General features: G+C 46.1%; 1 protein-coding gene across 2 annotated transcripts; it reads right to left on the bottom strand.

Moving 5' to 3' along the window:
• Positions 1-18,574: 18,574 nt before the first annotated feature.
• Positions 18,575-46,416, bottom strand: ACP5 (acid phosphatase 5, tartrate resistant). Of its 2 annotated transcripts, none has more exons than XM_040346506.1 (5): positions 46,321-46,416; positions 28,109-28,388; positions 25,044-25,171; positions 21,664-22,009; positions 18,575-19,684 (listed from the first exon to the last, which is right to left on the bottom strand). In XM_040346506.1, exons 1-5 carry the CDS (start codon positions 46,386-46,388, stop codon positions 19,445-19,447), a joined length of 1,062 nt encoding a protein of 353 aa, XP_040202440.1. In that variant the 5' UTR covers positions 46,389-46,416; the 3' UTR covers positions 18,575-19,444. The 2 variants fall into 2 exon arrangements, with proteins under 2 accessions (XP_040202440.1, XP_040202441.1); XM_040346507.1 differs by lacking the exon at positions 46,321-46,416 and adding an exon at positions 46,138-46,274.
• Between the last annotated feature and the right edge of the window lie 25,673 nt (positions 46,417-72,089).

The raw sequence follows: 72,089 nt of genomic DNA, 5'->3' as shown, positions 1-72,089 counted from the left end.
CAACCGTTCCCACTCTTTGTGGACCAGACGAGCCTCTTTTGGTGAATCAGTTAGTAGGAGCCCTCTTTGACCCGCTTTCATTGCTCTCAGAGTTAACCCGATCAAAGGATCTTCAGCCTGATCTACTCTCAGGTCCTTCTTCGTGAAAGTAGGCAGGCCCTCACTCCTCAGCTGTGTAGGGTTACAATACATTTTAGGGACACCGGCAGCCATGACTCCTATGGCCTCTGCTCCAATCATTCCTTTGGTTCGGCACTCCACCCCTTGGCATAGGGCTTGAACTCCATCTGGAGTCAAATGAGTCCACTCTGTTTCTGGGACCCCTGTGCTATAGGGTCTCCTGGATAAGGCATCCGCGTCTTGGTTATTGACCCCAGGGCGATATTTGAGGCTGAAGCGGAATCCTGACAGGGCAGCCAACCACCGGTGCCCAGTGGCATCCAGTTTGGCCGTAGTGAGAATGTAAGTGAGTGGGTTGTTGTCAGTTCTGACCACGAAATTGGCCCCGTACAGGTAGTCTTTTAGTTTGTCCACCACTGTCCACTTCAAGGCCAGGAACTCCAACTTGTGAGTGGGGTAATTCTTTTCAGAAGGGGTGAGACCCCGACTCACATATGCCACCGGTCTCAGGAGGCCATCATATTCCTGGTATAGTACTCCTCCTAGCCCTTCTCTGCTAGCATCCACATGTAGTTCATAAGGCTTGGCAGGATCAGCGTAGGCAAGGACAGGAGCCTGTGTTAGACTTCCTTTCAATTGGAGGAAAGCTTTTTCACATTGGTCGGTCCATTCCTCCTGGATTGATTCACGAGGCTTCCTAGTTCCGTGGGCTGATGAACCCGGCTCAAAGGACATTGATTCATCTTCTGCTCCTTCCATTCTTAGAAGCGTGTTCAGAGGCTGAGCTATCTTGGCAAACCCCTCTACGAACCTCCTATAGTATGAGCAGAATCCTAGGAAGGACCGGAGTTCAGTAATATTACGAGGTCTCGGCCATGAAGCCACAGCTTCCAACTTCTTAGGATCAGTTGATATGCCTTCTGCTGAAACAACATGTCCCAGGTACGTGACTGAAGGCAGACAGAACTGACACTTCTCTAAGGAAAGTTTCAATCCTTCTTCATGCAGCCGCTTCAAGACCTTTTCCAACCGCTGCTCATGTTCTTCCAGTGTTCTTCCGAAGACTATTAGGTCATCTAGATACACTAGTACCTCGATCAGGTGCATGTCTCCCACCGTCTTTTCCATTAGTCGTTGGAAAGTTGCTGGGGCTCCTGTGAGGCCTTGGGGCATTCTATTAAACTCAAAGAATCCCAGTGGACAGATGAAAGCAGTCTTCTCTTTATCTTCAGGATGCATGGGTATCTGGTGATATCCACTTCGCAGGTCAAGTACACTAAACCACTTTGCTCCTGACAGACACTGTAAGGCATCTTCTATTCGAGGAGTAGTGTATTGGTCGGGAATGGTTCTTTGGTTGAGTGTGCGGTAGTCTATGCACAAACGGATGGAATCGTTTTTCTTGCGAACTACCACGATGGGTGAGGCATAAGGACTCCTGGATTCTTGGATTATCCTGGTCCTTTTCAATTCAGCCAGCTGTTCCCTTAGGTCATCTAGATCTCCCAATGGGACTCGCCGTGACCTTTCTCGAAAGGGCTTGTCATCTTGGAGGCGAACGCGGTGCTGAGTGCTCCTAGCACACCCCACATCAAACTCATCCTTGGAGAATAAATCTTGCCACTTGAGGAGCTGAGACTGAATTCGCTTCTTCCACTCAGGCGAGACAGGGGCATCTTTAGGATAGAATCTTTCAGCTGGGATCTCTCTGTCTACTCCATCTATCAATTCAGTGGGTGAGAGGGGTGTGGCAGTGGCCACTTGTCCAATCGGCATCCGTGCCTTCAAGGTCACTGGGGAGTCTGACACATTGCATACACTTACAGAGACTCTCCCACGGGCCCGCTGTAGAGCTCTGGTGGATATTATCTCAGGCACCAATTCCACTCCAGATCTCTTCATATTTCTGGGATCAGTTTCCAGGACCACATAGGGGCCTGGTTGTGACCAATTCAACTTGACTGAGGCCCGGAAACTAGTCATTTCTCCTGGCTGTAAGACCTTCTCTGCTCTTTCTAATCTCCAAAGCCGTCCCACTTCTGCAGGGGCCCTCTGTTCTTGAATAATCCGCTGGTAGATTGGCCGCAACATCGGGTGCATCTCCTCTGAAGTAGAACTCTCTTCCGTCACTAATGGAGTTATAAGGCGTCTCACCAAGTCAGTATTTGTTCCCACAATCATAGAACTTCGATTAGCTCCTGGTGGGCGGGGACATACAATGGCTAAGGCGTCACAGACCCCTGGTTGTCCAACAGTTGCCGAACTGAACTCCAGCTTCACTTGTAGACACCCATCATATGGAAGCTTCTGAGTCCCAATACCCCAGATTTCGAGAGCCTCTAACTCCATCAGGGGTAGATGCTTCAAATGCTTCTGGTAGAAGTCCCGGTAAATCAGTGTTACTTGAGCACCTGAATCGAGGAGAGCCTTTGTGTAAACCCCTTCTACTTGAACTGGGATAATGGGTGAAGGGCCTATCAACTGGTCAGGGAACTTCTTCGGAGTAGTAGAAGGCATAGACCCAGTCGGCTGCACTCTAGCCCTCTTCCTCGCTTGTGGTGGTTGTTTTCTTCCCCCTTTCGGGTGTTTAGGTTGTGGGTGTGCCTTGCCTCCCTCTGACACAGGACCAGACGCCAGGGGAGGGGATCTTTTTGTCATAGCAGGTGAGGCTCTGGGTAAAGACTTGGGCCTCTTATTGGTATCCTGGGAATCAGAGCAGTCTTCAGTAGTTGGGCACCCAGTTTGCTCCCTCACTAGGGCCCTCTGTAGTTTCCCGCCGGTCGATAACTTCCTCTTGAATTCGATGGGCTCGGACAGATATTTCGGTAATGACCCACTCCTCCGCAATTATAGCAGATGTTTGACGGTTTCTTGATAGGCACCACCTGAGTAGTAGATTCAGGAACTGGTTCTGAAGTGACTTTTTCAAGGGGCGACTTGACACCTGCAGACAATAGGGTTAGCATTTGCATCAGCTGGGAAACTTGAGCCTTTAATTGCTCCACTTCTGAATTCCCATTCGACACATTGAGCGTTCGAACCTCAGCAGGAAATGAAAATCCTGAGCCCTTCTTTTTCTCCTCTAGGATAGCCTCTTCCTCCCTTACCATCTTAATGAGATCAGAGTATTGCAAAGAGGTACCCCCTTGTAAGGTCTTCAACTGGATCCAGATGGGATCGGAACTCAGAGCGCCTCTCAGGATCTGTTTCATTCTAACTTGATCCATATCCCTGGCTTCTATTCCTTTCTTTAGTACAATCTGGTATAGCATTTTGTTTAGTCGTCGAATATACTCGGAAAGCTGCTAATTTTCCCGTTGAAACATGTGTTCAAATAGGAAGATTAGATCTGTAGCTTTCTCTGTGCGCCCAAACTCATCTTGTAGCATGCGAAGATAGTCATATGCTGTACAAGACTCCTGACTGAATTTCAAATTTCGGATGGCTTCTGCTGCAACGCCTTTCAGACTTTCAGTAATGCGTTGTTTCTTTTGAGCCTCTGGAACATCCCATTCTTCCAGTGCTTGCATAGCCTGTTCCATCCAGGTTTCATACTCTTCTTCTCCAGGAGGTACAGGCTGCACTCCAGAAAAAATTCTCAACTTCCTGTAGCCATAGTTCACAGATGGCGAGGACATTTTTCTAACGCTCTCTACCAGTTTTCCTATGTCCATGAAGAAGGAAGCTGGGGGGTAGTTAGTGGTTGGTACAGAAGTGGTAGTTACTTCCACTGTGTCTGACATGGCCTGGCTTGGTCCCTCCAGACAACTTGCTGAGGTGAGTAGAGGGAATAACCGTGCTTTAACTTCTCCGGCTAGCTGGATGCTATCACCCTGGAAGCAGGTTGGGACTCCTTTCTTCCATTCTAGTAGGGCATAGGTATGGGAGACTTTTTGATCTATTTTCGTGTCTATTACAAACACTTTCTGGTCAGGTGCTAGTGTAGTTACTGCTTGACGGATCTGTTCCTCTGTCCATTTGTCAGCAGGAATGTCCATTACTATACTCAGCCCTAATTGGACATTTTGTTCTTTGCACCACTCTGCTGCGGTGTTTGGATCCATTGCTGGCTCGTTTGTGCGGTTATCACTTTGCGAGAGGTATCAGAAGAAATCCCGGACGAGCACCCCACGTGTAGCGCTCACCCCCGAAGGAGCCGCTGAATTATCGGGTCTTCTGTCTCACCTCTGTTTCAGTAGACGAACATCAGTCTCTCCAAGAACTATTGCATAGAGCCTGTGTCTCAGTGGCAAACACACAGCTCTGACACAAGCTGTCTTAAATCACTCTGTGATGCAGATCTGTGTTCCCTGGTCACTGTTCCAGACTCCCTCTCCTCACTACTTCCTCCTGACTCCCCTCTCTCCTGGAACTTCCTGTCTCAAAGCCTCCTGGGAAATGCAGTTATCCAGCCCCTTGCTGTAGAAATGTATCTCTATGTCTGTTCTGTACTGCAGCCTCCAAATATGTGCTCTCTGGCTCCACCTGCTGCAATATATATATATATCTACATCCTCTTAAATGGCTGAAAATCACAACAGGGCTACACCTACATACCAGCCCCTACTTCTTCACCATCACAATGGTTTCCCTCTATTCTAAGTGGTGTTTACCTCTGCGATAGGGGTAATGCAGAGGATAAGATTTGGGTTGGAATTTTGAGATTGTCCTGCCATGGAGCGCTGAACACGTGAACGACCTGGGCTTGATGACTTGGTGTAGGACGGAGACTACCTCCTTGCATGTAGTACTTCTGTCCTATGTACTTACCCTGACACCAATGAAGGGGATCATTTCAGTTAGACAAGTGATGCTTGGTGACTTCCACTGGAGTCCTCTTCCTCTCCTCCATGATGACATTACGGTGCTGGTGGATGTTAGAGACCTTGCGCTCCTCCACCTCATGTTTGAGGATGCCCCACAGAGGCTCAATAGGGTTTAGGTCTGGAGACATGCTTGGTCAGTCCATCACCTTTACCCTCAGCTTCTTTAGAAAGGCAGTGGTCGTCTTGGAGGTGTGTTTGGGGTTGTTATCATGTTGGAATACTGCCCTGCGGCCCAGTCTCCGAAGGGAGGGGATCATGCTCTGCTTCAGTATTACATAGTTACATAGTAGGTGAGGTTGAAAAAAGACACAAGTCCAACCAATGTGTGAGATTATATGTCAGTATTACATGGTATATCCCTGTGTGTTGTGGTCGATCAGGTGCTTATCTAATAGCTTTTTGAAACCATCAATGCTCCCCGCTGAGACCACTGCCTGTGGAAGGGAATTCCACACCCTTGCCACTCTTACAGTACCCTCTACGTAGTTTAAAGTTAAACCTCTTTTCTTCTCATTTTCATGAGTGGCCTTCCGCAATAAAGTTTTTTCCCTATTGTGGGGTCAGCAGTACGGTATTTGTAATTGAAATCATATCCCTTCTCAAGCGTCTCTTCTCCAGAGAGAATAAGTTCAGTGCTCCCAACCTTTCCTCATAACTAAGGTCCTCCAAACCCTTTATTAGCTTTGTTGACCTTCTTTGACGGGGTCAATATGGTCTGTCCTCCCTTTTTACTGTTTACATACTCAAAGAATTTCTTGGGATTTTTTTTGCTCTCCTCTGCTGTGTGTCTTTCGTGTTCTATCTTAGCCGCCCTAATTGCACCCTTACGTTTCTTGTTGCATTCTTTATAAGAATGTTGCAGTACATGTTGGCATTCATGGTTCCCTCAATGAACTGTAGCTCCCCAGTGCCAGCAGCACTCATGCAGCCCCAGACCATGACACTTCCACCACCATGCTTAACTGTGCCCTAGGCCATGGCTGGCACTCTCACCACCATGCTTGACTGTAGACAAGACACACTTGTCTTTGTACTCCTCACCTGGTTGACTCCACACACTCTTGACACCATCTGAACCAAATAAGTTTATCTTGGTCTCATCAGACCAGTTATCCATAGTCTGCTTGTTTTCAGCAAACTGTTTGCAGGCTTTCTTGTGCTTCATCTTTAGAAGAGGCTTCCTTCTGGGACAACAGCCAATGCAGACCAATTTGATGCAGTGTGCGGCGTATGGTCTGAGCACTGACAGGCTAACCCCCCACCCCTTCCACCTCTGCACCAATGCTGGCAGCACTCATACGTCTATTTCCCAAATACGACCTCTGTATATGACTTTGAGCACGTGCACTCAATGTCTTTGATCGACCATGGCAAGGCCTGTTCTGAGTGGAACCTGTCCTGTTAAACCACTGTATGATCTTGGCCACCTTGCTGCAGCTCAGTTTTAGGGTCTTGGCAATCTTCTTATAGCCTATGCCATCTTTATGTAGAGCAACATTTTTTTTTTTTTTTCAGATCCTCAGAGAGTTCTTTGCCATGCGGTGCCATGTTGAATTTCCAGTGAACAGTATGAGAGAGTTAGAGCGATAACACCAAATTTAACACACCTGCTTCCCATTCACACCTGAGACCTTGTAACATTAACGAGTCACATGACATCGGGGAGGGAAAATGGCCAATTGGGCCCAGTTTGGACATTTCACTTAGGGGTGTACTCACTTTTGTTGCCAGCGGTTTAGACATTAATGGCTGTGTGTTGAATTATTTTGAGGAGGACAGTAAATTTACACTGTTATACAAGCTGTAAACTCACTACTTTATATTGTAGCAAAGTGTCATTTCTTCAGTGTTGTCACATAAAAAGATATAACATATTTACAAAAATGTGAGGGGGTGTACTCACTTTGTGAGATACTGTAGATGGTTTGATTTTCTTTCCTGCAACCACAGGTATAGCCGCTGGCAATAATCACATGTAAAAATCCGACATACTGGTTGTACCCAAGTCCATCAATGTATCGACTTGGGTACAATCAGCCTGCTCATAGATGGTTCGGTTCGCATCTTGGCCAGTTCAACAGGGGATTCGAACTATCTATGGCCAGCTTTAGCAGCAAGCTGGAAATTATTCACTTGGTTGTCTGTCTGCATGCTGAAAATCTAACTATGTGTAGTGCACCCTCGATAGAGCCACTACTTTGATAAGCCCTTCAAAACGTTTTTTTTTTTTTACGATCAATTGGTCTACACCTCTACCTGCTCTGACACACCCTTGCTCAAATGGAATGAACACCACCAGATTAGATTAATACTGTGTGTATTAGAAATGGATTGTTCAAATAAAGGAAGGTAATGCAGAACTGATACCAAACTACTATAACACCTGTTTTTATACAGAGTACTTCTATACCAAGAGCAACACCAGTGATAACTGGGCCCAGTTGTCATTATACACCCCGACCACATTAAACTGTAACAGGGTCACCAAAAGTGCAGTAGAGGCAGCTTAACAAAATGATGGTATAAACCCCTGGAGGCTACACTGCCATTAGACCCTGGAGTGACCCTGCTACATACAAGGCTGCCTGTAGGACTTTACCACATAATAAATAAAGCAATCCTCAAAAGCAAGGAAAAGAAAAAGTGGATGGTAAGATATATGCAAAGTACTGTAAGACAGAATGGGAGTGTCTAAGAATAGTATTTTTCTGCCGGCTTTATTGGGGCCCTTACAGTGGTGCACAACTGATGATCCTTGGTGACTTCCGTTGGTTCTCAGTTTAGGAAGACTAACTACTGAGGAGGTGTTTGATGAAACTAATTTGCAGATGAACTTAAACAGTAGCAAAAATGCAATACGTTCAGGAGGAGGTTGAGATAGTTCTGGATTATTTGGGCAATCCTGGGAGGGGATGAAATGGCAGTGCTCACTGGAGGATTTAAGCAGGCAGGACAATGCCTAGGGAGCAGGAGGTAATGGGCTAACAACTCTCAGCAATCCTAAGCTTCAGCTGTGGATGTCGATGGCGGATGGTCCCCTCATGAATTGAGCTAACCTGCACTGCACTGCAACATTGGAGTGTTGCTGCTTAGTCCACACTGGAGGTGAGTGCCTTAAAGTGGAGGTTCACCCAAAATATCAATTTTTAACATTAGATTGAGGCTAATTAAGGGGAGCAGAAACGGGTATTTTTTTTTAAATCAATGCCGTACTTACCGTTTTCGAGATAGATGTTCTCCCGCCGCTTCCGGGTATGGGCTGCGGGACTGGGCATTCCTATTTGATTGACAGCCTTCCGACCGTCGCATACAGCGCGTCACGAGTTTCCGAAAGTAGCCGAACGTCGGTGCGCAGGCGCCGTATAGAGCCGCACCAACGTTCGGCTTCTTTCGGCAACTGGCGACGCGCTGTATGCGACCGTCGGAAGGCTGTCAATCAAATAGGAACGCCCAGTCCCGAAGATCATACCCGGAAGCGGCGGGAGAACATCTATCTCGAAAACGGTAAGTACGGCATTGATTTTAAAAAAAATACCTGTTTCTGCTCCCCTTAATTAGCCTCAATCTAATGTTAAAAGAAACATTTCGGGTGAACTCCCAATTTAAGGATTTATGCACTCTAGCCTGGTTGTCTACTTCCTTCCTTGGTCTGGCGCCAAGTGCCCCAAACCTCCGGAGCAGTTCACTAAGCCTTCCTCCACTCCTCCTTTCAGGCTGCATAGCTCCCTGGGAACTGTAGGAGCCCTTCTACTAGCACTTGGCTACACATGTACTGTATGAGGATTCTGGTGGAGGCCAGTCCATTTATGATGTAAAGAAGGGGATTTGGTAAATCCTGCAATTATAGGGAACTATCTGCTCAGAGAGATCATTGTTATTGGGATTGAAACATGTATGCAGTGAAGAGAGTTTGTTGGTAAATCACATCCATTAAAGTATATTTGAACCCAAAACCAAAAATGTATTTTAAATCCTTTGTTGTGGTCCCATCTTTTTTTTTTCTAGGCCTTTATACCTTTATATTTATCTGGTGATCCAACTAGTAAGTCTGTAATTTCACCACTTCCTCTAACCTCGATCCTCAAGTACCCCCAACGGGCCATGTTTTGGGAAGTTCCCTTAGATAAAATAGCTGTTATCAATACCATGTCATTGATATTGATTTCAAGCAGATGACAAAGTAAAGCAAAACCTGAAAACATGGCCAGTTGAGGGTACTTGAGGACTGAGGTGGAGAACCACTGCTCTAACAGACCAAGCTGTCTAGCACAAGTGGTAATTAAAGGGTTGAGACAAACCAACAGTTGGCCAGCTTAAAGGAATAATTTACCTTTACCACAAAACTGCCTATGCAGATAAGGGGCATCTGTAGATAAAAACAAACTGCGCAGCTATAACTATAGATGAATACTACCCTTACTATAGGTGTAGGCTTTCACATACCTTATGAAGCCTGACTGTAATACTCCCAGGACGTTACCAAATGGATCCTAGTCATTACTGCTTACCTCCACCATCACAAGAGTGAGCTCTCAAACGCTGAGCTCATACAACCCCCCCTCCCCCCGCATGCTGAGGGCACATGGCCTGGTATTTTTTTTGGGGGGGGGGGGGGCCGCGTGGTTATTTTTTTTGTGGGGTTTTCCCTCAAAATCCATACCAGACCAAAGGACCCCACGTTCTTTTTTAACTTTGTCGAGAGGTTTCATCCATACCAGAACCAAAAGGAGGGGTATAGAGGGCATGCTCGCCCGCCGTGTCACTTAGGAGTCGATGTGCGTGCCCGGCGGCCGCGATGGATGTCTGACAGCACCCACGATCACTCCTGACAGAGTCCGAACAGGAATTTGTTTGAGTACAGTTCATTGAGGGAAATGATTCACTTGGCTGTCTGTCTGCATGCTGAAAATCTAACCATATGTAGTACACCCTCGAAGGAGCCACTAGTTTGATAAGCCCTCCAAAACTGATTTCTAAGAGCAATTGGTCTACGCCTTTACCACTCTGACACACCCTTGCCCAAATGGGAAGAACACCAACCAGATTAGATTAATACTGTGTGTATTAGAAATGGACTGTTCAAATAAAGGAAGGTAATACAGAACTGATACCAAACTACTATAACACCTGTTTTTATACAGAGTACTTTTATACCAAGAGCAACACCAATGGTAACTGGGCCCAGTTTTCATTATACACCCCGACCACATTAAATTGTATAAGGGTCACCAAGAGTGCAATAAAGGGAGTTTAAAAAAAAAGGATGGTGTAAACCCCTGGAGGCTACACTGTCATTAGACCCTGGAGTGACCCTGCTAAATCCAAGGCTGCCTGTAGGACTTTACCATATAAGAAATAAGGCAATCCTCAGGAGAAAGGAAAAAAAAATATTGGATGGTAAGGTATAAGCAAAGTAAGTACTGCAAGATAGAATGGGAGTGTCTCAGAATAGTTTCTTCTGCTGGCTTTATTGGGGCCCTTACAGTGGTGCACAAGTGATGCTTGGTGACTTCCGTCGGCTCTCAGTTCAAGAAGACCAACTACTGAGGAGGTGTTTGGTGAAATTAATTTGCAGAAGAACTTAAACAAAAAGTAGCAAAAATGCAATATACCTTTAGGAGGAGGTAGAGATAGTTCTGGATTATTGGGGCAATCCTGGGAGGGGGATGAAACAGCAGTGCTCACTGGGGGACTAAGCAGGCAGGACAACGCCTAGGGAGCAGGGGGATAAGGCTGTGTTGGGCAAACGTCTCAATGCCTGCTAAACAGCATAAGTAATGGACTAACAACTCTCAGCAATCCTGTGCTTCAACTGTGTGGATGTCAATGGCGGAGGGTCCCCTCATGAATTGAGCTCTGACAGACCCACTCTACTTTTGAAGATGCAAGAGGAGACCGGCAAACCTTCACTGTACTGCTGAAGCTGCAAGAGAAGACCGGCGAACCCACACTGCAACACTGGAGGCTTAAGGGTTTAGCACTCTAGCCTGATGTGTACTTTCTTCCTCGGTCTAGCGCCAAGTGCCCCAAACCTCCCGGGCAGTTCACTAAGCCTTCCTTCGCTCCTCCTCTCAGGCTGCATAGCTCCCTGGGAACTGTAGAGCCCTCCTACGAGCACTTGGCTACACATGTACTGTATGGAGATTCTGGTGAATGTCAGTGCATTTATGATGTAAAGAAGAGGATTTGGCAAGTCCTGCAATTATAGGGATGTTGGCTATTAGAACGGTCTGCACAGAAAGGTTATTGGGATTAAAACATGTACGCAGTGAAGAGAGCTTGTTGGTAAATAACTTCCATTAAAGTATCTTTGAACCCAAAACCAAAAATGTATTTTAAATCCTTTGTTGTGGCCCAATCTTTTTTTTTTTTCTAGGCTTCTCTTCCTTTAGATGCATCTGGTGATCCAGCTGTGTATATACTGTAACCTGTAGTTATTAGTGCCTTATCCATTCTGTACAGATGTAAATGCCTATCAGAAATTTATACCTCCATTTTTGTATGTAATTTGTACAGTAATTTATTTGTACAGTTCCCCATCCAAGTTGTCTCTCCCTTTCCCCCTTCCAATTTATCTTATGGGATGCCCTTGCTCCTGGACTCAGGAGCCATTTTTGTAAATCTCCCAGCTGAGAGACAAGCTGGATTTCGGTGTGGAGGGGCGTAAATGTAGCACCCTCTACTATGGTAAGTGCTAGAGGTGAGATTTTTGTGAGAGATCAGGTAAATTTAGGCAGGTATAGCTAGGCCTGTTTGTTTTGATCTGCATGGGCTGGGAGTGGCTCAGAGTAGGCTGGTGACTCACAAACCGCATGTCTCCACTGTCACCTCACTTTTCCTTCTAAAGGATTCTAGAAGAAAGGCAAGGAAGAGGTAAAGCCGCCTGGGGTCTCAGAGAGCCCTTACCAATCCCCAACTAGGACTGGCAGGGGGCTGGCCTCCTTGATATACCCAGAGTCAGCCCAGCTGGGGAGGCATTGTTGGATGGAAGAACCGAGGATGGAGTGCTAGGCTGTCAGTGCCATTGAGGGGGTGACCTTGGGCCTGGGACTCAGGTGCAGGACAGATTTCTTTAAGAACTCATGAAAGGATCTGAGCAGGAGTTAGAGTCAAAGAGGACAGCAGGAGCTAGTACTGCCGTGCAAGTCTTCAGGAGGGAACCACCGGTTTGCAGCCTAGAGGGCTGATGAGTGACATGTGTAAATCGAGAGGATGGGAGAGGAATGCCTGGGAGGAAAGAGTCAGAGCTGGGAGTGGAGCCAGTAAGGATTGCAATGTCACAGGAAGTGTAGTCGGGCAGCTGCAGCCAGGAGGGCTGACAGGGACTGAAGAGGACTTACTGGGAGCAGTGGTCTACCTTAGGTCAGCTAGCACTAAAGACGTCCTATTCTATTTTTGCTCCACCCAAAAGGCAGTTGCTGAGGCCTGACTGTCAGTCTTGGGCCTAACCACGTGCGCTAGCTGTTTCAGACAGTAAAGTGTTGTGCAGGAGGAAGAGCAAAAAAAAAAAGTGATAGTCTGCAACAATTTCAATCGACTGGAACAACTATCAACCAATTGGTCATTCTACTGTGCATCCCATATATTCCCATCCATATCCAAGTTCAAATCCCTCAATAAAAATACAAGGTGCTTGGGAAGAGAAGGCTGGGCAGGGCCACAACTTTCAGCAGCCCATACGGGGGTACCGCTACAACAGCTTTTACTGCATTTTTTTTTTTTTTTAAGCAGTTTTTTTCTAACAGGAGAAAAGACGTTGAGAGGAGCCAAGCAAAAACGCTCAGTGTACATGAGGCCATATAGTTCCCTTTCATAATACAAGAGTGCTGTGTACATATTCGTGGTTTTTGACCCCTGATGTCTACACTAACCAGAATGACCTTGCAAAGTCAGCCTACTGTTGACAATCTACACTTCTGCCAATAGGCTGACATTGAAAACGCCTGTATTAGATTACTTCACACTACACAATTAAAGTTGTTATTGAGAATTTTTTTTTTTTATGAACCAGAAGCACAGCAAGAGTGGTTCACACCGATCACAAGACACAAACACTCTTTTGACACATGCACTTGCTCACAAGGATGTTTAAAAATGAACAGCTTCCCTGACCGGCCATTTGACTACAATGACTGGTCGGGAAGAGGTTAAATTAGCCTTGCCTACTTTCTGTCAAACTGCTGCTTGATCACCCTGGTAAAGGTTTTCTTGGGTTGACATATGCTATATAGGTTGTCCCCAACCCCTGCAATGGTCACTTTTGCTAAACAGCGGTCGTGCGAGTGAGGGGGCCAGATTTGTTTGAGCACCAGCCGCCACTGCATTCAAGATGTTTTTAGGATGGGGGGGGGGGGTTCTTAGCCAAGCATACACTCCAATCTGCACCCCTTAGCCAAGGGCAGATGAATTACAACTAAACACTACATGAATCATCATCCCTTACTCAAGATGGCCACACCTAGACATGCTTGGGGGTGTTTTACAAAGTGATTTCTCACCAAAATAAAGCATAGTGGCATGGATGGATGGGTAAGTTTGCTTTGAATAATAAAAATTAACAACTTTTTTTGGTTTGTGGTGCTCGGATCCAGTGTAGTTCCACTTTAACTAACCAGATTCAAGTTGTCATTCAAAATATGAAAGAAAGACTTACAATAATAGCAACTGCATTTTGGAGACTTGAATTGCTAGTGTGACATGACCCTAAAAAAGGGCCAGTTCCTTGTTTTGGTCATAAACAAGGTTATTCTCAGTTATGTAATGGTTAGTTTCAGCTCTCTGCTGAAAACAATGTTCATTATGGAAAAGAACGGCAGCTGTATGTAGCACTACCCCCGAAGGAGCTGCTGGTTTGTTACCTCTATTCCTTCGCCGTCTAGCGTATACGATGAGAGTTGAGAAAACTTTTTTTTTTCCTCAGAAGTCTTTCAGGACAGCACCTTGAGAGAGAGATTCCTGGGGATGAGGAGCAAACACTTCTACCACACCCTTCAAACATCCTTCATCCCGATTGCTCTCAGGTCTTTCCGAGCACTTGTAGCCCATCAGAACGTAAAAGGCGCTCCCTGCACCATCGTAATGCGTTCCGGCGTGGATCGCATGCGGCGACCGCGCAATGACGTGCGCCACAACTTACGCTGGTTTTCTTTGAATCAGTGCTTATGCACTGCACCTGCCCCTATCCTATAAACAGAGCAGTGTGCTGACTGCACACCGTTCTATTATTGTCAGCCGTAGCTCGGCCACGCTACAATCAATGGTGCCATCGCTCCCCATGCTGCAAAACTTCACCAAGCTGCAACTCCAGCATTTCTGCTGGTACCTTGGCTACTTCACATTGCCAACCTTAAAGACCTTCCTTGCCGACACCCTACACTACGGAATCCCTTGTCACTACACTCAAGCCCTGCAAACGGACAAGTAGCAATTGTTTCACTTGTAGTACTATAGGAAGATCTGCTGCATATATTCCATCTAAAACAATTGCTGTTATTTATTATGGCTTGTAGCAATTAACATACTACTTGGGACCAACTGTTGTGAATGTGGCTGTTTATAGAGGAATATCTTAAAGGGACATCTACTCTCATAAATCACCTGAGCTATATTCGCCTCTCATATGAAACTATTAGTTGTCTTAACAACTCCTATTTACTACGTGCTTGACATAAGTGTTATTTGCTTATGGGCCTTGCCCCAACTTGCTGAACATGTTCGCTCTAACTTCTCTATGCTAAGGGTTGATGGTATTTCATACCAACTCCCTTAGTGGCCTAATGCATCTCTATATGTTTAAGTGATATGATGTAGAGAACCCCCAAACTCCTGCTTGCGTGGAGTGACGCCTGGGGTCCTGTACTGATAATCACTTGCATATAGAGGTGCATTGGAATCTTAAAGTGTATGCTATAATTTTAAACGCCAAGCTCTGGTCGCATGTTGCAATGCGTCCATCCTTGGTAGCTCAACGCCTTTCTTTATGTGAGAGAGATGATGTAGAGAACCCCGAAACTCCTGTTTGTGTGGAGTGACGTCTGGGGTCCAATACTGAATTCTCACATAAAGAAGTGCATTGAAATCTTTGCTAACCGCAGTTGTGGTTCACTCCTGTTCACCAGAGCTGTTACACAGAAGAATGCACAAACCATATATTTCTAAAAATAGAACCCTACATCCTCCAATAAGTTCAGGCTGGGTAGCTGTCCTGAAAGACTTCCGGAAAAGACATTACCAGTATGTAACTTTGAAATTTCCCTTGAAAGAATAAATGAGTACTTATCAACTAGGGTGGGACCATGGGTTGTAGAACTTTCCACCCAAAGGCTTTTTTTTTCCTGTCAATAAGTCCAATCTGCAATGTTTGATAAACGTATCAAAGCTTGACCACGTTGCTGCTTTACAAATCTGGCTTTGGCTAGCACCAGTCTTTCCCCCCCCCCCACACAACACGGACTGGGAGATAATGTACCTCATCCCCTCTCGTCGGTCCTTGGAACCTCCCCCATGTATCATGGAGGAGACCGAGGTAAAAAAAAAAAAGAAAGCAATCCTGGGGAGGGAACAGCTCTCAGGACAGCATCCTAAGGAAGCCGCCACCTCCTGGTTCCGCAGAGGTGCCTCCTTCCAGGAGGGAGGAAACAGAACTAAGGGCAGTTGGGTATGGCAGGGTTTCCTGGGAATGAGGAGCAGTCTTTCTCAAGGTGCTGTCCTAAAGGTCGCTTTAGGGAAAGATGACAATTTATGCTTTGGGGGATCTGCAAAATGCCAAAATTTCTGGTTCTGCCCCGTCTGCAACCATTACATCAACAGGTAAGAGTCTCTCATCATGGCATTAAAGATGGGGGAAGAATTCTTCCCCCAGAGCACTTTCTATTGTAGTACCAGTCTTTCAAAAACCTTATATCATTGTTCGGTGGACAGACATTTTGATAATTACAGCTAGTAGCATGCAAAGTTGAATCTAAACCTTTGCACTTTCGATAAGAGGTAAAAAAACAGCAAAAAAAAGTACTAGCACCCAGCTATGATTAAGACCTAGAGGTCTGAAAACAGATTTTACCCCCTTTTGATTTACGTCAATAAATGGACTTTAGCCTGTTTATTGTGTTGCCAACTTTCTTTTGTTGGAAATTTGAAGCCAAACTTGCAGGAGCTACGAGCCAGAGCACTGCTCATTTTTTCTTAGCACCATAGCATGGCTTGGCAAATATGAAACATGGTCCTCCAGCCCTGATCCGGCAGAAGAACAGTGATCATGGCTTTTACCCCACGTAAAAGGTGTACGGCGCCAATTTGGTTGCAACATGCCATTCTTAAACCAAGAATGTGACATGAGTTTTAAAACTCTGATGTCCTTAAATTATTTACTACATTGTCTAATTAATAAAATGAGCTGATCATTTACAGACTTTATATATTTTAATACATTTTTCAGATCTGCAAGTTTATTACACAAAATCTATAAACACCATTTAAAAACAAAAGCAAAAAATCAGGGCTTTGCAAACGCACCAAAATAAACACTAGATTGGCCATTTAAATCAACCTTAAAATTTGTTCTGAAATTGGCACTTAGGAAAAACATTTACATTAAAAGTACGACTATAATAGAAGGCAAAAACTTTTTTTCGTTTTTGAGTAGGGTAGAGAGGGATTAGAACCCCTCTTGCGGTCTTGTGTCCTTGTTGGGGTGATTTACCTTCCCTATTGTTCTTGTTTAACGTTAATCGATGAGTGAAAATAAAATAAAATCCCAAAGCGAGTTGCCACCAGACTGGTATAAGAGCACATCTTCCAATGGGAACACTTGTTCTGGTGACAACCAGCGATTCCCTCAATTTGGAGGGATTTGCTCCCACTTCCTGTTTTGGCTGTGGGACTGGTAGTTGAAAAACCTGACAGGTGTTATACCCTTCCCTTGCTCTACCCAAATTTAATAGAAAGGTTTTGCCTTTATTTCTACTTTAAAGTAGAACTATAGACAACACATTCCCCCCCCCCCCCATTTTGTTTTGAATAAGGCAAGGGAGGGTGATAACCCCTATCAGATTTATTTTCGCCTTCAGTGTTCCATTGCAGAGATTTCCCTTCACTTTCTGTCCCGTAGCCAAGCAGGAAGTGAGCAAATCCCTGCAAATTAAGGGAATTCCTTGGGGATCCCTTAGGTCACCCAAACTAGTGTCTCCATTGGAAGATTTCTATTACTTTTCTGGGGAGAATATTTTACTTTTAATAATGATAAACAGGACAAATAGAAAGGGAGGATCTCCTTAACAGGGGCACAGACCGCATTAAAAAACTGACAAGCATTCCAATCCTTCTCAATTCTATCCAAAACTAAAACAAGTTTTGCCTTTAGTTATACTTTAAATCCGATTGAAATGTAATCTTAAAATTTGAAAGTTGAATTTAAAAAAAAAAGATATCTATTGCCTGAAGGTCGTGGAGGTAGACTTGTATGGGTCAGATGAACAGAAAATGCAGCTATTGTATAAATCGTAACCAGTGACATAACTCAAGTATAGTGGTCCAATGCCCAGTAAGGCCACAGGTCCCAGAGCCACCTGGCTACTTTGTTCTGTTGGATAACAGCTCATTTACTAAAATGGATGTCAACACAGCATGGAGTCATTGTCTACTTTAAAACGAAATCTGCAAGGATAGCTATGGGGGCTGCCATTGCTGACTTTTAGTACACATAAAAATACAGAACTTCTGATGCTCATTTACAGCATGCTCGTTCTAGGTTTGTGACAGAAAAGGTTGATGCCAGACAACTAGCATTTTCAGAAATAGGCCATAAATGGCAACCCACATACTTTTCTTATAACAGGAGAGTGCTGAAAGGAGGAAGGTAGACTTCGTACCTGATCTCTCCAGTTTATTGGAGGTTTAAGTGAAAAAATGTACAAAGCAAAAGTTAATGGAGACTGTTCAGTTGTTCACCACCATGTTATTCTACAGCAAGCAATGCTGGCGTTCCTCCTGCATCACAGAACATTAAGAGTAGGTGGTAACTAATGTCCCATAAACCCAACGTTCGTGGTAATCTACAAATAGGACAGGCCTAACATCCTAAGGCAGGCATGTCCAAAGTCCAGCCCGGGGGCCAATTGCGGCCCCTGTTCCAGTTTAATGTGGCCCCCCTGGTCATTTGGATATATACTGTATTTATTGGTGCTGACTTGGAGGAAACAGGGAGGGGGGAACGAGTGCTTCCCTCCTAAAGTGAAGGTGTGTGTTATACGCCGATAAATACGGTATATCCAAATAACACCCCAAGCTCAGTTCACCACACACAGCCACAAAGGCAAGATAATTATTGTTGGGCAGTGTATTAGTTGCTCGGGCAAACACACTTAGACCAAATTTTAATGGTTCAAAGAATGTCAGCAAAATTGTCGGCCCTCACGCATGTTCACTTCATCAAATCTGGCCCTCTTTGAAAAAAGTTTGGACACCCCTGTCCTAAGGGCACTTTTCAAGAATACTACAGGAAGAAGATAGGATATGGTCCATTCATGGCTCCAAAGCATGGAGTATACCAGAAAAGGCAAGCCTATTTCTTCCCTTTTGAAATGTGCGGTGCCCAAACCACAGGGGTTCATCTAAACTGCTTGACCAATGTCTCCATCTGCTCAAAATTTCATGTAATTTGCAGTACATTTGAAATGTTCAATACAAAACATCAAACAGCATACAATCTCAAAGGCCAAGTTCACCTTGTACAGAAACTGGTCCATGCAGACAATGGTCCTCAGGAGTTTAAAATGCATTGTGTGGTTTGTGAAAATATAATAATTGAATGCAAATGCCATACTTTTAGGCCTTTTCTGAAGCCTGGCTAAAAATACTCCCAAAAAGGGCCAACCAATCCTGCTTTATTTCTAGGACATGGGCTACAAGCAAATGGCCACTAAACCACCTTCTTTGAGGACAATTAAGGAGATAATCTCTTTAGTTGCCCTTAAAGAAGAAGGCTTGGTGGCGATTTTTTGTAGTCCACCACTACTCGGCATGGGCATGTACGACTGGAGAGTCTTTGGTGTAACAGAAAAAGAACACATGCACAATTTTCGAATCGGGAAGCACACTTACTCCTGCAATGCTGGGGGTGAGCGCCCAATGTCTGACATTTCCTGGGAAAAAAAAGCCAAGATGTAGAAATATAAACATTGGCAGTATTTCAGCTAGGCTTCATGAGCGACAGAAAAGGCCTACAAGTATCATGTGCATCTGTAGTGTATTGTAAACCACTGGGGTCCCAGGTCTGCATTGGCCAGTTTATGTAAACATTAGCCTTTAAAACTTGTACTCTGTTCATATTTTTGGCACACGCTTAGATTATCTACCATAAAACCCGCCTGCATCCTCATGGGTTAAGCAATATTTGAAGGAAGGAACTTCAAGGATTTTACAGTAATACAGACACACACAGAAGCATTTGATCCAAATAGAATGTCCATTATGTAAACAAGGTTTCTCTACAGCAGCTAGGGTTACAGCTTTCGTGGATGGAGGGTGGTTTGGAAAAGACTTTTGCCTCCAGACTGTATGTAGGTAATATTCATTTCTTTATCAGTAACCTTGATGTAGGCAAAGCTTCCCATAGGTTCACCTTCGCCCAGGAAAAACCGCAAGTAGCCCATGGGAACTGCAGCCTCGTGCTTCCGTGAATTCTCCATGAAATTTCCAGCCCCACTCAGCACATATCCAATACCGCTGTCATCCTGTAGATACTGAAACACAAAATACAGATATGGTGAAAGTGTTTTGGGGACGTGGTCTTTTTTAAAAGATCCTCTCTGGGATCAGTGTAACCTCCTGCCCACCCCCATCTCCATGCAAAAAAATAAAAGGATTCTAAATCCCAGTCTTTACTTACCTTATCCCTCAGTCATGCGTTTTCTGTCTTCTCGGGCTTGGGGTCTGTCATTTGGTGCCCACACTACTGCATGCATGACATGGATTCATCCTGTTGGATGGCCGCTGACAGAGTCCTCTCAGGGCAGAGAAGAGGACCTATGTCATCAGAGGGGCGGTAGGGGACTGGTGGTCTTGGCACACCACTGTAGTACTGGATTAGTGGTCCCTTGCACTAGAATAGCTGGCGGTAAGGGACCTGGATGGGGGGGGGGGGGGGCTTGGGTATGGTTGCCACATCATCCCTTTAACCTAGGACACATTAATCACACAGGTTCTAAAGCCCATTTAATGCAGATAAGGTTCCAAGTTTAATTGCCACCTTAATCAGCCACAGAACCTGTGCAATTAATGTGTCCTGGATTAAAAGGGATGATGCGACAACCCTAGATAGGCTTCACATAAGGGGGCAAAAAAAGATTGTTCTTGGGCAATTACAGGTAGGTAGCAGATTAACATTTACTTGGCCATTCTAAAGCTACATGAGCACAGGGAGTTTTGGCCCCTTGGCCTCAAATATCAGCATTTTTGGCACCTGGGAAGCACAGGTGTAGCGTCCAGCTCCACTAGAGTGAACGCTGTATTGAGTACTACTCACATTTAGGGCTATATGCCACACATGCAGAATTTTTGTGTTTGGGAAATGCATCCCTGAACACATACTGCCCCAAATGTTGACCGACTTCAGGCATCAGGGCTGATCGCTGCACCTGTGTCTCCCACACCCCTGAAAACACAAGGATTTGAAGCTGAAAGGGGTTGTAAAGGTTCGTGTTTTTTCACTTTAATGCTTCCTATGCATCAAGTTGAAAAAATACCTCGCTGTCTTGAGCCCCCCCCAGTTTTACTTACCTGAGCCTGTTCACCTGCTGTGCACGTCCCCCGGCGTCCTCTTCTCCACGGAGTCTGGTTGTTGATTGGATAGATTGATGGCTCCCGCTGCTGTCAATCACATCCAATGACGCGGGGGGGGGGGGAGGCGGGACCATCTATGGACGCCAACTGTATGACACGGGAGCATGCCCACAAGCTAACCCCCTCGGGAAAGAGCTTCCCAGAGGGGGTAAGCTTTAGCGGGGAGGAGCAGAGACGGCTGCCGTGGGACCCCCAGAACAGCAAGATCAGGGCCACTCTGTGCAAAACAAACTGCACAGCGGGAGGCAAGTATGACATGTTTGTGAATTTTTTTTTTTTAAATAGAATATACATATACACACACGTTTCTGGTCATGTGACCCAATCCCTCAGCAACTGCAAAGTGCAGTGGATCATCAAAGTAATAAAAGATGATGCTGAGGTTGACACCCAGAAAGCAAAGATGCAGCAAAACGTGTCAGCTGATGCTTGATTTATTGGCCACGGGAGCGTTTGTTATGGTGGACAGATTTATACAGAGACCAATACCCATCCTATCCAATTTGCCTAAATTTTTAAGCCAAACTAAAAACTCAATTCTGGTAGTTAAGAGATCTGTTCATTGTTGGGTTGTCGTTCTTGGGAATGTAGAGGTATGGACAGACCGAGGAAATCAATCAGAATATTTATAAAAGTGATGCGCAAACTGATGGTTCAATACAAATCCTGAATAATAATAATAAATAATAATAATAGCTTGTAAAAAAAAAGCATAACCATGCATGCCAATATCGGCCAAGTACAACCTACTTTTTCACTAAATAAGGAACTTGATACATTTTTTAAATTGGAAATTTGACATCAAAGCTCAGATTTTTTATGGGGATTCTATTTTGACTGGAGTTCATCTTTAAGATTTCACACACCAGATTGCCCTTACCTGCATGTTATGGTCATGTCCACTTAGATAAGCTGTCACTTTGTATTTCTTAAGCAGGGGTTCCACATGGTGCAGAAGGCAGTGAGTAGGGCCATGTTCAGCGATGGACCACACCGGGTAATGCCCCGCCACCAGTAAGTAGTCCTCCTTGGCAGTCTCCAGTTTCTTTGTTAGCCAGTCAAGCTGTATATTAGCCACCTTTGGGTTTGCGGCACCCAGTGGTTGACCCCCAATGAAGTCATCAGAGTTGCCACACAAGACTACGGTGTCCAGCAAAAGGAGACGCACCGTTGCGTTGGTGTCTGGAATCTTGAAGGACAGGTCGTAGTACAAGTCTGGGTATTTCCTGTACAGAGAAAAAAAAATGAATGTATTCATACTATTTCTGACCATCGCAAAGCTAAGCGCAGGGGTTTTCCATGCCCTCGCAATGGTTAGTTTAGTTGCAGTAAAGAGATGTTGTGTCAATTGGAGTAATGGGCGCAGCTGTTTAACAATTCATAGGAGTTCCTTTTAATGTTAACATGAAATAAGTTACGTAGAAGGGTATAGACTGACCGATAACCGACACGCCCTCGGACATGACCACCAAATATGTGCTATGGAGCCTTCTTGTGAACATCCCCGAAAACAGAGAAGAGAGCAAGTTTGGATAGAGCGGGCCAAACTAGCCACATTTAATTAACTTTTTCACTTTGATTTGCAGAAAATATGGACACTTATAATCATGGCTTTTTTTTCCCCTCAGATAATAGGTGCGGGAACTCCCCTATTCCAAGAGAATACAGAACCAAGTAACAATTGTGATGCTAAGTATTTTGGATGGATTTTGTTAATGATCAAAAGAAAAAGCAATAAAATAGATCCCATGCAGCCAAATATAGACCCCCACCAAGAACAAAGGACCACCCATAAGAAAATACCCCCTCCTCCAGCAACAAAAATCCCTCAGCAGCAATAACACATCTCTCTGCAGCTAGAATCAATAGATGCTCCAGCAGCCATAGACAACCCTGCAGCAACTATTGGCCACCTGCATCAAAATACTCCTTCCTCCAGCAACAGATCCCACTGCAGCCAGCATTATTGGATACCTCCCTCGCCAGCAACAATAGAACCCCCCTGGAAAAATAGATTGCCTCCAACAACATTGGATCCCCCAGCAGCTAGCATCAATAGACTCTGCACCCCTTGCCATTATATACATTCTGTGCTGGAGATGCCAGAACTGCGTTCCTCCACGTTCCCTCTAAAAAAAAATCCCTGATTGTAATCAAATATCACTTTTTCATTTTATTATTTTTACTAGGGTTGTCCCGACACCGATACTAGGATCGGTATCGGGACCGATTCCGAGTATTTGCGGGAGTACTCGTACTCCCGCAAATACCCCCGATACCGAAATAGAATACTCCCCCCCCCCCCGCGCGCGCCGCCGACGCATCACCGCTGCCGCCGACTGGTTAATACGCGCGGGGAACAATACAGCTTTCATTTGAATAGCTGTAATGATTTGCGCCGCGCATAGACACTCCCCCTTGCTCGGGTGAACTGTCCAATCCCGAGCAAGGGGGAGTGTCTATACACAGTGCGGCGCGAATCATTACAGCTATTCAAAGCTGTAATGTTCCCCGCGCGTATTAACCAGTCGGCGGCAGCGGGATGCAGGTAAGGGGGACATGGCTGGATATGGGGGGGGGGGGGACACGGCTGGATATGGGGGGGGGGGACACGGCTGGATATGGGGGGGGGGGACACGGCTGGATATGGGGGGGGGGACACGGCTGCATTTGTGGGGGGACACATTTAAAAAAAAAGTATCGGTATTGGCGAGTACTTGGAAAAAAAAAGTATCGGTACTCGTACTCAGTCCTAAAAAAGTGGTATCGGGACAACCCTAATTTTTACTATACGAGTTGGTTCACTGGAAAAAAAAATTTTTTTCCGATCAACTATAATCATCTTACTTATAGCACTGCACTTTATTGTATAGCCGTTTTTGGGTTTGCATCATAATCCTTAGCGCTGGCTGCTTTTCTTTTTTGTTGCACCCAAGCGCAAAGTTTATTTCTCTATTAGTTTCACAGTCTACAACAGGGCTGTCTTAATAGCATCATGGGCCCCTGGGCAAAGTAATGCTCTGGGGCCCCTAAAATGGAGACAGTGCAGGTAAACAGACATCAAGTAGGTAGGAGGCAGACAAGCTCCACCCCTTTTGGGTGGAGCTCCGCATTAACTACATGAACAGTCATTCTGTACAGCAAAGAAACAGTGGGAAAATACTACATGCATAAAGTAACAAAGCTGTCCTGTGCATAAAATATATCTGCTAGATTGATGCCTTTCCAGCACTCTGGCCCCTCGACGCCCTAGATATCCCCCCAGCACTCTGACCCCTCTACACACACCAGATATCCCCCCCAGCACTCTGACCCCTCTACACCCTAGATATCCCCCCCAGCACTCTGACCCCTCTACACCATAGATATCCCCCCCAGCACTCTGACCCCTCTACACCATAGATATCCCCCCCAGCACTCTGACCCCTCTACACCCTAGATATCCCCCCCAGCACTCTGACCCCTCTACACACACCAGATATCTCCCCAGCACTCTGACCCCTCTACACACACCAGATATCCCCCCAGCACTCTGACCCCTCTACACCCCAGATACCCCCCCAGCACTCTGACCCCTCTACACACACACACACCAGATATCCCCCCAGCACTCTGACCCCTCTACACCCCAGATACCCCCCCAGCACTCTGACCCCTCTACACACACACACCAGATATCCCCCCAGCACTCTGACCCTTCTACACACCAGATATCCCCCCCAGCAATGTAACCATATACCATAAGACACCCCTTGTATTGTGACCCCACTACATCCCTGATGCACTCTGGCCTCTCTACATCCCTTCTTTCGAGTCCTGAGCATTCAAGCTGCATGGAGCTGGCTCAGAGCATCACTTGCGCTCCGGCCCTGGCAGCAGTGCACCGTGCTGATACCCATTTCACAGCAAGCAGGGAGGGGCAGGGCCGGAGCGCCAGTCATGCTCTGACCCCGCCCCTCCCTGCTTGCTGTGAAATAATAGGTATCAGCACGGTGCACTGCTGCCAGCTTGCCTCCCTTGTGTATCCATCACTTTCAGTGCCATCATGGGGCCAAATTTAGGAGCAGCGTGGGTAAAGTGCAGGGGCCCCAGCTGCTTTGGGGAAAGTGCAGGCCCCCATGCAGCTGGGGCCCCTGAACAGTGCCCAGGTGTGCCCCCTCATTAAGACAGCCCTGGTCTACAGTAACCTCATCCTTCCATCTCTTGTTCACATATATATCTGATCTCCACCCAGAAACTGCATCATATAGTGGGCATTACCAGCGAGAGGATATTTTGGAGTACTCTATCTGAGCCGTGACGTTTCCATAGTGGTCGTGGTTTCCAGCAACAATATACCAGGGGACGTTGCGTAGGGACTCTGCAGTAAACACAGACTCAAACGTTGACTGTAAAAAGAAACAGAACATAGGGAGTTGAGTGTCTGAACGGACAGAAACAAACAATGCAATGAACACTACATAGACCACTTTAAATAAACGTTAAATGGAGTCATTAAGGCTGCATTCACACCTAGGCGTAGGCGATTTGCGGCGTTTACCGCGACAAATTGCGGCATTTTCCCCGCAATTTGCCGTGACAAAACGCTGCGTTTTTCCCCGCGGTTTTGTACAGGTCATTGGCATCAATGTAAAACGCCCAAGCCGCCCGATTTGTGCGTCAAAAAAGGGTCTGGGACTTGTTTGAAATTCAGGCGTTCGGAGTTTTGCGTTGGAGATGTAAACCATCTCCATAGAGAATAAGGTTATTTTTTTCCCTCTAGCGTCTTTGAGCGTCGCGCTTCAGACGACAAAACACTCAGGTGTGAATGCAGCCTAAATGCCCATGCCACAGCTTGTGGCACATAACCAAGACATGTTCTAAATACTAGATCAGGAAAATAACCTACCATTAAAATTGATAGTTAACAGTGAAAGACAGAACAAAAAAAAAAAAAAATCCATAGAAACGCATTTAAAAAAAGTGAAATTGATTTGCATTTTTTAATTCCCATTAATCAGCAAGATTTCTGGCTCCCAGGTGTCTTCAATACAGTTAACAAGCTGAGATTAGGAGCACTCTTAATGCTTGTGTGTCCCTGTTCTCCATTTCAGGGACGAATCGGGCCAAATTTTTGCCTGAATTCAGCGCTGAAACTGAGCCAAAGACGCACAGAACTCCTGTGCAAGCTGCTCCGCAGTCACAGCGGAGATACAGTGCTTTGAAAAAGTATTCATACCCCTTGAAATTTTCCACATTTTGTCATGTTACAATCAAAAACATAAATGTATTTTATTGGGATTTTATGTGATAGACCAACACAAAGTGGCATATAATTGTGAAGTGGAAAGAAAATTATAAATGTTTTTCAACATTTTTTTATAAATAAATATGTGAAAAGTGTGGGTTACATTTGTATTCAGCCCCCCAAGTCAATACTTTGTAGAACCTCCTTTCTCTGCAATTACAGCTGCAAGTCTTTTTGGGGATGTCTCTACCAGCTTTGCACATCTAGGAGAGCGACAACTTTGCCCATTCTACTTTGCAAAATATCTCAAGCTCTGTCAGATTGGATGGAGAGCGTCTGAACAGCAGATTTTAAAGTGGTTGTAAAGCCTTACGGACAACTTTCACCTACAGGTAAGCCTAGATTAAGGCTTACCTAAAGGTGCTTGAAATATCTCCTAAACCTGCACGATTTAGGAGATATTTATAATTACCTCGTACGGCGATGTCTTCAGCGCATGCGCACTCTAGAAAAGGCATGCCGGAGTTCGTGACCTCCGGAAGGAAGAGGGGTGAAGAATGGAAGCTTCCAGCCAGCGAGGAAATCAGGGACATCGCAGGCTTCGGTTTCAGGTAAGTGACACATAATGGGCTACTATGCAATGCATTCCTCTTAAAGCGGGGGTTCACCCAAAAATCAACTTTCTGACTTTCTGCCATTAGGTCCAGCATACTGCCGACATCTGCAGTATGCCGTTTTTTTTTGTTGTACTTATCGTTTTATCAGCCTTTGTTATCCGGCTCTGAGCGGGGATTTCTTCCGGGTATAGGCGTTCCTAAGCCAAGCGGAGTTGATTGACGGGCTGCTAAAGCGCGTCACGCCTTCCGAAAATACTCGAAGTGACACAGGTGCCGTAAACACCCGAGTGTGACTTCGGGTATTTTTGGAAGGCGTGACGTGCTTTAGCAGCCCGTCAATCAAATCCGCTTGCCTAAGGAATGCCTATACCCCACAGAAATCCCCGCTCGAAGCCGGATAACAATGGCTGATAAACGATTAGTACAAAAAAAAAAAAAAAAACACAGCATACTGCAGATGTCAGCAGTATGCTGGATCGAATGGCAGAAAGTTGATTTTTGGGTGAACCTCTGCTTTAAAGTCTTGCCACAGATTCTCAATTAGATTTAGGTTTGGACTTTGACAGGGCCAGTCTAACACATGAATATGCTCCATGCCATTGTAGCTCTGGTTGTATGTTTAGGGTCGTTGTCCTGCTGGAAGGAGAACCTCCACCCAAGTCTCAAGTCTTTTGAAGACTCTAAACAGGTTTTCTTCTAATATTGCCCTGTATTTAGATCCATCTATCTTCCCATCAACTGACCAGCTTCCCTGTTCCTGCTGAAGAAAATCATCCCACAACATGATGCTGCCACCACCATGTTTCACAGTGGGGATGGTGTGTTCAGGGCGATGTGCAGTGTTAGTTTTCGGCCACACATAGCGTTTTGCCTTTGGGCCAAAAAGTTCAGTTTTAGTTGCATCTGACCAGAGCACCTACTTCCATGTTTGCCGTGTCCCCCACATGGATAAAGAGGGTGACTCTCCCCAATGGGTACACAGACAGCAATAAAACCCACGACAGAGGGTCTAACCATTTCATGCTGTAGGAAAAAAAAAAAAAAAAAAGTTTATTTTTTATGCACTGGTATCACCCTCTATCAGTCCCTGTGTAGCAGGGCTGAACTATGAGAGGGAGAAACAGTACAAGGAGCCAATCAGTTCAAGCGCTGACAAGAAGCATGCCGATAGGAGGAGAGCGCAAAGTTATAGGGAGTGGAGCTCATCACTGTGCTGCTTCTCCTTTAACTGTTAAGTCACAGGCTGGGGTGGAGACAGAACAACCTGGGCTCAGAAGAAGTGGGTTGAATTGGCACTGGAACATTATCCCAGACATGAGGTTATCTAGTGACAGAAAACAGTATGGCAGGAGAATTCCCTGGGATTGATGGTAAACATTTCAGCAAAAACTGACTTATTATTGTCGCCTCGACCACACAGTTTTATTTGCCTTATATCATAAAATCCCCACCCTAGTAAATGTGCATTTTTTTTTTTTTACCTCAAATCTGGGGTCTTGAACATCTTTCACACCCTCATAGTAGAAGTTGTCTCCAACAGACAGGATGAAGTCAGCTCCCCAGTTGGCCACAGTTTTGCCCAGCTCAGCTGCGACGTAGGTCTCCTGCTTGGTGTGGTATGGAGGGAGGGGTAGGCCGCCCCAGTCGCCTATTACTGCGAAGCTTAGAGAGGACTCGGAGCATTCTGATGGGTCAGAGAGGGTCATTGATGCCACACATGGGAGGATGGTCAACAGAAACACAAACATCTCCATTGTAAACCTGGGTGGGGGAAGAAATACATAATGTTATGGCACCAATAAGGTAGACAGGTGGAAAGTTTGAAACACTGGAACCTTCAAGACTGACAAGTGCCAATGCTTTGAGAAACACCTGGAAGGTAATCTAAAAAATAAAATTGCCTCAATTGACTACATAAAAAAAACAAAAAAAAAAGCATTTAAATGCGCTGAGAATTTTCCCAAGAATTTTCGAAAAAATTCTTCTAGTGTATACCCAGCTTTATAAAAAGGTAGAAGGAAAAAAAAAAAATCTATCTAAAAAGATAGGTTTTCGATTTAAGATACATTAAATAGTTTATTCAGCATGCAATGGAGCTTAGTTATGTAGCCATGAGGCTGTATATTCTGCAATATTTACATTTTTGGTAAACTCATTCAATGAATGCAAGCCGAGATTATGCACTGCATTGATGCGTTCACGCAATGTTACAGTAACCATGAGATAAAACAAAGTTCAGGAATATTCTATTATCCCATTGTTTTGCAAATCTAGGTACATTACAAATTGTATGATTGAATCGGTTCTAATATCGTTGTTTTACTAACCCGACAGCTTATTCTAAATAGGAAACCTTCATTTTGTTTGTAAATATTAAAGATTTAAACTACCAGCAAGAATAGGTGCAAAATCGTGGGTGCGCGATATTCGCCGATACCCGCGCCGAGTTTGAACACTGCGCCGGTATATACCGAGCGCAGTACATTCGTGTATAGTCGGGCAGGCTCGACTCCTCTCGCGCTCACGTCCTGGACGTACAGGACGTGAGCGCGAGAGTAGCCGAGCCTGCCCAACTATACACGAGTGTACTGCGCTCAGTATATGCCGGCGCAGTATTCAAACTCGGCGCGGGAATCGAGCGGGGAGGATGCCGCACCCGACAAAGAGGACACCTGAAGCCGCAGACGGACGCCAGACCCGACGAGGCCGCCGCGCAAGACACCAAAGCCAAGTACTAAAATGTTTTTTTTACAGGAATGTCGGGTACACTTTAGGGGTGCGCGCTATACGCCGGAGCATGCAATACCCCGATAAATACAGTACTTGCATATAAAGAGCACCTGTCATTTCAGATCAGTCATGGCAGCGCCTGTTAGCGGGCATCCACTCACCTGCTGCATCATCAGCCGCCCCATTAAAGTGAATGGGACGGTCGGTGAGTCAGAGGAGCCGCCACTGCGGGACAGAGATGACAGCTGCTCTTTAAAACATCTTACAATTACCAGCCCCCCGTTTTACTTACCTGAGCCCTGGAAAGTCCAGCGTCGAACATGATATTCCTTTGCCCAGGCTTCTCGGCTCTTCATTGGATCGATTGATAGCAACGCAGCCATTGCTCTACTAAAATTTGCAAACGATCTGCTATAGGCTAAATCCAATGGACACTATTCTGCACTTCTACTCCTGGACCCCCTCGTCCAATCAATGACCTGTCATCTCCAAAATAGGCCCCTTTCTAACCAATGATGCCACAAAGCTCCTAGTTCACTCCCTGGTCAGCTCTTGCCACGACTACGGCAACTCCCTTTTCACGGGATTACCGTTACATAGGCCATCCCCTCTTCAGGCCATTATGAATTTTGCTACCAGGCTCATTTACCTCAACAACCATTCGGGGTGAGCCACTCCTCTCGGCCAATCCCTCCACTGGCTTCTGCTCACCCAACAAAATTAAATTCTATATACAAACGACATCTTACAAAGTCATCCAGAACTCTGTCCCCAGCTACAATACTAACCTGGTCTTAAAATTCCAACCAAATTGTAATCTTCATTCCTCCCATGAGCTCCCTTGTCATCTCCTCCCATGAGCTCCCTTGTCACCTCCTCCCATTCTCACCGCCAGGACTTTCCCCCAAGCCTCTCCTATCCAATGGAACGTCCTACCCCAAATCTGTCTGACTACCTCCTACTCGGTTTTCTTTTAGACGATCCCTGAAAACCCTCCTCTTCAGAGAAGCCTATTCTACCCAACAACAGTTATTAAAGCGGTTGTAAACCTTCCTATCTTTTTCAGCCAAGGAAGCTGCCATCTTGGCCTTTTTCAATCTTTAACTCCAATGAAGCTGCACATGTGATCAGTTATGACACCAGCCATTGGATGGTTTGACAGTTTGGTTGAGAGCACAACCAATGTGCAGTTAGCATTCCCGGCATGCCGGGAATGTTAAGTTTTTTTTAAGTGTTACATCGATGGGTTTACTTCCGCTTTAACTTTTGTATCACTAGACCCTCCCTCCAAGACTGTAAGCTCTAATGAGCAGGGCCTTCTGATTCCTCCTGTATTGCAACTGCTCTCATGTTGAGAAGCGCTGTGCACACTGCTGGCACTGTATCAATCTTTTATAGTAATTAAGAATAATAGTATATAACCATCTGAAGGCTGCATTCACACCTGAGCGTCTTTCAGCAGGGGCGTCGTTAGGGGGGGTGCCAGAGCCCCTGAATGGGTCCCCGAAAAGCCCAGAGTCTCAGGCATGCGGTATTTGTTATCCCCAAGCGCCGCCGAGCAGGGACCATTCTGATTCCGAGATCCGCCGAGCGTGATCGAGTGACATAGCAGGTCCCGCCTTCTGAAGCCTACAGCGCCTATGATGGACGTCCCACTGGTCCAATGTCAGGACCGTGGGACGTCCATCATAGGCGCTGCAGGCTTCAAAAGGTGGGAGTTACAATGCCGCCGCTGCCGCGCAATGCCACATCCCCGCTCAGCGGCTCTTCTCCTCTGGCTGCATCTCTACGATGATGGGCATTAGGCACGCTGGAACTTCACATGACGGCTGAGGTAGGTCAGCGAGTGTGTATGTAGGCCAGGTCAGTGTAACGGTCAGTGTGTCAGCATTGATAAGTCACACAACCCCAGCCCACCATACACCACCACCGCGCCCCCCTTTTGACTTCGGGCTGAAGCCCCTGGTCTATTTTCCGCCTAGCAACGCCCCTGCTTTTCAGGCAGAAAGTCGCGCAATTGTTGCTACGATTTTGTACAGGTCAAAAAGGTCACCAATGTAAAAAGCAGAAAAATGCCTGTAATCTGCCCAAAAAGAAGCTCATGTATTTTTTGGGGCTTCAGGTGAACACGGATTTGAACAGGGGCCATTTAAAATGGGATTTTGCCTGTTGGGCATTTTGGAACTATTGAGATGAGCGTTTTACGAGCGGAAAACACTGCCGCCTAAGGAATTTATGCAGGATCTTTTTTTAATGTCTAGAGGGGGAGGGGTAGAAACACGAGTTTGGCTTTAACAAAAGCGGTAAAAACAGTCTCATAAATGGTTAGGTTATCACCACCTCAAACAGCTTAGTCTTGTTTTCCTCCATAGACCACAGTTATCAACATGAACCCAGTGTCCATATACAGAGTGTGGTAATCTACATTCATTATCATAAGGGCTGATAAGATACTGTGTTGAAATGGCAGTAGCAGTGATAAGAGAACACTCCTTGTGTTAGCAGTACTTGCCTATTTTCTCTTCAATCTGCAGGCTGAAGGAGAGAAAAAATAAATAAAAGTCAGCCAATTCCTCCATCCTCCCTAACTTGCATGGATGGAGGAATCTACTGCTAGCTATTGTATTCAACAACCACAGCGCTGCTGAACAATGAGTGTATCCAATAGGATGCACTGTTTGGCCGATAATTTTCCGCTCTGGTGAGTCGATTTTGATTTTTTTTGTGTTCATCAATTCTTGTGGTCCTTGCATGGCCAGCCACAGCTCAAATTTTGTCTATGACTAGTTTGCAGAGCAGGCTAATTGAATAATAATAAAAAAAGACTCAATGTCCCCATCAACATTAAATCCCTCCTGCAGAACAATCGTTTTCTGCCCCTGGGGAGCCTCCCCTGCCATCAGAATACACTCATGTGTGCAGCTGGCTAAAGCCTGCACTGCTCCTTTTAGGAAAAAGCCAACAGACTGGTTGTACGGAAGTCAATCAATAGGTGGTCAACTATGTACAACTGACCTGCCCATACATTGGAAGGCTACTTCAGAGGTGTATTTAGGTTTTGTGATGCCCTAGGCCTGACAACGCGTGCAACCCCCAATTTAAATATGACCCACCCCTTCCTGTCAAGGTCACACCTCTTCCTGTTTAAGACCTGCCCTGAACATTTCCAGTGGGAACACTAGTTCTAAAGGGCCCGGGGGGGTGGGGGGGCCGAGATTTCCTCTCACTTTCTGTTTGGCTATGGGGCAGGAAATGGACAGATGGCAAAAATAAATTAACAGGGGCTATAACCATCCCCCTACTCTATCCAAAAAAAAAAAAAAAAAAAAAAAAAAAAAAGTGTTGCCTTTAGTACTACTTTAACCACTTCCAGACCCGCTCATGTACATATACGTCGGCATTTTAAAGATGGATATCTCGGTAACGGCAGCAGCTGCTGCCACAACCGAGGTATCCATCTTTAGTGCCAACTGTCCTGTACACGATAACGGCAGTCTTTGCGGGGGATTCGCCGCAAGATCGCCGTTATCGGTGGCGGGAGAGGGGCGCTCCCGCGCCCTCTGCCGCTTACCGACGGTAGCGGCGTAGGCGATCGGGACTGTTCGGCAGCTGACTGGGGTTGCGAGTGAGGGAAAAAGGTCCTTCACCCGTCCCCATAGCTCTGCTGGGCGGAAGTGACGTCAAAACGTCAGTCCCGCCCAGCGTCTTAAAGAAACATTTTTTTTTTTTTTGTCATTTGAAAAAATGACAGTTTCAATTTTTTTTTTTTTTTTTTGCATTTAAGTCTAAATATGAGACCCGAGGTCTTTTTGACCCCAGATCTCATATTTAAGAGGACCTGTCATGCTTTTTTCTATTACAAGGGATGTTTACATTCCTTATAATAGGAATAAAAGTGATCAATTTTTTTTTCTTTTCAGTGTAAAAAGTAATAAAATAAAAAAATAAATAAGAAAACCCAAAAAAAATTTTTTTAAAGCGCCCCGTCCCGACGAGCTCGCGCGCAGAAGCGAACGCATACGCGAGTAGCGCCTGCATATGAAAACGGTAATGAAACCACACATGTGAGGTATCGCCACAATCGTTAGACCGAGAGCAATAATTCTAGCCCTAGACCTCCTCTAACTCAAAAAATGCAACCTATAGAATTTTTTAAACGTCGCCTATCGAGATTTTTAAGGGTAAAAGTTTGACGCCATGCCACGAGTGGGCGCAATTTTTTAGCGTGACATGTTGGGTATCATTTTACTCAGCGTAACATTATCTTTCACAATATATAAAAAAATTGGGCCAAATTTATTGTTGTCTTATTTAATTAAAAAAAGTGAATTTTTTCCAAAAAAGTGCGCTTGTAAGACCGCTACGCAAATACGGTGTGACAAAAAGTATTGCAATGACCACTAATTTTATTCTCTAGGGTGTTAGAAAAAAATATATATAATGTTTGGGGGTTTTAAGTAATTTTCTAGCAGAAAAAAATGTTTTTGTCTTGCAAACACCAAATCTGAAAAACACCAAATTTCTGCTAAATGTATGGAGGACTAAGAGGATATAACCATGCCAGTGGTGCAGCAGAAAACATGTAGCACAGTGATGAAGGTATGTGGTCCAGGAAGTGAGCAAAGGAAGGATTGGGGGCAGGAACAAATAAATCCATCTGTTTATTTTTCTCAGCAGCAATCAACAGATATAAAAATTAAGATTCCTTAACCACTTGGGATCCGCGCTATGGACGAAAGACATCCACAGCGCGGCTCTCAAGTGCCGAGTGGACGTCCTCTTGTTGACATTCCCCAGCGGGAAAACAACAAGCCCGGCGCATCGCTGGGAAGCCGATGCGTGTGCCTGGTGGCCGCGATGTCCGCCATGTACCCGCGATCAGCGATGACAGCAGGGACGTGGAGCTCTGTGTGTAAACACAGAGCTCCACGTCCTGTCAGGGAGAGAGGAGACCGATCTGTGTCCCCCAGTCAGTCCCCTTCCCCCACACAGTTAGAACACACCCAGGATACACATTTAACCCCTTCCTCACCCCCAAGTGTTAACCCCTTCACTGCCAGTCACATTTATACAGTAATTAGTGCATTTTTATAGCACTGATCGCTGTATAAATGTGAATGGTCCCAAAATTGTGTCAAAAGTATCCGATACGTCCGCCGCAATATCGCAGGTCTGACAAAAAAAAAAAAAAAAAAAAAAAACTTGCAGATCGCTGCCATTACTATTAAAAAAAAAAAAAAAAATTCATAAATCTATCCCCTATTTTGTAGGCGCTATAACTTTTGCGCAAACCAATCGATAAACGCTTACTACGACTTTTTTTTAACAAAAATATGTAGAAGAATACGTATTGGCCTAAACCGAGGGAAATTTTTAATTAAAAAAAAAAAATTGGGCTATTATAACAAAGTAAAAAATTGTGTTTTTTGTTTTTTTTTTCAAAATTTTCTGTCTTTTTAGGTTTATATTGCAAAAAATAAATCGCAGAGATGATCAAATACCACCAAAGAAAAGCTCTCTTTGTGGGAAAAAAAATAAATGATAAAAATATAATTTGGGTACAGTGTCGTATGACCGCGCAATCGTCATTGAAAATGCGTCAGTGCTGAAAGCTGAAAATTGGTCTGGGCACGAAGGGGGTTTACGTGCCCAGTAATGAAGTGGTTAATATGTACAACTGACAGAAGCAAAGGATTGCAGGAGAGTCCTACTACCTACCCGCCAGGTATAGGTGACCATGTCGGTGACCATGTCCCTTGTGTCACGGTCTGCACCATCCCCATCATACCGGCAGCAGTGCGGCCGCTTTATGGGGGCGCCAGACCGATTTTTCTTGCGCCCCAGTCCACCTCATAAGACTGGTGCTACACTAAAAGTGTAGCGCAAGGCGGCGGGGACTCTTTTCATGCTGCCCTATACCTGGGCCAAGATACAGCCAGCCTAAAGCATACAATTTTGATTCCCCCCCCCACCCCCCTTCTTTTCCCCTTAGACAAGATCTTTACTGGAATTATCAAAGGCCAATTTCAGCTCCCAAATGACAGTTATTCCCCAAGAACACTCACATTGTTTTTACTATAGTAATTTCAAAAGAAAGCACCCCAAGTACCCCTAAACTAGCTCATATTTAGTAGAGCCAATGCTACAGCCAGTGGCGCAACCAGAACCTTCAGGGCCCTGGTGCAAGAGGCCATGCCCCTGACCGCCGTGGCCCTTTCCTCTGGTCCCAGGGCTCTTTCTCCAGTGGTTGAGTGCCATAGATTGCACTGGGGTCACAGCAGTGTGAACCGAGCAGAGGGACCCTTTTACATGTTCTGCCGTCTTGGAACACCTCACAGTGGCGGAATGCCAGGGCCCAGTCGCAACTGCAACCTTTGCGACCCTGGTAGTTCCGCCACTGGTTACAGCAAACTCAATTATAATACAATATAAAGCAGAGTTACCACCATTGTCCAATATTCAGTGGTAAATAAAAAAAAAAATAAAAAAAAAAAATAAAGTGCTTAAAGGGGATTTCCACTTTTGCAGTCAAATTTGAGAAAACCCTCCTCTATATATGTTTGTTATGTGTTCCCAATCACACAGCAAGCCTAAAAGGTTTTGTAAAAAATATTTACCTTCTCTAGAGGTTTCAAAGGAGGTGTTGTGGCCGATACTAAGAATTTCTGGACAATGTTTGTCCCCACACACAGGTAACTATCATTAACATACAATGGAGGAGGGCCGTTGTAAATGTTTAACCCCTTATTAGGACAGACTGGTCAAATGCAGTTTACAACTAAATGAAAAAAACTGCAAATAGCACAGACAGAGATAATTCTGTTACACATTACGCCACGGCCCCCTCCATAACAACATTACTCCACGGCCCCCTCCATAACAACATTACTCCACGGCCCCCCTCCATAACATTACCCCACGGCCCCCCTCCATAACATTACCCCACGGCCCCCCTCCATAACATTACAGAGCACGCAAGGATTTTTAAAAAGCACTTAAGGTAACCAGACATTTTTTATATAGTTTTTAACCACTTCCATACCAGGCACTTACGCACCTTCCTGCCCAAGCCAATTTTCAGCTTTCAGCGCTGTCACAATTTGAATGACAATTGCGTGGTCATGCTACACTGTACCCAAATGAAATTTTTATCATTTTGTTCCCACAAATAGAGCTTCCTTTTGGTGGTATTTGATCACCTCTGCGATTTTTATTTTTTGCGCAACAACTAAAAAAAGACCGACATTTTTGAAAAAAAAATATATTTTTTATTTTTTTCCATTTAATTTTTTTTGTAAATACGTTTTCTTCTCCAATTATGGGCACTGATGGGCACCGATGAGGTGGCACTTATGGGCACCGATAAGAGGCGCTGGTATGCGGCACTGATGGGCACTCAGAGGCGGCACTGATGGCATTGCTGGGCATCATTTAAGCCAGTGCCCATGTTGCCAGTCAGTGCCCATTTGTGGGCACTGATTGGCATCGCTTGCGTTTTTTTTTTTTTTTTGCGCTCTTTTGAGCACCGCGGGGCACTCCCTGGTGGTCCAGTGTTGGCATCCGAGGGGGGGCTGTGCTGATAAACAATCAGCGCAAACCCCCCGTCAGGAGAGCCCCTGATCGGCTCTCTACTACATCAAGGTGAAAAAACACCTTGCAGTGGCCGGGCCCCCGTTTTACTTTCCTGAGCCCCGAATTTCCGAGGGCGCAATCCCATGGCTGGTCGGCTCTTCTTTGGATAGATTGATAGCAGCACAGCCATTGCCTCCCGCTGCTGTCAATCAAATCCAATGACACGGCCGCCGAGTCATACAATCGGTGGCTATGGACGCCGATTGTATGACACAGGAGCATGCCCGCAAGAGAGAGCGCTTCCCAGAAGGGGTTAGCTCTTGCAGGGAGGAGCCGTGGGAGTCACCATGGGACCCCAGAAGAGGACAAAACGATCTGCATGGTGGATGCAAGTATGACAGGTTTGTTATTTTTTTTAAAGCAAACCTTTAGTGTCACTTTAAAAAGGGGTTAAAAGCGCCTGTGTTGCTGCGTTTCCGAAAACGCTTTTCAGGCGCTTTGGAATGAATTGAAATGAATGGGTGGTGGTGTATACACCACTCCAAAGATGCGGCTTGCAGGACTTTTTTTCCCCCTCCATCCCACAAGCGCACCGCCCCAGTGTGAAAGCACTCGGGCTGGCAAGTGAGGAGCTTTACATGCGCGATTTTTAGAGGTTAAACGCATGAAAACTGCCTCAGTGTGAAAGGGGATCTAATCGAAGAGGATTTCAAATCCTCGGACCAGTGAAACAGTGTTCCAGTCCCTGACGGCAGGATCACGTAAGGTAAGGTGACCAGATTTTTAAAATGAAACCCGGGGACATATTTTTTCTTTACTAGTAATGGCAACAATCAGCGACTCTCTGCCCGTCGCCACCGCCCGCCTCAGGCCCCTGCTACTACTGGATGGGGAGCGGAAGAAGATCACTCTGCCAGGGAAGGCAGGTGGCTGGCCAGGATTTGAGCCAAGGCAGAAGAACATGCGAGCGAAGCTGAATAGGCATGCGCCCGAAACTGAAGAAATATTCCCTCTGCTCCGACCAGCACATGATCATCAGAAAGGGGCACAGATAATGGGAAAAATATAACCCCCTTATGGTAGTAGGCACGGCGGAGCAGGGGGTGTAATTCTTATATTTTAATTCTGCACCGATTGTCTTTGAAATTGCCCCTGCCCCCTATTAAATCCAATCTGGGGACAAAACCAGGGACAGACTTGGTCCGGGGACAGCGTCCTCAATCAGGGGACTGTCCCCTGAAACCGGGGATGTCTGGTCACCCCAACGTAAGGTCACCATACAGATTTTCTGTAAAGGTGATCTCGCACTTTTTGATTGAAGAAAAGAAAAAATTGCATAATGTGTAGCGGCCGAAATGTTACCTTACAAGTTCTCCGGGACAATGCAGAGTAATGTGTTCTTCTAGTTCTGCTGTGTCAGGCTATGACACCAACGGATTGATTGTTGTCTGAACGCGGTCACATGACAGAGTCACATGAGTTGTTATCAGTCAGCTTTACAAACACTGCAATGTGACTCTGCATACCTGTGTGCACTTCATCCACCCCGCCCAGGTGAATTGTTTTAGGATCCATGCACATTGGGCTTAAAAAAAAACAAAAAAAAACATAGAGCATTTTTTTGTACAAAGTTCAGACGAGTTTAGGAGAGTTTTAAAAATGTTCTGCCAGTGAGCTCCAATCAGAAACGTGAATGAGGAGATTTTTTTTTTTCTGCCTCTAAACGTTGATCTAAAAATATGCCTGTAAACATCCTAATGTGTATGGACACATAGATAACATTGAGACGTTTCTACAGGCAGAACACAAAACTCCTGTAGAAACAACTTTTTAAGCCAGTGTGCATGGAGCCTAATGTCGCGTACACACGGTCATTTTTCGGCATGAAAAAAACGATGTTTTTCCAACTTCATCATTAAAGCGGGTTCACCCGAAAAAAAAAAATTTAACATTAGATTGAGGCTCATTTTGTCAAGGGGAATCGGGTCGTTTTTTTAAAATCGAAGCAGTACTTACCGTTTTAGATAGCGATCTTCTCTGCCGCGTCGGGGTATGGTCTTCGGGACTGGGCGTTCCTATTTGATTGACAGCCTTCTGACGGTCGCATACATCGCGTCACGAGTAGCCGAAAGAAGCCAAACGTCAGTGCGGCTCTATACGGCGCCTGTGCACCGACGCTCGGCTACTTTTGGAAAATCGTGAGGCGATGTATGCGACCGTCGGAAGCCTGTCAATCAAGTAGGATTGCCCAGTCCCGCAGCCCATACGCGGAAGCGGCGGAGAAGATGCATCTCTAAAAACGGCAAGTACTGCTTCGATTGTGAAAAAAAAAAAAAAACACCCGATTCCCCTTGACAAAACGAGCCTCAATCTAATGTTAAAAAAGTTTTTTGGGTGAACCTCCACTTTAAAAACGAAGTTGCCCACACACCATCGTTTTAAAAAAAATGCTCTAGCAAAGCGCGGTGACGTACGACGGCACTCTAAATCGGAAGTTCCATGCGGATGACGCCACCCTTGGGGCTGCTTTAGCCGATTCCGTGTTAGTAAAAGACGATTCGTGCTTTTCTGTCTGTTACAGCGTGATGAATGTGCTTACTCCATTATGAACGGTAGTTTTACCAGAACGAGCGCTCCCGTCTCATAACTTGCTTCTGAGCATGCGCGGGTTTTTAACGTCGTTTTAGCCCACACACGATCATTTTTTACAACCTGAAAAACTACATAGTTTAAAACGACGTTAAAAAATGCAGCTTGTTCGGAAAAAAAAAATAGTCGTTTTTCAGAACCTGAAAAATGACGTGAAGCCCACACACACGATCATTTTAAATGTAATTTTTTAAAAACAATGTTTTTTCATGCCGAAAAATGATCGTGTGTACGCGGGCATTAGGCCCGGTTCACACTGATGCGCTGTGAATTTGGTCAATTTTTTGTCCATTCTGAGGTGTGAATTTACGGTGATTTTAAACGCAAATTTCAGGTGTGGGACATAGCTGCGATTAATGTTCTAGCCAATGAAATCATAGTGTTAGAAAAAAAAAAAAAAGCGTTAATGTCCTGTTTTTGTGGAGAATAGCGTGGCGGAATTCGTCCATATGTGAACCATCATTGCGATTCCAGAACCATTTACACTGATGTCTATAGAGACTAAATTCGCAATGCAGTAAAGACCCTTTTTTTAATCGCAATCGTAGAGGAATCGCAACGCATGTATGTGAACAACCGTCACTGAAAACAATGACTTGGAATGGAACACATGCAAATTCAAAGCGTTCGTTTGACGCATCGCATTCGTTATGAACGCGCACAAGTGTGAACCGGGCCTTACTGACTAAATAGAGTCCCAAAACTTGTCGACTTTGAACCACCCTGCCCCAATTCTCTAAATGATAAACCCGATAATTTCCACTCCGCTATTGGAATTTAGAAGAGAGGTTACTAAAAAAAGATATTTTCTGGTACAATATTTTTATTGAGATATGAAAAGGGGAAACCAGATAAATTCCCATGCAGGTGATATGGACATGAAACGTAAGAAAGACGATCACGTAAAAGTACAGAATAAAAGATATTATGAGGGTATAGATCAGGGGTCGCCAAACTGCGGCCCTATTCCTTCCACTGATATGAGGCACTATTACTCCCATTGAGACCAACAATGGGGCACGGTTTCTTCCACTGAAAACAATGATGGGATACTATTCCTCCTACTAATAGGGGCACTACCCCTCCGATTGACCACATTTATTCTCACTGATGCCAATATTTTTGCCCTGCTTGTCACAATCCAGCCCTCCTAAAGTCTAAAGCAGGCATGTCCAAAGTCCGGCCCCCCTGGGGATTTGGATTTATATAGCCATTGCAGCCTCACATGTGCCCTGGGGGCCACAAAAGATATATACCTTATTTATCGGATCTGCCTCGGAGGGGACATGAAGAAAATCTCCTGTTTACTCGGCGGCGTCTGTAATAGGAAGTCCCGTTTCCTGGGATGCCATTGGACTGTTATGTTTATCATAGGAGGCGCGACTTTTTATTAAAGAGGCCACCGAGTAAACAAATTCTCCTGTTTGTAACCTGATGGCACTTGTCCCTCCCCCTCCTTGTCCCCTCCGAGGCTGCAGATGGGCATCGATCAGGCTGCACTAATGGCAATGGTGAGGCTACATTCAGGGCAATGGTGAGGCTACATTCAGGGCAATGGTGAGCCTGTGCGTGTTATACACTGATAAATATGGTATGTCCAAATAACACGCTCAAGCTCATCCCCAAGCTAGTCCTGGGTAGCGCTCTGGGATTCGTTGGGGCCACAAAAGAGATATATACAGTATATCCAAATAACACGCTCAAGCTCATCTCTTCACCACAGATAGATAGATATATATACACACACACACACACACACACACACACACACACGTGCGTGTGTGTATATATATATATATATATATTAATACAGTGCCACACCAGGCCTAGTGACACACCTTAGCGCCAGGATGCTAGGCCACAAATGATATGTTGATGATTCAGTCAATCACCTAGAGGTTAATGGTCTGACACACAAACCTCAAAGTAGTAAATGTGGATATTAGTATTTACCAGATTTTCATATAAATAGGTAAAAGTGTGTAAAAAGCAGCTATTTAAAACATACTATCAAAAAGACGTATGCATCAAAACATAATGATGAGAGTACCACTCTAAAAAACAGAAAGTTCAATGTGGTCAAACAGCGCTAAAAATTGGTAATGATTGTCCAATTTCAATAAAATAACGTGCAGGCATTCATCTGAAACGAATTAAGGAGATCAAGGTAGTGAAGATAGTTGATAGAATATCCTACACCTCTTCCCAGGATAAGTCACCACTTGTGGGGCACACTCCCCTTCGGGGTACTCACTCACCAAAAGGCATAATATAGTATACACTGAAAGGTATCTTTACTCTCTGGATCCTCCGTTTCTCAAGTAGGTATCAGGCAAAGGATAAGGCTCCACATAAAAACAGAGAAGGGTACCAGACAATAGTGTAATCCCGTTTTTATTCCATAAAATAAAGCAATCCCTTTTAAAACAACAGATCCCCGCTCTAAATGCACGTACCGCACAATAGATGGTAACACACGTAAGTCCTCGGTAAGTGAAGGTGTCCTCTGACCGGCATCCAATCTCCCAGGTAAACTTCACGAACAAACTTGCTGGCAGAAGTTTGCAGGAAACAGTCGCATGGAAAGAGAACACTCTGAGACGTACGCTTGGAGCGCACGCGTCACTTCCGGGTCGCCGTAAGAATCTTGCCCTGACCAGTTTCGCTGTCCAATCAGCTTCTACAGAGGGCGTGAACTGACGGCGAGAATCGCTACTATATATGCACAGCCCATTGCTTACGTAGCACATGTGGGCGGCGCAGCCTAGCAGCATCCACAATAACACCGATACGGAAGCCAAGAGGGCTCAGAAAGGTTTCTTTATATCGGGGATTTCAATCTTTACTGCACAAGTCGGTGGACAGAAAAATGACATTTCTTTCAATATCACTATTCTGTATATACAAGAGTCAATAATATAGAATGAGCATATAGTAATGCTTCAAAGTATATCACTAACACCTTGTCAAAAAGGGACTTTGTATTTAAAAAACAAAGTATCTATAGAAAAAGCGGATGTTATATGTAAAGTGCCCTGGGGTCAAGGATAACCGATCAGACACACCTCCTAAAAAACAGGAAAATACAATATAAACTTAAATGAAGGTTAATCCTACTATATACAATCTCATTTGCAATAAACTACTCGGTGTATATTTAGTAGGTGTATATAAATATTCCAATGACTGATTTAAAACACATTAAAGTACATTACATATAATTAAAAAATTACGTTATAAATATATAACAAGCACAGAGGCAATAGGTTTCAAACAAGAGACAATATTCAAAGCCAAGCCCAACTATATGTTTATGTTCCTAAATTTCATATTTAGCGGAAATCAATTCATAGAAACTGGAAAAATGAATAAATGATAGATATTAAAGGAGATAATATATTGATATCATAATTAATGTAATATTAAAAAATAATTAAAATTGTTAAAAATTCATTAAAAAATTATTAAAAAATTAATTAATTAAAAATCACTAATAAAACAATTGATATCCAATTCCACGTTGAGGCCTCTCGGAGCTAATGTGTCAATACAGTGGATCCATTTAGTTTCAAGCTTGGAGAGCTCTCTTACTCGGTTGCAGCCCCTCCAATTGGGGCTCAGATGCTCTATTCCCCAAAATTTCAATCCAACTGGATTTTCATCATGGAACATCTTAAAGTGTAGAGACACGTTGTGGTCCTTATAGCCAATCTTTATGTTGGCTATATGTTCCGCAATCCGTATCTTAAGTTTCCTTTTTGTACGGCCTACATAGAGCAATTTACAAGGACAGCGAAACTGGTCAGGGCAAGATTCTTACGGCGACCCGGAAGTGACGCGTGCGCTCCAAGCGTACGTCTCAGAGTGTTCTCTTTCCATGCGACTGTTTCCTGCAAACTTCTGCCAGCAAGTTTGTTCGTGAAGTTTACCTGGGAGATTGGATGCCGGTCAGAGGACACCTTCACTTACCGAGGACTTACGTGTGTTACCATCTATTGTGCGGTACGTGCATTTAGAGCGGGGATCTGTTGTTTTAAAAGGGATTGCTTTATTTTATGGAATAAAAACGGGATTACACTATTGTCTGGTACCCTTCTCTGTTTTTATGTGGAGCCTTATCCTTTGCCTGATACCTACTTGAGAAACGGAGGATCCAGAGAGTAAAGATACCTTTCAGTGCATACTATATTATGCCTTTTGGTGAGTGAGTACCCCGAAGGGGAGTGTGCCCCACAAGTGGTGACTTATCCTGGGAAGAGGTGTAGGATATTCTATCAACTATCTTCACTACCTTGATCTCCTTAATTCGTTTCAGATGAATGCCTGCACGTTATTTTATTGAAATTGGACAATCATTACCAATTTTTAGCGCTGTTTGACCACATTGAACTTTCTGTTTTTTAGAGTGGTACTCTCATCATTATATATATATATATATATATATATATATACACACACACACACACACACACACACACACACATTCTACCAAAAAATGTTTGTTTACAAGTAAAAAATAAAAAAAAGTGTCGGAAAAGGTCTTAGGGGGATGGGGGGAGTCTTTATCCTCACGCTAGAGACTACACACATTGTAATGGTAAAGTACAATTCTCCAGAATGCAGCTTGTGGTTTTGTGATAAGGACACACTGGGAGGGGTAGAATGTATGTGGGGGAGGTGAGAGCTATAGTGGGCACCCTATACAACCTACACCAATGTCCCGGCATGGGAGGTGGAGGTCTACATTGGGACACATGATGGAGTTCACTAGCTGCATCACCTTTCTAAACCGAAATCCAAAATACTTACATACACATCAAGACCACAACGCAATCTACATCCTGTATGATATCACTTAGAAGACTTCCGCCTGTCAAACCGAAACAGTAAGAGCCGGTTCACACTGGGGCGACTCAGCTGCCTGACAAGTTGCGTCCCATTGTATTCAATAGAACCGTTCTAATAGGAGCGACGCAAGTCGCTCCAACTTAGAAAAAGGTTCTTGTACGACTTTGGGGGCGACTCGCATTGACTTATATACAGAAGTCATTTTGCAAGTCGCCTCTGAAGTCGTGCCGCCCCAATGTGAACCGACTCTAACAGCCTGATGGGGGGGGGGGGGGTCCAAAATGCAGAGGTTCACTTTTTGTGATACCAGACAGGTATCTGCACCCCCACCCCCTCCCCCTAGTGCAGGGGGAGGGGGGAGCCATTCGTATGGCTGAATTTGCATCACATTCGGAGCAAAGTCATGCAGGACCCTTTTTTTTTTGGTCCACACCAGAGACGATTCCAATCGGAATTGACAGTTCGCACTGCAATATGCAAACTGATCTTGGGGTGCCGATAACTTTCTATTGGCACCCACAGGGGTTCACAAGTCAAAATAACTTTGTACGCCTGTTCAGGTCAGCTCCCCAGCAGTCCCATGATCAGGAGGCCAGCCCCAGCAATGGCAGCTCCCCATCTCTCCTAACATGCCCTCTGCATTCACACCTTTGCGTAGGCGATATGCCTCGTATTGCGGCGACATGAAATAGGCGTTTTGTCCCGCGATTTGCGGCAAAACAAAACGCGTAATTTTCGAGCCTTGTTTTTTGCTGGAGGGGCGATTTTAGCATTGTCGGCTATGCCCGAACGCCGAAGCCGCCCGAAAAAAAAGGGTCCGGGACTTGTTTTGCGCTTCAGGCGTTCGGCGTGGAGATGTGAACCATCTCCATAGCCGACAATGTAAAATCCCCCCTCCAGCGTATTGCAGGCTGCTGCGGCGTCGCGCTTCAGGCGTATATACGCCTAGGTGTGAATATAAGGCTGCATTCACACCTAGGCGACAAAACGCCTGAAGCGCGACGCTGGAGGGGCGAATTTCCATTGCTGTCTATGAGATGGTTCACATCTCACGCCGAACGCCTGCAAACAAGTCCCGGACCCTTTTTTTCAGGCGGCATTGGCGTTCGGCCATAGACAGCAATGGAAATAATTTGTGAGAAAAAAAAAAGTTAAACAAATCGCGGCAAAATACGCCGCGTACGCGGCGTTACAGTGTGAATGCAGCCTTAGTTGATGAATACGCGTTAAGGAGTCTTGTTGGGGAGATGGAGAGACACACACACACACATATATATATATATATATATATATATATATATATATTTTAAAAAAGGGGTGGGGAGAAGGAGATTTCACCCAAGTCACAATACAGAGCAATGACTGGCTCATCCAGAAAATAAAGTTTATATACAATGTCAACAATTGTAATAAATAAACAAAACACCAAATATTGGTAATGTTTCCCCAACTAGAGAAGCGTCATGGTTGCTAATGAGAGAAGTCTGCCAGATGACCTCCATAGACATCCCACCACTGACCACATGGAGCTTCGCCAGCTGCTGGGAGCAACAAAACCAGCATGGCTTCATATACAATGCAAACCAATGCAGCTTTCCCCTGGGTGTGATCAGAGAAGGAAACACACAACAACACATAGAAAGTTACAAAGTGTCCGATCTCCTCCTGCCCTGGGAGCCCATAGAGGTCAGTGATCCTGCATGTTACTTACCTCCTCCTTGTCCTCCCCAGCACTGACTACACACAACTCCTCACCCAGATTGTACGACACAACCTCCTCCCTCCTCCTCTCTGCAGGGGGCCAACACTTCCTCTACAAGGGCCACACTACCGCCCTTCCCCCACACTGATCACAGCCCGACTCTCCTGTGTACACCGATCTCCCAGCACACACCCTGCTGTCCGGTCACAGCCCTCCTCTACACTCTCATCACTGACAGACAACGGGAGGGGGAGCCGCATTCCCCGCCGCTAATCAGCCCTCATCACAGGTCATCACCAACACATGAGCGACAAATCTTCACATCACTGATCATCTCTTCTCTCCTCCTCCGTGATTTTCTTTTCATTTTCTCTCGTTCTCTCTCTCTATGCCCCTAATCTATCTGCTCCCCAAACCTCTATGCCCCCCCAGTTCTCTCTCTATGCCCCTAATCTATCTGCTCCCCTAACCTCTTTGCCCCCCAGTTCTCTCTCTCTATGCCCCTAATCTATCTGCTCCCCTAACCTCTTTGCCCCCCAGTTCTCTCTCTCTATGCCCCTAATCTATCTGCTCCCCTAACCTCTATGCCCCCCAGTTCTCTCTCTCTATGCCCCTAATCTATCTGCTCCCCTAACCTCTTTGCCCCCCCCCCCCAGTTCTCTCTCTCTATGCCCCTAATCTATCTGCTCCCCTAACCTCTATGCCCCCCCAGTTCTCTCTCTCTATGCCCCTAATCTATCTGCTCCCCTAACCTCTTTGCCCCCAGTTCTCTCTCTCTCTATGCCCTAATCTATCTGCTCCCCTAACCTCTTTGCCCCCCCCCAGTTCTCTCTCTCTATGCCCCTAATCTATCTGCTCCCCTAACCTCTATGCCCCCCCAGTTCTCTCTCTCTATGCCCCTAATCTATCTGCTCCCCTAACCTCTATGCCCCCCAGTTCTCTCTCTCTATGCCCCTAATCTACCTGCTCCCCTAACCTCTTTGCCCCCAGTTCTCTCTCTCTCTATGCCCCTAATCTATCTGCTCCCCTAACCTCTTTGCCCCCCAGTTCTCTCTCTCTATGCCCCTAATCTATCTGCTCCCCTAACCTCTTTGCCCCCCCCAAGTTCTCTGTCTCTATGCCCATAATCTATCTGCTCCCCTAACCTCTATGCCCCCCCCAGTTCTCTCTCTCTATGCCCCTAATCTATCTGCTCCCCAAACCTCTATGCCCCCCCAGTTCTCTCTCTATGCCCCTAATCTATCTGCTCCCCTAACCTCTTTGCCCCCCCCAAGTTCTCTGTCTCTATGCCCATAATCTATCTGCTCCCCTAACCTCTATGCCCCCCCCAGTTCTCTCTCTCTATGCCCCTAATCTATCTGCACCCCAAACCTCTATGCCCCCCCAGTTCTCTCTCTATGCCCCTAATCTATCTGCTCCCCTAACCTCTTTGCCCCCCAGTTCTCTCTCTCTCTATGCCCCTAATCTATCTGCTCCCCTAACCTCTTTGCCCCCCAGTTCTCTCTCTCTATGCCCCTAATCTATCTGCTCCCCTAACCTCTTTGCCCCCCCCAAGTTCTCTGTCTCTATGCCCATAATCTATCTGCTCCCCTAACCTCTATGCCCCCCCCCAGTTCTCTCTCTCTATGCCCCTAATCTATCTGCTCCCCTAACCTCTATGCCCCCCCCAGTTCTCTCTCTTTATGCCCCTAATCTATTTGCTCCCCTAACCTCTTTGCCCCCCCCCAGTTCTCTGTCTCTATGCCCCTAATCTATCTGCTCCCCTAACCTCTTTGCCCCCCCCCCCAAGTTCTCTGTCTCTATGCCCATAATCTATCTGCTCCCCTAACCTCTATGCCCCCCCCAGTTCTCTCTCTCTATGCCCATAATCTATCTGCTCCCCTAACCTCTATGCCCCCCCCAGTTCTCTCTCTCTATGCCCCTAATCTATCTGCTCCCCTAACCTCTTTGCTCCCCAGTTCTCTCTCTCCATGCCCCTAATCTATCTGCTCCCCTAACCTCTTTGCCCCCCAGTTCTCTCTCTCTCTATGCCCCTAATCTATCTGCTCTCCTAACCTCTATGCCCCCCCCAGTTCTCTCTCTCTATGCCCCTAATCTATCTGCTCCCCTAACATCTATGCCCCCCCCAGTTCTCACTCTCTATGCCCCTAATCTATCTGCTCCCCTAACCTCTTTGCCCCCCAGTTCTCTATCTCTATGCCCCTAATCTATCTGCTCCCCTAACCTCTATGCCCCCCCAGTTCTCTCTCTCTATGCCCCTAATCTATCTGCTCCCCTAACCTCTTTGCCCCCCCAGTTCTCTCTCTCTATGCCCCTAATCTATCTGCTCCCCTAACCTCTATGCCCCCCCCAGTTCTCTCTCTCTATGCCCATAATCTACCTGCTCCCCTAACCTCTTTGCCCCCAGTTCTCTCTCTCTCTATGCCCCTAATCTATCTGCTCCCCTAACCTCTTTGTCCCCCAGTTCTCTCTCTCTATGCCCCTAATCTATCTGCTCCCCTAACCTCTATGCCCCCCCCCCAGTTCTCTCTCTCTATGCCCCTAATCTATCTGCCCCCCTAACCTCTATGCCCCCCCCCCAGTTCTCTCTCTCTATGCCCCTAATCTATTTGCTCCCCTAACCTCTTTGCCCCCCCCCAGTTCTCTGTCTCTATGCCCCTAATCTATCTGCTCCCCTAACCTCTATGCCCCCCCCCCCAAGTTCTCTGTCTCTATGCCCATAATCTATCTGCTCCCCTAACCTCTATGCCCCCCCCCAGTTCTCTCTCTCTATGCCCCTAATCTATCTGCTCCCCTAACCTCTATGCCCCCCCCAGTTCTCTCTCTCTTTGCCCCTAATCTATCTGCTCCCCTAACCTATTTGCCCCCCCCCAGTTCTCTCTCTCTATGCCCCTAATCTATCTGCTCCCCTAACCTCTATGCCCCCCCCAGTTCTCTCTCTATGCCCCTAATCTATCTGCTCCCCTAACCTCTTTGCTCCCCAGTTCTCTCTCTCCATGCCCCTAATCTATCTGCTCCCCTAACCTCTTTGCCCCCCAGTTCTCTCTCTCTATGCCCCTAATCTATCTGCTCTCCTAACCTCTATGCCCCCCAGTTCTCTCTCTCTATGCCCCTAATCTATCTGCTCCCCTAACCTCTATGCCCCCCCCCCAGTTCTCTCTCTCTATGCCCCTAATCTATCTGCTCCCCTAGCCTCTATGCCCCCCCCAGTTCTCTCTCTCTATGCCCCTAATCTATCTGCTCCCCTAACCTCTTTGCCCCCCAGTTCTCTATCTCTATGCCCCTAATCTATCTGCTCCCCTAACCTCTATGCCCCCCAGTTCTCTCTCTCTATGCCCCTAATCTATCTGCTCCCCTAACCTCTTTGCCCCCCCAGTTCTCTCTCTCTATGCCCCTAATCTATCTGCTCCCCTAACCTCTATGCCCCCCCAGTTCTCTCTCTCTATGCCCATAATCTACCTGCTCCCCTAACCTCTTTGCCCCCAGTTCTCTCTCTCTCTCTATGCCCCTAATCTATCTGCTCCCCTAACCTCTTTGTCCCCCAGTTCTCTCTCTCTATGCCCCTAATCTATCTGCTCCCCTAACCTCTTTGTCCCTCAGTTCTCTCTCTCTATGCCCCTAATCTATCTGCTCCCCTAACCTCTTTGTCCCCCAGTTCTCTCTCTCTATGCCCCTAATCTATCTGCTCCCCTAACCTCTATGCCCCCCCTGTTCTCTCTCTCTATGCCCCTAATCTACCTGCTCCCCTAACCTCTTTGCCCCCAGTTCTCTCTCTCTCTATGCCCCTAATATATCTTCTCCCCTAACCTCTATGCCCCCCCAGTTCTCTCTCTCTATGCCCCTAATCTATCTGCTCCCCTAACCTCTTTGCCCCCCAGTTCTCTCTCTCTATGCCCCTAATCTATCTGCTCCCCTAACCTCTTTGCCCCCCAGTTCTCTCTCTCTATGCCCCTAATCTATCTGCTCCCCTAACCTCTTTGCCCCCCCAGTTCTCTCTCTCTATGCCCCTAATCTATCTGCTCCCCTAACCTCTTTGCCCCCCAGTTCTCTTTCTCTATGCCCCTAATCTATCTGCTCCCCTAACCTCTTTGCCCCCCCAGTTCTCTCTCTCTATACCCCTAATCTATCTGCTCCCCTAACCTCTTTGCCCCCCCCCAGTTCTCTCTCTCTTTCCCATTTTTCTTCCTCTAGTTTTTTTTTTCTCTTCTCCCCCCACTCCTTTCTTAATTTCTTTCATCAAAAGTGAAGAGGTTACTCCCAATACGAAAATTCTGGTAGGACAGAATACAACTTCAGAAGTGACGTAATGTGTTGAATAGTTTTGGATGTATTTTTTCCATTTCTGAGCATGCGTAGTCTTGCTCTTTTACAATATTTTTAGTACGAAAAGCGTACTAATTATACGAAAATCAGACGTGTTCACATTTGTCAAAAATGTTATAGTCTACACATCCAGTTTATGACGGATTAAAAAAACAGAATTGGCTGTTTCCACTTTTGCCATCGTGTGTATGGGCCTTAAGGCCCCTTTCACACTGGGCGCTGGCGGTATAGTGGCGCTATTTTTAGCGCCGCCATACCGCCTTTTTTGGCCGCTAGTGGTGTGGTTTTAACCCCCTGCTAGCGGCCGAGAAAGAGTTAAAAAACCGCCTGCAAACCGCTGCCCCCCCAGTGCTCTCCACCCTCCCCCATGCTCTCTGCTGCCGCCGCCCCAGTGCTCTCCACCCCCCCATGCTCTCTGCCGCCCCCTAGTGCTCTCCACCTCCCCCATGCTCTCTGCCGCCCCCAGTGCCCTCCACCTCCTCCCATGCTCTCTGCCGCCCACCAGTGCTCTCCAACTCCCCCCATGCTCTCTGCCACCCCCCAGGGGTTTTCCACCTCCCCCATGCTCCCTGCCCCCCCAGTGCTCTCCACCTGCCCCCATGCTCTCTGCCGCCCACCCAAAATGCTCTTCACCTCCCTCATGCTCTCTGCCCCCCCCAGTGCTCTCCACCTCCCCCATGCTCTCTGCCACCCCCCCAGTGCTTGCCCCCATGCTCTCTGCCGCCCCCCCCAGTGCTCTCCACCTCCCCCATGCTCTCTGCCGCCGCCAGTGCTCTCCACCTGCCCCCATGCTCTCTGCCGCCCCCCAGTGCCCTCCACCTCCTCCCATGCTCTCTGCTGCCCCCCAGTGCTCTCCAACTCCCCCCATGCTCTCTGCCACCCCCCCAGTGCTCTCCACCTCCCCCATGCTCTCTGCTGCTCCCCCTCAGTGCTCTCCACCTGCCCCCATGCTCTCTGCCGCCCCCCCCAGTGCCCTCCACCTCCTCCCATGCTCTCTGCTGCCCCCCAGTGCTCTCCAACTCCCCCCATGCCCTCTGCCACCCCCCCAGTGCTCTCCACCTCCCCCATATTCTCTGCCGCCCCCCAGTGCCCTCCACCTCCTCCCATGCTCTCTGCTGCCCCCCAGTGCTCTCCAACTCCCCCCATGCTCTCTGCCACCCCCCCAGTGCTCTCCACCTCCCCCATGCTCTCTGCCACCCCCCCAGTGCTCCCCACCTCCCCCCATGCTCTCTGCTGCCCCCCCCAGTGCTCTCCACCTCCCCCCATGCTCTCTGCCACCCCCCCCAGTGCTCTCCACCTGCCCCATGCTCTCTGCTGCCCTCTAGTGCTCTCCACCTCCCCCCATGCTCTTTGCCCCCCCCAGTGCCCTCCACCTCCTTCCATGCTCTCTGCTGCCCCCAGTGCTCTCTAAATGCCCCCATGCTCTCTGCCCCCCCCAGTGCTCTCCACCTCCCCCCATGTACTCTGCCCCCCCTCAGTGCTCTCCACCTCCCACATCACCCCCCCACACCTCTGCTGGGTTTCCCCCTCCCCTCTCTCAGGGGATCTGTCGGGGTGGAGAGTGGGAAAGGGGTCGGTTAACATGTCATGGGATGCTCAATCCAAAATGCCCAGGCCTATTTTTTGTCCCAGTCCGGGCCTGCTCCTTAGTAGGCTTGCCCCCATCATCCGAGCCGTTCTGGCTGGGGGTTAGTCAGCGTGCTCGCCCCCTTCCTTGGGACTACATCCCTGCGGGGAGACGCTGTGCACCAACAATGCACTAGCTTAAAGAAACCTATTTAGAAAATAAAAAACAAACCTTTACAACCCCTTTAGGGAGGTACCCTACCCTGACCAGCAATGTAAGGGGACTCTACACTGACCAGTAATGTAATGGGGAATTTACACTGGCCACCAATGTAGGGGGGGGGCCTACACTGACCACCAATGTAAGGGGGGACCTACAATTACCGTCAATGTAAGGGGGGCCTTACACTGACCACCAATGTAAGGCGGGCCCTAGCCCAGTGTCATCTTAAGAGCATTATAGGCCCCCGGGCAATACAGTGCACTGGGACCCTGTCTACACAATCACGCACGAGAATTACTGACAAAAATCATAAAATTTACTGGCAGAACCACATTTTTTACTGCCACTGCAAAAAAAGTACCTAAAATTACAGTTTTCAGTGCCCAACGATGCAAATGTCAGTATTTTAACTATAAACATATAGCTAGTGCTATTAGAAATGTGTTTAAGTTAAACAAAAGTAAAAAAAAAATCTCTTCATTGACATGAAGGTCAGGTTACTATAACCCAGCCAGCACAGAGTTTCCTCTTACATCAGAGTCTGCAGGATTCCCCCTTACAGTGAAAGGGAACTCTTATGTAAAGGGGAACGCTGCAGATCATGATCTAAGGGGGAACTCTGATGTGGAGGGGGGCTATGGTGACCAGAGACAACCTTATATCAGAGTCCACTGCTTTCTCTTTCCCACTTACATCAGGGTCCGCAGACTGAGTTCCCCCTTGCATTCTAAGGGGGAATCCTGCAGACTCTGATGTGGGGGGTACTCTGGTGACCAGAGACCACCTTCCTTAGATTAAATACACTAAGGTAAGGGGGGTCACTAATATAGGAGGGGGAACCTGTATATCAGTGCCCCCTTACATTTTTGCATTCACTCCCCCCTTACATCAGCAACCCCCCGCACTCGTGGAGGACCGGATCTTCTCTGTGATTTCCGCGAACTGGGCATGGGCAGTTCTAACCCGTCACTCTCCATAATTTTTTACTGGGGTTGCTGGGCAGCCGGTGGGGCCCCCCAGGCAAGCGGGGCCCCCGGGCAACTTCCCAGCGTGCCCAATGGAAAAGATGGCCCTGCCCTAGCCTACACTCACCACCAATGTAAGGGCGCCCTAAGCTGACCACCAATGTAAGAAGGGCTCTACACTTACCACCAATGTAATGGGGAATTTACACTGACTACCAATGTAAGGGGGCCCTACACTTACCACCACTGTAAAGGGGGGCCCCACACTAACCACCAATGTAATGAATTTACTCTAACTATTAATATAAGGGGACATTTACACTGACAACCAATGAAAGGGGGATCTCTACACTGACCACTAATGTATGGGGGGGATTTACACTGACCACCAATGTATGTGGGATTTCTACACTGACAACCAATGAAGGGAGAACCCTACACTGATTCCCAATGTTACAGAGACATTTACACTGACTCCAACACAACAGGTTTGTTGTTAACACTAACCACCAATGTCACTGAGACATTTGCACTTACGCTTTTCTTGTTGGAATTTCCGTTCGTGTGTACGTGGCATAACAGTTGAATCTTAACAATGTGTTTTACCTAACCTACCCCTTGGACATAAAGTAGTTAATAAAAAAAAAAAAAAAAACTGATGTGTCATAACAGAAGTTTCATATCACTATTCACTTTTGATATTCATCACTTTAAGGCAAGTTCAGCTTGTGCTAGCAAATTCTCCAACAATCTCTGTTTATCCTTCTAAATAAAACTTCAGAGCAAAGGTAATGAATAATTCACTAAAGAGGAACTGTCTCTATGCATGTACCTGTGTAGGAGCCTTTAGACGGAAGCTGCTATTTTCAACTTCTGGGATGCATAATAGGTATAGGGCAATGGTTGCCTGTTTTTATTTTTGCTCAGGTCATAGACCTGGAACATGTATGCAGGTTGGCAGTTTCAGATGCAGGCACCCTCACCCAGTGTCCCATGGAATTCTAGGGTTCCTCCATAGGTTGCTAGGGGTTCCTTCAGCTGTGGCTGATTGACCTCCCATCTGTTGGTGCCTGCATAGGTTTTGGTCCACCAGCGGCATAAACTCAATGATCATTTTTGCTGTTTCGGCAGTCCCTCCGAGGAAGTTGGGTCCGTGTCGGCTTTGGTTGCTCGGACCACAGTACCTCAGTCCCCGTCTGGAGCCTAACGCCCCAGGGGATCAGGGTTTGGGTCCCTCTTCACAGGAGGACCACTTGACGTTCCACCCGTCTGCACGTTTTTGTGAACACTCTTTATGTGTGTGCACATTTTTTCTGCACCGGGTGGAGTTTTTGGGTGTGTTCACACGTCATAGGCTTTTCAAAAAAAAAAAAAAAAAAAGATAATTTTTGCTGTCTTAAAGTAGGAGAAAACTCCCTTGTGCGACTTCATACTCTAGGTAAGCTATATTATAGCTTACCTCTAGGTAGAAATAGTGCAACGTTTCAGGGATATTTACTTTAGATTTAGACTGTGACATCATCGGAGCATGCGATTTGAAGGAACGCATACGCATGCCATTCCTTCAGAGGCCAAGTGCCATTAACAGCATCTCCTGTGCGCATGCGCAATCACCACTCTAAATGGTATCCTTCCCACTGACCACCCATGTAAGAGGCATTCTTCCCATTGACCACCAATGTAAGAGACGTTTTTTTACCACTGATCACCAATATAAGAGGCATTCTTTCCACTGACCACCAATTTAAGGAGCATTCTGCTCACTGACCACGACGGCCATACTTAACATTGGCTGCGCCTCCTAATAGCAGAAGCAACGTTCCGATGAAACCGACTTACGCAAACAACGTAAAAAACTACTGCCGGGCGCACGTACGTTCGTGAATCGGTGTAAGTATGTAATTTGCATACTCTTCGCTGACAACTATGGGAGCGCCACCTAGCGGCCAGCGTCAGAATGCACCCTAAGATACGACGGCGTAAGAGACTTATGCCAGTCGTATCTTAGGCTAAAGTCGGCGTATCTAGCTTTCTGAATACAGAAAGTAGATACGCCGGCGCAACTTAGCAATTACGCGGCGTATCTATGGATACGCCGGCGTAATTGCTCTCTGAATCTACCCCAGAGTTTCTGCAGGCAGTGGCTTCGCCTTCTGGCAAGAGCTCAGGACCAAATGAATTTACAGTCTGTTTTTTTTTTTTTTTTCTAAAAACCTTTAGAGACATTCTTGTTCCCTTTTTTGTCAGTTAGCAACTCCATTTCAGACTCGTTTCCTTTTTGAGGCCAGACACCAGAAGCACATGTAGGGGTCAATTCACTAATGTTTACCGCATGCAATAACGCAGTCATGTGACTCATTTGCATAAATTATCACATGCAATGTGAATAAAGTCCAATTCACATGTAGCGCTACCCCCTCAGGAGCCTCTGATTTGTTGTTGGGATCGGCATATTAAGTTACCTCAGTGTTGTCTAGGGGTGTATTTGATGAGTAGAGTAGTGAGCGAATGTCCAGACAATGGGCCAGATCCACGTAGCACCGCGCTTTTTTACGTCCGGCGTAGCGTATCTCAGATACACTACGTCGCCGTAACTTACAGCGTATTTCCCGTATCCACAAAGAATTGGCGCCGTAAGTTACGGCGGCGTAGTGTAAATGTGTCGGCGTAAGGGCGCGCAATTCAAATGGCTAAGTTGTGGGCGTGTTTTATGTCAATACGTCTTGACCCGACGTAAATTACGTTTTTTCTGAACGGCGCATGCGCCGTCCGTGGGGGTATCCCAGTGCGCATGCTCCAAATTAACCCGCAACAAGCCAATGCTTTCGACGTGAACGTCATTCTACGCAAAGCCCTATTCGAGAACGTTTTACGCAAACGACGTACACGACGGAAAATTCGACGCTGGCCCGACGTCCATACTTAACATTGGCTACGCCTCATATAGCAGGGGTAGCGTTACCCTGAAAAAAGCTTTACAGAAACGACGTAAAAAAATGCGCCGGCCGGATGTACGTTTGTGGATTGGCGTATCTAGCTAATTTGCATACTCAACGCGGAAATCGATGGAAGTGCCACCTAGCGGCCAGCGCAAATATGCACCTTAGATCCGACGGCGTACTAAGACGTACGTCAGTTGGATATAGCCCAGCTTCAGGCGTATCTTGTTTTGTGGATACAAAACAAAGATACGCTGGAGAAACCTAGAAGTTTTGTGGCGTATCAATAGATACGCCAGCGTAACTGCTTTGTGGATCTGGCCCAATGAATAAAGGTTTTCCAATGCTTTATTTCCAGGCCAACATCAACATCAAATGGGAAAGAAAGGTCGATGAAGCAAGAGAGAGATAACTTTGCAGTATCAGGCCTGGATAAGAACCGAGCAATCCTGCTCTCAGTAGTATCAATTGCAGTTCGTCGCCACTCCCGCCAGAGTGGGTGAAGTGCCCCCGGGGTCCGTTGGATGTGCCATCGCCGGGGTCCGTTGGATGTGCCATCGCCGGGGTCCGTTGGATGTGCACACCCTAAAGATGGGTGCCGCACCTGGAACCTGGAACCCGCGAAGGACTCAGAAAAATGGCGTCTGCCACAGATATACTCTCCCCCAGCATGCTCCGCGAGGGAAAACTCCTCTAAATGGCTGCTGGGGAAAAGTGGCTCTGCCAGAACCCCTCTAGTGCCACCTGTCGCCCAGGGGTGGAAACAGCACCCCTGGAGCGCAGACTGACCTACAGGACAGTTCAGGAATGACAGCAGCCCATAATTTGAACAAATTGTGAATGGGAGCAAAATAACTCTCCCATTCCCCACTAACTTTAGCGTAGCGCGCATACTGAAAGTAAGGGGCGCTACACACAAAAAAATTAAAATAAATTGATTATGCAGTATTTACCGCAAAATTAAAAATGTGTCAGTGAATATTGTTTAAAAACCATGCGGTAAGCTCTTATTGCGGTTTTCCGGCCTCCCCCTCCAAAAATTAAAAGTCAACAGCTACACATATTGCTGTGCTGCGCTCTCTTAGGCCCCTTTCACACTGAGGAGTATTTCAGCTCTAAAAATGGCGAATAAATAATGCCCGAAACACTCCTGCCCCAGCATTCTCAATGTGAAATCCCAAGGGCTTTCACACTGAGGCGATGCGCTGGCGGGATGGGCGGTGCTCTGCTAGCTTGGCGGTAGTAAGCCCGGGCCACACCTACACGCTTTAAGCAGCATCATGCATGATGTGATGGTTCAGGGAGCTTTACTCCTCACTGCACATTGGGCATCACACCACTGAAAAAATTTCATTTATTGAGTGATTGGAACTATATTGTATAGTGGTGTATTCAGTGGCAGCTGGTGCTCAAAATTTTTGGGGGGGGCGCAAACAAACGAAAAAAAAAAAAAACAATTGCAGCCTCACTGTGCCCATCAAATGCAGCCACTGGGCTCATCAAACGCAGCCACTGTGCCATCAATTGCCACCACTGTGCCATGCCATCAAACGCAGCCACTGTGCCATGCCATCAAACGCAGCCACTGTGCCCATCAATTGTCACCACTGTGCCAATTGCTGCCACTGTGCTCTTTAATTGTCACTACTGTGCCCTTTAATTGTCGCCACTGTGCCCTGTAATTGTCGCTACTGTGCCAATTGTCACCACTGTGCCCTGTAATTGTCGCCACTGTGCCAATTGTCACCACTGTGCCCTGTAATTGTCGCCACTGTGCCTTGTACTGTAATTGTCGCCACTGTGCCCTGTAATTGTCGCCACTGTGCCCTGTAAAATGCTGCCCCCCCGCCCAGCACTTACCTTTCTGTGGTCGGCCATCCTCCTTCCACGGTCCCTCGATGTCTTCTCCCGCCCTCGATGGCGCTTCAGGTAATCAGGTTACCAGTAACCAGAACCGGTGAACCTGATTGGCTGAGACATCTGTCAGTCTTATCCAAGGAACGCACCCCCCGTGCGTCCCTGGATAAGTATTTGAAAGCCCGTTACAGCCTGAGGGCTGTAATCGGAAAGCCCATCAGAGCCGCTGGCTCTGATAGGCACTTCCACAGCCAACCAGCTGCCGTTATTCAGATGGCCGGCGCTCACCAGGGGGCCGGCCATCTGAATAGTCAGCGGCAGCGGCAATACGTAGATTCGTGCAATGCATGAATCTATGTATTGTATCAGTGGCGGTGCGGGAGCGAGAGGGGGCTGCACTCCAGCGCCCTCTATGGACGCACCGGGTGTATTACTGGGTGTATTCATGCGCTGTGTCACTGTACAGTGTGGAATGTAATCTGATTATATATTTTAATATGCCTCAAGTATATTTTTTCAGGAAAAAAAGGAAGCGCCTTCGGCAGGAATTCAAACAAAGATTACAGACTCTCTTTAACAGTGTTTACAGAACTGCAAATTTCACAGATGGGTGCAATTTATGTCAGATGTAGTGTTGAGCAGAATATGCCATATTCGATTTCGCGATATATCTCGAATATATATTTGAATATTCGAGATATATTCGCTAAATTCGAATATTCGTGATATTTTATCGAAATTAAATGATTGCGATTTTTCGCTATTGCGAATGCGAAAATAATTGCGATTTTTTGATAACTGCGGTAGGAGCACTCTGATTGGCTCAGAATATTCGTGATATTTTATCGAAATATCGCAACATGCGAATGCGATATTTATTGCGCAATTTCGAGAAATGCTGGAGGAGCGCTCTGATTGGCTCAGAATATTCGTGATATTTTATCGAAATATCGCAACATGCGAATGCGATATTTATTGCGCAATTTCGACAAATGCTGTAGGAGCACTCTGATTGGCTCAGAATATTCGTGATATTTTACAATACAAAATAATTGCGAATATTCGGCAAATGCGGAAGGAGCACTCTGATTGGCTCAGAATATTCTTGATATTTTACAATACAAAATAATTGCGAATATTCGGCAAATGCAGAAGGAGCACTCTGATTGGCTCAGAATATTCTTGATATTTTACAATACAAAATAATTGCGAATATTCGGCAAATGCTGAAGGAGCACTCTGATTGGCTCAGAATATTCGTGATATTTTACAATACAAAATAAAAAGTGTTTTGCATTGGTGGTGATTCTTTACTCTATCCATCTGTCACAGCCGTTTGTCAATCAAACACCTTGAAGATTGAACACGTTCATGCTGCATGCTTTGGACTTTTTTTCACTTCACATATCAAAGACATTTTTATGAAAGATTATTTTTCTATTATTGGGACTATATTTCTTTATATATTTGTTTCACTGTGTATTTCACAAGTTATTTGCGCTTGCTTATTTTATAATTTGCCCACATGTCTTGTCACTAGACATATTTTTTATTCTTGTAGAGCGACTCCATTTTCTGTCTTGTATTAATTTATGTTGTATAACATTTTTGAGTTGCTGCTGTATTCTCCCCTTTTTTAAGGTATGCGCAATTTTTTCCTTCTTACAAAAAATAATAATATCAAACATACAAATATTCATAACATACACATACACAAAGATAGAATTTATTATGGCTCTACTTAAGTATGCCGCCGGATCAAACTATTTTTGGTTTGACAATGAGTTCTACAAGCAGGAGACGGGGGTGGCTATGGGGGCAAAATATGCCCCTAGTCTGGCCAATCTATTTATGGCCAAATGGGAGGAGGATGTCATCTTTTTAAGAAATGTACCCCAAGTGGCCCTATGGGCAAGGTACATCGATGACATCCTCCTCCTATGGGCCGGTGAGTATGAGGATCTCAATCAGTTTATTACTGATCTCAACTCTAACACCAGGGGGATTGAATTAAAACATGAGGCAAGTCAAGTTAGTGTCCATTATTTGGACCTGAAGATTAGTATAAAAAATGGTGCCTTTGTCACCTCCACTTATTTCAAGGATACCGACCGCAATGCCTTTATCCCCACTGACAGCTGTCATCATGCTCCCTGGCTAAAAGGGGTCCCTAAGAGCCAATACCTCAGGCTAAGGCGCAATTGTTCGGACCACCAGGAGTTCTTGAATCAAGCGGGGGTCCTAACTGAGAGGTTTTTGGAGAAAGGGTACAATGAGCGATCCTTGAAAGAAACCCTAGACCAAATCACAACCCTAGATAGAGGTGAACTTCTACAAGAAAGAGAACGGAGTGTGGGTAGTCAATTTTCGGATGGCGTACCTTTCATTACCTCATATTCCATCCAACACCGTTCCATTTCACATTTAATTCACAAGCATTGGCATATTGCCAGGAGTGATCCAGTGTTGAGGGAAATTTTACCATCAAAACCCAAGGTGATCTTCAAAGGGGTGCAGTCTCTTAGAAATAAGATCTCTATTAATGTTATTGACCCTCCCCTTAGAGGTATTGGTTTTTTCGATCAGCTTAAAGGCTACTACAAATGCAATAAGTGCCGAGTATGTGCCCTTAGTAGCAATCACCAAAGATGTGTAACATCATTTATTTCTACAGTTACATCAAAAGAATTTAAAATTGCACCATGCATCACCTGTGCATCCACAGGGGTGGTATATTTGGTCCAATGCCCTTGCGGGCTTCAATATGTAGGCCGGACCAAGAGATCAATGCAAGTAAGGGTTAATGAACACATCACAAAAATCCTAGCGGGCTTTAGGAACCACTCCGTGTCCAACCATTACAGGCTTAAACATCACAAGGACCCCTCCAATACCCTTTTCCTTGGGATTGACAAGTATAAGGCACATTGGAGGGGAAGTAATCTTGTGAGGGAAATTTCTAAAATGGAAATGGGGTGGATCCATCGTTTGAAAGCATATAGCCCCCATGGCCTGAACATTGAAACTGACGTGAACGCTTTCATTAACAACGCCTGATGTGAACCTTTGCATAGGGTCCCATAGAAACAGACGCGGTTTTTTTAAAGTCAAAATTTTAAGTCAATCTTTAAGTAAATCCCAGACTGTAATTATGTTAACATTTTGGGTTTAATATTTAGATTTAGAGTCTGCTCCTATACGATTCGCATATTCTGTTTAAAGGAGGTACTATAGCCTCAAAATATAAAGAATTTGTTTTTTTCAAATCAAATTTTTTTCACATAAAAATTAACAAATAAAAATTTTTTTCACATAAAAATATTTTTTTACATTAGATGGATTTGTTTGTATATTTTTAGCACGAGTTTTGGCCGTTCTTTGGCCTTTCCCCCTTGAGTTTTTCGAAAAACTGGGTGGATTTAATATTAATGTAATTTTTCACGATATATGTGTGTATTCACTTTCATATAAGATAACTAATGTAATTAGCACTAAAGGTAGAATAGTTTATATACACTATTTAATATTGATATCCTTGGGCCATTAAAGACCCTCGGATCACGCTGACCATAGGGTGTGTATTATAACAGGCCCTGTGATCTGGTTTTTTTCTTTTTACTTTTTTTCATATAATATTTATAGATTTCTAATAGCACTAATTTTCCTTAATTGTCTTTAGTACACTATAAAGCCTTATATATTTGGGTTAACATAATGAATCAAAGGAATTTTGGATGAGGACTTTACTAAATGTTATATGAGATCTTGAGAATCTCCTATTAACATGGTCAATAAAACCCATTATAACCTCATGTTAGTTTGGAGGCTTGATTCCTCTTAAACTATGTATTGTTACGAATGAATTTACCCTTTTCAAAAAGAGTTTTTAATTTTGTCCACAAGATGGCCACAGTGAGCCAAGGGATCCTTGTCTTGTGCCAGACATTAGTCTTTCCCTCGGTTCCTCAGCTCTCTCTATGCTGTAGGTCAGTGTTTCTCAACTCCAGTCCTCGGGGCGCACCAACAGGTCATGTTTTCAGGATTTCCCTCAGATCAAACTGCTGTGGTAATTACTAAGGCAGTGAAACTGATAAAATCACCTGTGCACAATAATGGAAAGCCTGAAAACAAGACCTGTTGGTGCGCCCCGAGGACTGGAGTTGAGAAACACTGCTGTAGGTATTAAGACTACACTTTTTAAATTTAATCTAATTTTATATTTACGTTATCAATCCGTAGTGAGAGTACTTTCATCTCCGTTATAGAACGTTGGTGAATGCTTTATACTCTCTTCCCTGGCCGCGAGATTATGCGCGGTTGTATGGGAAATTTTTTCCCTCAACAAAGATGGCGGGGTCAGTTTCTATGGACCTCCCTTTGCATTGAGTGGCTGTTATATAAGATGACACACTGCTGCTAGCCCTACCCCCATTGAGAATGTCCAATAGGACGAAACGCGTCTGGAGGCAGCGTCAGTGACGTCATCACGCCGAGGAGGAGGGCTCCGTAAGCCGGCCGGCTTTTTTACCTGTTTATATGCTGTGTTTATACTGTCTAAGTGTAAGTACAATACTTTTTTTTAATAAATCTGTTACCTACGATATCACGCTATTGCGTCCCTTTCTATCTTCCTGCCCGCATGTGAACCGGATTGGGTTACGCTTATCACGTTACTGTGATTATTGAGGAGGTGCTGGGTGTCTTAAATCGCAAACAAGCATCGCTTTCAACTCCAAGTCTGCCATTTGATTGGGAATCTTGAAACATCTTAGCCCAGGGGATTCAAAGGCCGTGGCTGGGCTATAGCCAACTGCACTAAAGGCTTGCTATCTGGTAAGCTGATATACAATTTCGGTGGTGGGATCTCACACATTGTATATATGTCACCTGGTGCATTGAAAAGCTGAACATCTCTGCATGCAAATCAGCCTCTGATCAATACAGCGATTCCACTTACTCATACCATTTGTGGACTGTTGAACTTTTATATTCAATTTTTTGTTGATACTTGGCGCGGCTTTTTATATTGTTTTATTTTTTCTTGTCATCACACGCTAGCCGCTGCCTGAAATTACTGTGTTGTGATAGCGCGGTTTTTTGGTGTATACATACACAAAGCCCCCCCCTTTTGCATCAGAGACAATCAGAGTTCTCCTACCACAGTTATCGAAAATTCGCAATCATTTTCGCATTCGCAATAGCGAAAAATCGCAATTTTTTTTTTTTTTCAATTTGGCAACATAAAAGGATCGCCTCAGCTTAGCTACTCGGCCCAGGGTCTCTAATCATACCAGCAATGCTTTTAGACGTCGATAGGATGTGATCTGTTTTAAAAATCAAATTGAAAAAATGCGAATATTCGGAATTGCGAATATTCACCGCGAAATTCGAAATATAGCGCGATTTCTCGAATATGCTATATTCGAGTCGAATATTCGCAATGCGAATATTCGTGAGCAACACTAGTCAGATGCCATTTATTACGGGACATTGCACCAAGCCAGACTTCAAGGAGATCCGACTTGTTTTCAGGTCATAGTACAAAAACACAGAGACGTCCTCACTGAACCCAACAATAAGCCCCCTGAGCCCCCCCCCCCACCACCACCACTGCACATAACAAGTCAGCAACTCGCACTACTTTAGGAGAGATGTTGACCTTTTAGCGGGGGGGGGGGGGGAATCACCAAACTGCAGAACCAGCTACATGTAATCCCAAATCACAAGCCAAATTCGGGAACGAGATAAAAGGTCAGGCTGACACACGTTTTTCTAAAACCCAATGGAAGAGATAAGTAGCTGAGTTGGCAGGTCAAGGCAACCAAACGCACAGTATTCAGTACTTGGCTTCCGGGACTCGTCCTTTGGTTTTAGGTTCCTAGATAGAAACACCAGCTATGTTGGAGTGACTGGGTCATGCGAGTAATTAGGAGCGTGTGACCTGCTTTACTAAAAATCAACTCCTTCTAAAATGTGTTTGTCCAAGTTCTGTAGAGTCAGGAAGGGCTCTACCTTCTGCTAGTTCTTCACAGCTGTCTAGAAGGAGGTCCACCAGTGGCGGCTGGTGCTCAAATTTTTTGGGGGGGGCAAACAAACTGTACCCATAAAGCGCAGCCACTGTACCCATAAATTGCTGCCACTGTGCCATCAAACGCAGCTACTGTACCCATCAATTGCTGCCAGTGTGCCCATCAATTTTTGACACTGTGCCCGTCAATTGCCGCCACTGTGCCCCATCAATTCCTGCCAGTGTGCCCCATCAATTCCTGCCAGTGTGCCCCATCATTTGCTGCCAGTGTGCCTCATCAATTGCTGCCAGTGTGCCCCATCAATTGCTGCCAGTGTGCCCATCAATTGCCGTCACTGTGCCCATCAATTGTTGCCAGTGTGCCCATCAATTGCCGCTACTGTGCCCCATCAATTGTTGCCAGTGTGCCACATCAATTGCCGACAGTGTGCCCCATCAATTGCCACCAGTGTGCCCCATCAATTGCTGCCAGTGTGCCCCATCAATTGCTGCCAGTGTGCCCCATCAATTGCTGCCAGTGAGCCCATCAATTGCTGCCAGTGTGCCCATAAATTGCCGCTACTGTGCCCCATCAATTCCTGCCAGTGTGCCCCATAAATTCCTGACAGTGTGCCCCATCAATTGCCGCCAGTGTGCCCCATAAATTGCTGCCAGTGTGCCCCATCAATTGCTGCCAGTGAGCCCATCAATTGCTGCCACTGTGTCTATCAATTTTTGCCAGTGTGCCCATAAATTGCCGCTACTGTGCCCCATCAATTGCTGCCAGTGGGCCCCATCAATTCCTGACAGTGTGCCCCATCAATTGCATTGGACAGATCGGACACTTTTGACACATTTTTGGGACCAGTAACAATTTTACAGCGATCAGTGCTATAAAAATGCACTGATTACTATAAAAATATCACTGGCAGAGAAGGGGATAACACTTGGGGCGATCAAGGGGTTAACTGTGTTCCCTCTCTGTGTTCTAACTGAAGGGGGGATGGGACTTTCTAGGGGAAATTGCAGATCGCTGTTAATACTTTGTATGAACACACGATCAGTCATTTCTCACCTGAAAGAACCAGGATCTGTGCGTTTACACACACAGATCCCGGTTCCCGCTCTGTCACGAGCGATCGCGGATGCCCGGCGTTCATCGTGCCCGCCGGGCACTCGCAACGGCTCTGGTGGTGAGCTGCGGGCGCGCGCGCCACAATGGGAAGCGACATAAGGTACCGTCGATTTGCCCAGCCGAGCCAACCTGCCGCAGTAAAAAGTGGTTAATGCTTGCATAATCACCTCCATCTAGTGGCCAGAATGAAATATAGTTTTCTTATTTAGGGAATCTTAGAAAATTATACTGCATTTTGGCCACTAGGTAGCGCTCACGATACATGCATTCATCACAATTACAGTGACATTTTGTTCGGTTTGCACAAATGCTTCTGACGTTCATGAAATTAATGCTTTATAAATAGGCCCATAGGAGTTTTTACATCACTGAAATTTCGGCAAAAAAAAAAAAAATTTCATTAGGTAAGGAAAACTTAAAGCGGTGGTTCACCCTTATTAACATGTTTTTAGCATAAAATTCGGCATAGTAGCGCGAGCTACAGTATGCCTGTCTTTATTTTTTTATCCCCGTACTCACTGTGCACTCGTAGATAGAAGATTACGTCTCCCCGCGGGGAATGGGCGTTCCTATGGAGAGGGAAGGTGATTGACGGCCGGCTCTGGCACGTCACGCTCCCCGAAGACAGCCGGAACAGGTCTCGGCTCTTCACGGCGCTATACGGCGCCTGCGCACAGACTATGCGCAGGCGCCGTGAAGCGCCAAGTCCTATTTCAGCTATTTCCAGAGAAGCGTGACGTGCCAGAGCCGGCCGTCAATCACCTTCTCGCTCCAAACGCCCATTCCCCGCTGGGAGTCGTAATCTTTTATCTACGAGTGCACAGTGATTCCCAGGCTAAAAAAATAAAGACAGGCATACTGTAGCTCGCGCTACTATGCCGAATTTTATGCTAGAGGGAGTTTTTTTTTTTTTTTTATCAATAGGGTGAACCCCCGCTTTAAAGAGGAACGTTGTTAAAAAAAAAAAGTGTGGCTTCACTTCCTGGTTCCCTACTGCACAATGCGTGACTTGCGCTGCGCTATCCCACTGGTCCCCGCTGTCTTCTGGGACCTGTGTGTCTCCCAGAAGACAACGGGGGGTACAGCCGATACAACTGTAAGGGGCCCGCGCGGGCCCGAGGAAGGCAGGACGGGTGAAGGGGAGCCGTGTTGTGCACTATAGAAACGATCTTGCAGCTCCCCATGGGCAAGCCGTGGGCAATGTTGGTGGTCAGGCTCGAGGGGGCCCAGGCTTAAAGCTGTAAGGGGCCCAAACATTTCTGATAGCTGCCATGGCCACAGGTTACCATGGCCAGTGGCACATTCGACAGGAAATACAGCCCATGTTAATGAGTCAGAAGAGACTGTAACATGTTCTGTAGAGATTCCATTCTGCCACATGATAGTTGTGTAGCACCCCCCTCACTGTTGCTAGAGAAGGTAAGTTTGGTTCGGCTCCCCGGTAGGCATGGGAGCATTTTTAGTTAATTTGTTTAGGAGGCTGTGTTGTTTAGGAGTGCTTCAAAGGTTGTGGCTCTGTCACCTCCCCCTGTCTTCTGGAACTCTCTAGGTAGTTCTAGAACTTAGTGGATGGAGGGACAGAGGCTGCATCCTGAATATTTATGATGTTTCCACCAATCCCCGGGGAGGCAGGGCCCAGAAGGTGGGGGAACAACCCATAAATACTCGAAGCCTGGCAGTCTGGGAGCAGAGCCCGGGGTCCAATTGTCTGGAGGAGATCACAGTGCTGAGGGCTCTGCCCCTGGGGGAAGAAGACAGAGCATGAGAGAGAGAGAAAAGTGAAAGCTTCATGTCTTCTTTTCTCAGCCCAGTCTGCAGACATCAAGCCATGCCAGGAACAGCCTGCCCAGCAGAGGGGCCAGTACAGAAACATTCTGGATTTAAGAAACGACTTCGGAGAGTGTGGAAAATTCCTTTTGCCTGGCTGTGTGTATTGTGAAGAGAAAACAGGTGGTTGAGCCACAGTTTTACCACTCCCCGACCACCCAAGCACAAGTTAACATGGCCAGTGGCACATTCAACAGGCCCATGCCCTTCTTTCACATCACTGCCATCTACTCTTCTGAAAAGTGTCTAATTGCTGTCTGTGCTGCCCCAGCTCCTGTGTGGGGGAAAAGGCCCGGAATCCAGTGGCTCTTATGGGGGTAGCACTACTACACTTGTATTGTATTTACTACAAAGAAGTACAGTGTAGAACCCTTGACATTGCACTGCTGCCTCTGGTGCACATGCATGCTGGGATTTCTAGTCCCTCTCTTTTACTAAGGTCTTGTTTCCAACTCCAACTGGATTTCTTGTTTCTTAAAGGGAGTCTGTCAGAAACAAAATATTGGAGCTGTCATTGATGACTTGCTTGTAAAGGTGCAAGTTACAGTTCTTACGGGCGGTGAGAAGGGATGTGGCCCCCCCCCCCCCCCAAGGGCTCTAATGAGTGACTTAGTCACTTACTTACTTGGAACAAGCATGTAGCCAGTGAAATCTCAGTTGCAATATACATATTGGGACAAATATGTATAACCAGAAAATCAACAGTGCGGCTATATTCTATTATATTATATCAGACTGCTTCTTCGCTCAGTTATATGAACACACAGAGATCATACAGAACTCTGGCGCCATCTGCTGGAGAGTTGCAATACTGCACTGATTCATTTGCGAACGCTTGCAGACAGTTCAGTATATATGATGCCGCGTACACATGATCGGATTTTAGATGGAATTCCGATGAAGCTGACTTTCATCAGTTTTGCATACACACTATCCGACACTACGACGAGCTGAGAAAAAATAATTTCAATGCTTCCGAGCATGCGTCGACTTGATTCTGAGCATGTGTGGATTTTTCTCCGATGGAGTTCCACACAGACGATCGGAATTTCCTTTTGTTTTTTGTTTTTTCATCGGAAAAATGTAAAACATGTTCTATGGGCCAGATTCACAGAGATCTGCGGCGGCGTAACGTATCGTCTTTACGTTACACCGCCGCAAGTTTTCAGCGCAAGTGCCTGATTTACCAAGCACTTGCGTGTAAACTTACGGCAGTGTAACGTAAAGCCGTCCGGCGCAAGCCCGCCTAATTCAAATGGGGCGTGTGTCATTTAAATTAGGCGCGCTTCCGCGCCGAACGTTCTGTGCATGCTCCGTGTGAACATTTTCCGCCGTGCTTTGCGCGAAATTACAGCGCCCCGACGTATTTTTTGAACGGCGACGTGCGTTACGTCGTTTCGTATTCCCGGACGTCTTACGCAAAAAAAACAATTTTTTAATTCGACGCGGGAACGACGGCCATACTTTAATATGGCTGTTCTAAATGTAAGCCATGAAAAAGCAGGCTTATGTTTGCGACGGGAAAAACCGACTAGCGACGACGTAAGAGAATGCGGCGAACGTACGTACCTTCGTGGATCACCGTAAACAGCTCATTTGCATACCCGACGCTGGAAAACGACGCGAACTCCACCCAGTGGCCGCCGGAAAATTACACCTACGATCCGAAGGCGTACGAAGCCGTACGCCTGTCGGATCTTTGCCAAATCTTTGTTTGTGAATTACAAATAAAGATACGACGCGGCAAATTTGAAAGTACGCCGGAGTATCAGCAGATACTCCGGCGTACTTTTTCTGTGAATCTGGCTCCATTTTTTTACACCGATGGAAAAAAGTCTGATGGGGCCCACACACGATTGTTTTTTCCGATGAAGAAAGTTCATCAGACTTTTTCCATCGGAAAAAACGATCGTGTGTACACGGCATAAAACTGTACCTGCTTTGCTATTTTGAAGACAAATAATGTTGCAGGAAGTGTTCAGCTGGAAATAAAATCTATTTCTAACCACAACTGGCTTCTGTGGCTCAGAAATGTGAATCTACGCTATCGATTGGCGCTGTGATTGGCCAGATTGGCGATGACGTCACTTCACGCATGTGTGCGGGAGCCGTCAAAGCCGGCATTATTCATTCAGAAAACCGGCATTCTCAGTGCGCCTGCGCCGTTGTCTACGGCGCGCATGCGTCGTGGACAACGGTGCATTCTTTTTGGCAAGTATCTCCTAAACTGTGTAGGTTTAGAAAATCTTGCAAACACCTATAGGTAAGCCTTAACCACGAAAGACGTCCACAGCGCGGCTCTCAAGTGGCAAGTGGACGTCTTTGGACGTCCTATTGTTGTCATTCCCCATGCGCGCCGCTGGGGGTGCGCAGCGGGGAAACAACGTGCCCGGCGCATCGCCCGGGAGCCGATGCGTGTGCCTGGCGGCCGTGATGTCCGCCAGGTACCCGCGATCGTCGGTGACACAGCAGGACGTGGAGCTCTGTGTGTAAACACAGAGCTCCACGTCCTGTCAGGGAGAGAGGAGACCGATCTGTGTCCCTTTACATAGGGACACAGCATCGGTCACCTCCCCCAGTCACCCCCCTCCCCCCACACAGTAAGAACACACCCAGGATACACATTTAACCCCTTCCTCACCCCCTAGTGGTTAACCCCTTCACTGCCAGTCACATTTATACAGTAATTAGTGCATTTTTATAGCACTGATCGCTGTATAAATGTGAGTGGTCCCAAAATTGTGTCAAAAGTGTCCGATACGTCCGTCGCAATATCGCAGGCCTGACAAAAAAAAAACGCAGATCGCTGCCATTACTAGTAAAAAAATAAAAATAAAAAAAACCCATAAATCTATCCCCTATTTTGTAGGCGCTATAACTTTTGCGCAAACTAATCAATATATGCTTATTGCAATTTTTTTTAACAAAAATATGTAGAAGAATACGTATCGGCCTAAACCGGGGGAATTTTTTTTTTTTTTTTTAAATTGGGATAATATTATAACAAAAAGTAAAAAATATTGTGGTTTTTTTTCAAAATGTTCTGTTTTTTAATGTTTATAGCGCAAAAAATAAAAATCGCAGAGGTGATCAAATACCACCAAAAGAAAGCTCTATTTGTGGGAAAAAAATGATAAAAATATAATTTGGGTACAGCGTTGTATGACCGCGCAATTGTCATTCAAAATGCGTCAGCGCTGAAAGCTGAAAATTGGTCTGGACACGAAGGGGGTTTAAGTGCCCAGTAATGAAGTGGTTAATCTAGGCTTACCTGTAGATGAAAGTTGTAATGGAGGGTTTACTTCCATTTTAATACAGCCATAACATTATGACCACCCACCGTAACCCATTGAGGTTTTGACTGCACTAGACTTCTGAAGGTATGCTGTGGAACAGAGATCAAGCCAACATCTCAAACTTGCTGTGTTTTTTCAAACCATTCTTAAATTCATCAGACCAGGCCTCCTTCTTCCATTGCTCCATGGTCCAGTTCTGATTCTCATGTGCCCATTGTAGGCACAGAAGTTTAACCAGTAGCCTGTCGTAAGTGTGTGTCTGTGGTAGGTGGGATAGCCTCCTGCAGGAGGAGCTGTTGTCGGCACTTTCTCTTTGAGCGGTCTGTCTCCCATAGCAACTGGAGCAGCACTGCAGAGGTCCTAAGCCTGTGCATAGATACGACGGAGCAAGAGTTAAAGCGGAGCTCCACCTAAAAATTGAACTTCCGCTTAACCCACTCCTCGCCCCCTTACATGCCACATTTGGCATGTATTTTTTTTGAGGGGGGAGTGGGGGCTTCAGGAGGAGGGGACTTCCTGTCCCACTTCCTCCTTCCGCCGAGGGACTGGAAAGGCGATAAGCTTAATCGCCTTCTTGCAGCCCCTCCCTATAGGCGAGCGCCTGTCCAATCGGACGGCGCCGCGGCGCTCGCGCATGCGCAGTGCCGCTCGCGCATGCGCAGTGGGTGCCCGGCCGTGAAGCCAAAAGCTGTCACTGCCGGATGCCCACACTAGGAATGAAGACACCGGCCGGCGAGGGGGAAGAGGAGCGGAGCCCCGGCCGGCGTGTCGCTGGAGCCGTGGAGCAGGTAAGTGTCAGTTTATTAAAAGTGAAGTGCATGCATGGAATCAGCACTAGTCCTGACCGCTGCAGACAGGAAGCAACCCACACAAGCTGAAGTTTTGGACTTGCTCTGACCCAGTTGCCCAGCCATTACAATTTGGGCCTTGCCAAAGTTTCTCAAATCTTTATACTTTCACCTTTTTCCTGCTTTAAAGTGATTGTAAGGCTTCCTGGGCCGGATTCAGAAAGAAGACACGAAGGCGTATCTCCTGATACGCCGTCGTATCTCTAAGTCCGGCCGGTCACATCTATGCGACTGATTCATAGAATCAGTTACGCATAGATAGCCCTAAGATCCGACAGGTGTAAGTGACTTACACAGTCGGATCTTAGGCTGCAATTCCAGGCCGGCCGCTAGGTGGCGCTTCCGTATCTTTTACGCGTCGAATATGCAAATGAGCTTTTACCCTGATTCAGAAACGAACGACCGCCCGGCGCTTTTTTTTTTACGTCGTTTGCGTTCGGCTTTTTCCGGCGGAAAGTTACCCCTGCTATATGAGGGGTAAGTGCGGCGTATCCTATGTTAAGTATGGCCGTCGTTGCCGCGCCGAGTTTTGAATTTTTGTACGTCGTTTGCGTAAGTCGTTCGCGAATACGGCCGGACGTAATTTACGTTAACGACGAAACCAATGACGTCCTTGCGACGTCATTTGGAGCAATGCACGCTTGAAAATTTTGTGGACGGCGCATGCGTTGTTCGATCGGCGCGGGGACGCGCCTGATTTAAATTTTACACGCCCCCTGGCCGCAGAATTTGAATTCCGCCGGGGAATTTACGATATGCCGCCGCAACTTTAGAGGCAAGTGCTTTCTGAATAAAGCACTTGCCTCAAAAACTTGCGGCGGCGTAATGTAAATCAGATAGGTTACGCGGATCCGCTGACCTATCTGAATCTGGCCCCCTGTTTTTGTTCATACTTACCTCCAATGTGCAGTTTATTTTGCACAGAATGGCCCCAATCCTCCTTTTCTGGGGTCCCTCGGCGGCTCTTGCAGCTCC

This window comes from Rana temporaria, chromosome 3 (genome assembly GCF_905171775.1).
Source record: "Rana temporaria chromosome 3, aRanTem1.1, whole genome shotgun sequence".
Taxonomy (NCBI): domain Eukaryota; kingdom Metazoa; phylum Chordata; class Amphibia; order Anura; family Ranidae; genus Rana; species Rana temporaria.
Note: the sequence above shows the minus strand (reverse complement) of the source record. Positions and strands in the feature narration are given on the sequence as shown.

Bases quoted from the DNA above. Each gene is read 5' to 3' on its own strand.
- ACP5 (XM_040346506.1), bottom strand. From the start codon at position 46,388: ATGCGGCTCCCCCTCCCGTTGTCTGTCAGTGATGAGAGTGTAGAGGAG. The intron at 28,389-46,320 runs GTGTGTGCTGGG...TCCCCCACCCAG, and splicing joins GGCTGTGACCGGACAGCAGG to GTTTACAATGGAGATGTTTG. The intron at 19,685-21,663 runs GTAAGGGCAATC...TTTGTGTTTCAG, and splicing joins GACATGACCATAACATGCAG to TATCTACAGGATGACAGCGG.